At 52.9% G+C, this 62,566-nt stretch overlaps 3 protein-coding genes and 1 non-coding gene across 10 annotated transcripts; 3 read left to right on the forward strand and 1 right to left on the reverse strand.

Moving 5' to 3' along the window:
* Nucleotides 1–11,924: 11,924 nt before the first annotated feature.
* ATMIN (ATM interactor) lies at nucleotides 11,925–19,423 on the reverse strand. 2 transcript variants are annotated; one of them, XM_078606817.1, is made up of 4 exons: nucleotides 18,352–19,423; nucleotides 17,310–17,438; nucleotides 15,857–16,056; nucleotides 11,925–14,880 (listed from the first exon to the last, which is right to left on the reverse strand). In XM_078606817.1, the coding sequence occupies exons 1-4, from the start codon at nucleotides 18,532–18,534 to the stop codon at nucleotides 12,549–12,551; spliced, it is 2,844 nt and encodes a 947-aa protein (XP_078462943.1). In that variant the 5' UTR covers nucleotides 18,535–19,423; the 3' UTR covers nucleotides 11,925–12,548. The 2 variants fall into 2 exon arrangements, with proteins under 2 accessions (XP_078462943.1, XP_078462942.1); XM_078606816.1 differs by having other exon boundaries at nucleotides 18,346–19,423.
* An 871-nt stretch (nucleotides 19,424–20,294) lies between these two features.
* TRNAA-AGC (transfer RNA alanine (anticodon AGC)) lies at nucleotides 20,295–20,367 on the forward strand. Its single transcript has one exon. It is a non-coding gene; the product is annotated as a tRNA-Ala (tRNA).
* Nucleotides 20,368–29,063: 8,696 nt separating this feature from the next.
* Nucleotides 29,064–47,987, forward strand: ADCK5 (aarF domain containing kinase 5). 5 transcript variants are annotated; one of them, XM_078606818.1, is made up of 16 exons: nucleotides 29,065–29,298; nucleotides 30,338–30,453; nucleotides 30,999–31,148; nucleotides 32,712–32,787; nucleotides 33,156–33,356; nucleotides 34,518–34,658; nucleotides 35,092–35,205; nucleotides 35,974–36,105; nucleotides 36,856–36,939; nucleotides 37,980–38,061; nucleotides 38,737–38,815; nucleotides 40,439–40,530; nucleotides 41,297–41,439; nucleotides 42,866–42,981; nucleotides 43,691–43,807; nucleotides 45,848–47,987. In XM_078606818.1, the coding sequence occupies exons 1-16, from the start codon at nucleotides 29,278–29,280 to the stop codon at nucleotides 45,951–45,953; spliced, it is 1,770 nt and encodes a 589-aa protein (XP_078462944.1). In that variant the 5' UTR covers nucleotides 29,065–29,277; the 3' UTR covers nucleotides 45,954–47,987. The 5 variants fall into 5 exon arrangements, with proteins under 5 accessions (XP_078462948.1, XP_078462944.1, XP_078462945.1 ...); XM_078606819.1 differs by having other exon boundaries at nucleotides 29,065–29,292; XM_078606820.1 differs by lacking the exon at nucleotides 29,065–29,298 and adding an exon at nucleotides 29,533–29,768.
* A 2,393-nt stretch (nucleotides 47,988–50,380) lies between these two features.
* On the forward strand, nucleotides 50,381–60,315 carry TPPP3 (tubulin polymerization promoting protein family member 3). Of its 2 annotated transcripts, none has more exons than XM_078606824.1 (4): nucleotides 50,381–50,488; nucleotides 55,228–55,430; nucleotides 58,091–58,244; nucleotides 58,480–60,315. In XM_078606824.1, exons 2-4 carry the CDS (start codon nucleotides 55,243–55,245, stop codon nucleotides 58,666–58,668), a joined length of 531 nt encoding a protein of 176 aa, XP_078462950.1. In that variant the 5' UTR covers nucleotides 50,381–50,488; nucleotides 55,228–55,242; the 3' UTR covers nucleotides 58,669–60,315. The 2 variants fall into 2 exon arrangements, with proteins under 2 accessions (XP_078462950.1, XP_078462949.1); XM_078606823.1 differs by lacking the exon at nucleotides 50,381–50,488 and adding an exon at nucleotides 53,242–53,374.
* Nucleotides 60,316–62,566: the final 2,251 nt, after the last annotated feature.

Below are 62,566 nucleotides of genomic sequence, written 5' to 3' on the forward strand. Positions count from 1 at the left end.
AATAATGGATGGGATGGATGTTGCTTGCTTGTCAGTTTCGTGGCCACGGCCACTCGGGCGAGCGTCTTGGCGCACTTCACCGTGGGACGATGCCGCCACCTGGCGGGGAGATTTCATATGAGGCCGATGATCGTGATCGGAATATTTACTTATTCTGCGAATTAAAATGGATGGAAAAAAAATAACCCGTAAACACTGAGTCTTAAAATCATACAAAATCCGTTCAAAACTAACTTTTTTAAATACGAAAACAAAAAAAATTCGGATCTTTAAAAAATAAAAAAATTCGTAAAAAATGTGGGATCTTAAAACATACAACCGTTAAGTGTTAGACTAAAGATAATAGGTTAAATAACAAACATATTTACACAAACCCACGCATACATTAACACTTTAACTTAAGAAGGGAGTATATGTTGTACAATTATAGCAAATGTATAACAAATACGAACTAAATAACTTAGCTTGGAGGCCGATCTTGACACTGCTGGTACCGGTCTTCAGCAAGTCCACTCAGCTGTGTTTGTTGTTGTTGTTGATGATGAGTCGCACTATTAAACGAAAGGATCATAGAAAGGAGACTGATTAAGCTAATGGATATTGGCGAGACTCAGTTTGGCTTCAGACGGGGAAGGGAAACAATGGATGCGATCTTTGCACTGAGAGTATTGATAGTGAAGCTCAGAGAGAAGACACGGGGCCTGCGTGTGGTGTTTATTGATCTCGAGAAAGCGTAACCACAGGGTGTCTAGCGAGCCCACCTGGTGGTGCATGAGAAGAAGAGGAATCTCTGAGGTGTACATCCGGCTGATCCAGGATCAGCGTGAACGAGGGAGAGTGCACGTGCGAAGCGGCTGTGGGGTGTCGGGGGCTTTCAAGTGAAAGCGGGAGCGTAGCGAGGTTCCGTCCTGAGCCCCTTCCTGTTCATCCTGGTGCTGGACACACTCACGAGAGACATTCAGAGGGAGCCCCCCTGGTGGATGCTGTTTGCAGACGACATTGTGGCGATGCGGTGGAAGCAGAGGGGTAGTGCAAGAGGATTTGAAGATCTGGGTGCAAAAGATTGAAGGGAATGGGTTGAGGAGCAGTCGAGCGAAGACGGAGTACATGGTGGCAAGTTTCAGTGGAAATAATGCAGGAGATTGCTAATTGGAATTGACCAGTTCATGAAGACAAGCGAGTTTAAGTTTACCGGGGTGCCACGATGTGTTGCTGTTGGATCACTATGATGGATGAGAACAATAACAAGGGCTGGATGGCTGAAATGGCGAGAGATGACTGGTGTGGTGTGCGATAAGAGGGTACCAGTTTGGTTGAAGGGTAAAGTGTGTAGTGTATAGTGTAGTGTATAGTGTAGTGTATAGTGTAGTGTATAGTGTAGTGTATTGTACAAGACGGTGGTGAGGCCGGTGCTGGTGTATTGGGGCCGAGTGATGGGGTACAAGAAAGAGGAAGGGCCAAGCTACGACAGTCACAGAGATGAGGGTGTTGGGTTTAACAAGGAAGGACACGGTGAGAAATGAAGACATGACAGGAAGACTCAAGGTGGTAAAATTCACGGAGAAAATGAGCGAGAAAAGGCTGGTGTCGTGCGGTCATGTGGAGAGACAACAGGATAATTACGTGGGTCAGAAGGTGCAAGTGGAGGGAAAGAGATGAAGAGGAAGGCAGAAGAAGAGGTGGAGGGGGGGGGGGGCGATCGGACACGGTGGCCCGAGGAGCGTAAAGAGAGATGGCGCAGGACGTGGCAGCGTGGAGAAGGTTGGCAAGGGCAGCGAACACCCCCACGTGAGTGGGACAAACGCGTGGAAGAAGAAGTTGTTGCTGGTGGTCATATTGTTGTTGGTATTGGTGTGGTGTTGTTTTGAAGGCGCTGCCACCGTCTTTGTAGAGTAATCAGCAGTCATACTTGCTTCAACCAATACTATTGCCCTGCCAGGTGTTCAAAGGCAAGGCCCCCTCTCGACTGCTGAAATTGTGCACTCCCAGAAAGCAGGCCGGTGTGGCTGATGAGATGTGTAAAATCATTGTATTTTCAAAGTGGCGGGACAGATTGCCTCGTTGTTTCCTCGACTATTGTTGTATTCTCTCCATCAGTCTCCATGTTTTATACCCGAATGTCAAAGAAGAAGCTGTTACAGCACCACCGCGAAAGCCGTCCGCTCAGTGCGGTCGATGCATCTCGTTGTTTTCACGGATTTCTTTCCGAATCCCAGTGTTGGCCAGAAACACCGCGAAAACAATTGTGGCAAATTTACGGACCCAGTGTTTTTTGTCCCGAATCACCGAGTGATACCGGTGATACTTCTGCTGCTGCTGTTGCGTTGGCAAGTAGCGCACATGCAACAACACCAACACTCTCAACACAATGGGCTTAAAGTGAAAATATATATATTAAATAGGCGACGTTTCGGGGAATGGCCTTTCTTCATAGCACACGTGCTATTACGGCCACACACAGTGGTATTGGCTCATGAGTTAGACCTCTAAACAGAATGGATAACCGTGTTGTCCTAAAACTAAACTAATAACAAGGATCCGTGTTGTCCTTGATTGGGTTTCCAAATCTCTCGGTTTTTTTGTATTGTTTGTTGCGGTAACGATCAGACGCGGCCCTACTGGACATCTGTGAAAATAGCTTAATAGCTCATCGGATTCATCCAGTGTAAGTAAACAGTCTGATTCTGATAATTGCTCGAATACGCGCTGTGTTAATTCGAGTGAAAAGCTTGGAGATTCGTATGATGGATGGAGGAATAAAGAACATGCTTTAAGATTGTGAACGTCCGTAATATTTTGTTCACATTGAATGGATTTCGGACGCAGTGATTGGGAACACGTTATAGTATTGTATTACACTTTGTGGCCAGCAGACGGCAGTCCCGCACATATACTGGACTATAATTGTTGTACGGCACTGCTGTGCTTCCCACCTTCACGAACCCCAGTGTGGTGTCAAATAACCCCCACGACTCAGCACGGCGTGGCGGGGTGAGGGCGTGCATCCAGCAGTGGATTTACAGTTCACTGTTTTGTCTCACCCATCACAACTGTGTTCAACAACCACACGTGTGCAGATCACAACAACGCACTCACAGACTCACTCACTCATTCACCCACTCACCACACTATAAATCACAACAACACAATCATAGACTCACCCACTGACTCACCCACCCACTCACCACTGCATGTCACAACACCACACTCACAGACTCACTCACCACTGCAGGTCACAACAACACTCACAAACTCACCCACCCACTTACCCCACTACAGATCACAACAACACACTCACTCACCCACTCACTCACCACTGCAGGTCACAGCAACAAACACACTCACGGACTGACCCACTTACTAACCCACCCACTCACCACACTGCAGGTCACAACAAGCACACTAACAAACTCACTCACCCATCCACTCACCACACTGCAGGTCACCTGTCTTCTTCTTGTTGCCTCCTCCCTTCGTCTCTCTTCTACACAAGCTCTTGTGATAAATAACCTTGCTGAATCCAGGAAGTGCGTGTCACCCTTATCTATTGCAACTTAGTTAGTGCGCATGTTGCTGGCTGCTAGATGTTTTTGGTATTTTGCTCAGCAACTGTGTTCAAATAAAAACGTTCCACCCCAGGTACTACTGCTTTCTGCAGTGACCCATGGCTCCTACCATCTGGGAATTGCCCAGTAAGATTGGAACGTTGGGACAAGGTTGGGCCAACATCGGTCCAACCAAAATGCCAACGTTGACCCAACATTGCATGTTCACCGAGAGAAGACTTGTGTTTAGTATTTGCCCCAGGGCTCTGTTGTATATATAAGAGCCTTCTGATCTCAATGTCTCTCACCTCAGGAGGATTCAGGTTAATGTTGCGGAGCTCTCGGGCATACAGGCGGTGCAACTCTGCGAGGACTTCAACAGCCAGATGAGGCCCGGGCTCGGGGCGACTAAAGAATCGGGTACATTGGAGATAGGAATCCCAATTAAAATGCCTTGCACCAGGGCCCGTGCCAAAACTTTCTCGCTGCAGAATAGATCATATAAAACACCGAAAGTATTTCTTACACATTCCATCAGCTCCACAGCCTTCTGGGAGCGCATACTCTCAGCAGCATGGGCTCAGTCGAAGCAAACCTCTCGACCAGTTTCGGTATTCAGTGTCTCACCAGCAGGGTCAGCCTCGCTTGAATCGATGCTGACCCACGTCTCCTGAAGACATGGGTCCCAGTTCGATGCAACATTATAAAATAAGCAACTCAACATATCACGCTACCGAGGTCTCCATCGACACACAAACCAGCCCTCGGAGACAGGGTTGATGGGGGGACAGGTGGGGAATGGAGGAGTGAGGATGGAGTGGATTATCGGGAAATTGTGGGTAAGACGTGATTTGGAGGATGGGAGAGAGATGGTGGAGGAGGAGGGTGATGACAGAGAGCCGTGGTGAATGGGAATGACGGAGTGGGTGACGATTGAAGATAAAACATAAATACAACGTAAGGCCCACTGAGCAAGGTAGCACTTTTTTAGAAGCGACCTGGCCACAAATGATATCTCAGCGAAGTGAGTTATCATGTGGCAATTTATAGCAGCCAGACACTCTAAACGCGTGATGTTGATTCTAAACGCGGTGGGAAAACCCGGAGGACCCGGAAAAAATCCCATGCGACCACGGGGAGAGATACAAGCAAATTCCAAACATACAGCAGGCGTCAGGGTCGGGATGGAGCCCACGACCTCCTGCGCACCAGGCGAGGTAGTTAACGTCTCGCCACCGCGGCACCGCAGGCAAGCGATGGAGGCGGTGTGATTATGCTGCTGATGAGGGCATCTGACAGAGGGAGACTGTGGAGGGGAACTTGAGGTGGGGGGGATGAAGGACAACAGCGAGAGAGCTGGCAAGTGTTTAATACCTCCCCTGATATACAGGAGGTCGTAGGTTTGACCCTGACGCCTGTGTGGTTTGGAGTTTGCGTGTCTCTCTCCCCTTGGTCGCGTGGATTTGTCTCCGAGTCCACATTGAGAATCAACATCACGAGTTCACAGTGTTTGGCCGCTATAAATGTCCACGTGATAAGTCCCCAACTTCGTTGAGTTCTCATTTGTGATGGCCAAGTCACTTCACCAAATAACGATCTCTAGAGCTCAGTGGGGCCTCACGTGGTCAAATTAAAACAAAGTTGACGTCGTGAGTTTGTCCTCTGTCATGCCGTGTGGGTCGTGAGCGTTGTTTGACCACTCGTCGAGCTGATACACCAGTGGGGCTTTGCCTGGTAGGATGGGGATGGTTCAGTTGTATTTGTTTGCGTGATTTGTTTACCTTTCTTGTTCTTTGCACTACTCTCGTGTTTGTGTACTGTGTGTTGTTGTGACGTTCTTACCCCCGTATAAATATTGTGATTCTGACCAGTGCGGGTTGTTGAACGTGTGGAGCGCAGACGCGGCAGCGTAGAAGTGCATTACAACAACGGGGTTTTGTGGGCCCGTTGTTCAGGAGTATGTGGCTGCTGTACACGTCCACACGATAAGCAGTTGTTGAGCTTTCATTCGCGATGCCCAGGTCGCTTCTGAAAAAGAGCTGCGTAGCTCAGTTGCGGCCTTACCTGGTAAGCTTTAAAACTATATCTATAGTTCATAGTTTATTATTTATAGTTCACAGGATGTTGCAGGATGATGTTGGAGGAGGAGGATGATGGAGGATGGGGACGTCGCGAGGTCGTTGGGGCGGAGGAGTCTCCCCAGGCCCCCGCGTCGCCCCCCCCCCGCGCCCGTCGCCATGGAGATTCGCGTGACGCGCCCCGCAGATCCGGGCTCGGGGCTCCCAGCCCCGGGAGCGAGGAGGTTGGGGGAGAGGTGGAGACACGGAGACACCGCAGGGAGACACCGCAGGGAGACACGGGGAGACACCGCAGGGAGACACGGGGAGACACGGGGAGACACAGGGACACCGCAGGGAGACACCGCAGGGAGACACGGGGAGACACAGGGACACCGCAGGGAGACACCGCAGGGAGACACGGGGAGAGACCGCAGGGAGACACAGGGAGACACGGGGACATCACAGGGAGACACGGGGAGACACAGGGAGACACGGGGACACCGCAGGGAGACACCACGGGGATACACGGGGAGACAGGGAGACACGGGGAGACACAGGGACACCGCAGGGAGACACCACGGAGTCTGTGGGCAGGGCGTGCGAGACGGGGAGACAGGTAATCGTCCACGCCGGAGACGCGGGTTCACTCGCGGGGAGACACCACGGGGTGGAGCAGGAGGTGACTTTGCGCTCCTGGCATCACCCTAAACTCCTCATCCTCCTCCATCATCACCACCTGCACCTGCAGGGATCTCCCACTCGCGAGGAACTGGCGGGTGGGAGAAGGCAGCCCGCTGGGACGAGGCTGAGGAGGGCTGAGGTTGAGCAAGCTCCAGGAGCCGTGCGACAGGGAGGTCGAGGAGGTTGATGAGGAGTTGGAGTGAGTTGAGGAGGAGGAGGTAGGGAGGAGGGGGTGCTTGAGGAGGTTGCGAACGCGAAACGTTGAGCAAGCTCAGGAGGAGGTCGCGGGAGAAGGAGGGAGATTGACGAGGGGAGTGGGGGGATTGAGGAGCAGCCCCGGGGGGGTTGGTGAGGAGGGTTGAGACGACGGCAAGAGGCTGATGTAGCCGAGCAGCTGGAGTCAACGTCTTGAGACGTTGGAGGTTGAGGAAGCTGAGGGAGGAGGAGGTTGAGGAGGAGGAGGAGGCCGCTGGGCATGGAGGGCCGTGCGGGCTGGTGTGGCCGTGCCCGTGGCTGCTGCTCAGCGAGCCCCGAGGCGGCCGAGAGGCGCAGCGTGGAGGCCCTCCTCGCCTGCAGCGGGGGGGCCGCGGGCGACGAGGACGAGGAGGACGACGAGGAGGCGGCGGCAAGGGGAGCCTGGGCTGAAGAGGTGGGAGAGCTGCTTGTGCCGTCAACGCACCGCGCACCGACTGAGCGTGAGCCAAGATGACGACGTGGAGCAGTGCCGGATTATCCTCGTAGCAAAAGTAGCTACACGTGTAGCAGTAGTAGCTACTACACGTGTAGTATCTACTACACAAGTAGCTACTACACATGGAGCTACTACACGTGTATCTACTATACATGTATCTACTACACGTGTAGTAGCTAATACACCACGTGTAGTAGCTACTACACGTGGTGTATTAGTTACTACACATGTATCTACTACACGTTGAGTAGCTACACCACGTGTAGTAGCTATTACACGTGGTGTAGTAGCTACTACAAATGTGGCTACTACATCACGTGTAGCTACTACACGTGTAGCTACTACACGTGTATCTACTATACATGTATCTACTACACGTGTAGTAGCTACTACACATGTATCTACAAGTAGCTACTACACACGTGTAGCGGTGTCTCCGTGTCTCCCTAGTAGCTACTACACATGTATCTACTACACATGTATCTGCTACACAAGTATCTACTACATGTGTAGTTGCTACGGGCCCCGCGCTAAATGCTTTCAAGCTATCAATTCCGGTTCAGTGATTCTGCACTTGCTCTATTACTATAGTACTGTAGCGCCTTCGACTTTTACGAACGACCGGGTGTTTAAGGTTAGCGATTTGTCGTATTATCTGGCTGTGTAGCAAATGAAAAAATACAATTACTTTACTGTGCAAGTAAAAAATTGTGTTTTAATATTAGTTTTGTAGGGCCCCTTTATAACACATGCGACCAGCACCGCGTAGGGGTTGGGCACTGGCTGCCAGTATGGAATGCGCGACCGTGTGTACGAGTTTATTGAGCGGTAACTGTGGAGAGATTCGGGGGTTGTTGGATGTGGGTGCCCGTAGAGATTTGTAACCGGAGATCTGGGTCATCGTGCATGGGCACCCAGAAGGGATGGAATTTGAATGATGGTGCCATCACTGTCATTGCTGTTCCGTGTGTTGATCGAGGCGGGGGAGCATAGACGTGGGGGCATAGTGTAGTACAATGGAGTTCGCTGCACTGCCCACAAGTTATGCCGCACAAGGCAATTAGCCAGCCAGCTTTTCGTGCCTTAGAAGCAGCGCACTCAGAGCAATTGTTTGAGTCCATCATCCATGCGTCCGGTGATATTTGCGGCCGTTCGTCAGCATTGATTCAACCAAGCCTGACTCCTCCGTCGAAACCGGTCCAGTGTCGCTTGTCTTGAGATCAGTGCTGCTGAAATGACGCACTTCCAGCAGAACGCGTGCGGTGCCTGATGGGTTGTATAAGAAATTATTTTACAGCAAGTCGTCATGCGGAGAGGTGGACCGGTGAAGGAAACGTTTGTGGTGCTTATTTAAATCATCATCAAACGTGGATCGACAGAATAGGTATCACTTTGTGGGAGGCCAAACAGCGATTAAAACTAATCAAATGTTTGTTATTTTACTAATAATTTTTTTAAAAGAGCTATAGAACTCAATGGACCTTACTTGGTATAATAAAAAGAAATAGTTTCAATAGTTTAGTTTTCCCTCTTCCATGCCGTGTGGGTCGTGAGTGTTGTTTGACCAATGGTCGAGTTGATCATTGCGAGTTGTTGATCGTGTGGGAGCACAGACGCAGTCTGCGTCACACGACGTAGCCCTGCAACCTATAACACCTGTTGTGCATGGAGTATACTGTATTTGGGAGAAAATACAACGTAAATATTTCTACCAATCGCAGAACAATTGCGTAGGATGTCCCCGGTTGCGCTGCGTGACTCTCCGATGCGTTATCGGGTCGTGCCGCGCGCGTTGTTCGCCGTCCTTGGCTACGTACGGTGCGAAAGAAGGTCAACATACGCACATTATGTCCGACGTTTTGCTCCACACGCTGAGGGTTTCTTCAGGAAGTGAAAACAATGCACGCAGTCCAACCCGAAAACAAAACACATCCGAGAAGCAGACTCGGACTTTATTATTTTAGCCGCCGCGGCCCCATTGAGCCACGCAGCTCCATTTACTCCACCGACAGCCACAGCCCAAGACCCATCGGCTGTGGCCGCAGCTACAGCACCTTGCGGGGTGGACGCAATGTGTAACCAAGAGCAAAAACAACAAGTTATTATTGACACAAAACCCATGCCACAACTTACTGCAAACCAGATAAACAACACAAAGTGCTTACATTAAAGCAAGCCTAGGACTCGTGCGTCATTGTTTTTGTTGTGATTCTCGTGGTTGTTCCTGTGATTGTTGTGGTTATGATTGTTGTGGTGGTTGTTGTTGCTGTGATTGTTGTGGTTGTCGTTTCTGTGATTGTTATTATTGTCATCATACTGCAGGTTCACGGCTGGCGCCGCTCCGCTCCCTACTCCCTGCCGACTCCGAACTCCGCGCGTCGTCGCGGCGCCACCGGCCCGTCCACTGCGCCCGCCCGTGGGTCCGCCGCGACCTTCCGCCACGGCACTCCGGGCCGGTCCGCGGCCGCCCGACGAGCGGCCCGGGAGAGCGGCGGCCCGGGAGCGGCGCGGGAGACCTGGGACTTGGCCGCAGAGCCGGGGGCCCGGCTCGCGACGCTTCAGCAGACCGCGTGGGGCCGATGGACGGGGGACAAGTGGACAACACGGATGGTCCACAGCGAGGGTTCGTCTCCACGGGGCTGCTACCCTGATCCCAATGAGCAGGATGAGAAGGATGGTGAGCAGGATGAGGAGGAGGAGCATGAGGAGGTGGAGGCACGAGGGGAGGTGGAGGAGCTCTGCTCGGCCGCGTCTCGGCTGCACGTGGCCCCGCGCGCTCTCGTCAGGGACGAGGAGGAGGACTGCGCCACGTCGACCGATGAGCAGAATGAGGATGGGCGAGGCGCGCACCACGGCCCCGTGCCGGAATCCGGCTCCAAAGCCGGCGCGGCCCATGACAGCGACCAGGGGCCCGACTTGCCACCGTCGTTCAGCCTCTACTCCGTCCTGCCGCCGGTGAGGAGCGAGGCTCGCGGCTCTCTGGCCAATCCGGCGTCGGGGCTCTCCGACCCATGGCGGCACCTGGACGCGGACGCGCTCAGGATTGACAATTGCCGGCGTGTCGAGTCGGCACCTGCCGGGAGGGGGAGCGGCGGCTTGAACTACGAGCCGCGCGGCCGCCGACGCTGGAGGAGCTCCCGGCAGCCCGCGGCAGGGAGGGCGGCCAGGAGGGCGACGGGATCGCGCGCTCACGAGCGAGCGGCCGGGGTGCGATGTGGGGTCGGGACTGCCGGCAGGAGGGGCGGACGAACGGGAAAGGATGTGGCGCAAAGGCCGGGTTCCGGCGGCAGGAGCGGTGGCGACGGTGGCGACGCGGAGAGCGTGGGGAACGTGCGGCGAGAGGGTTTTGAAACTCGGGATGAGCACAGGGCCGGGGGGCGCCTGCCGCTAGTGCAGGGATGCAAGGTCCGTATCCCCATGGTACCACACACACTGCTCTTGTGACTAAGACCAACAGAGTGAAAAAACAGCCTCTGTATCACCATCGTCATCTCATCATCAAATACTCCCTGGGACCTGGATGCGTCTGAGCCATGGTATGGATCCCCACGTGGGACTTTCAACTAAAACCACGGTTGAGAGATGTTTATCGGACGGTGTTAAAGTGCACCGAGTGCAATCGAGGGACACGTGTTAAGCCTGTTTACAGCGAGCCACTGCTCGACGCTTACCGAAAAAAATACCTGCGGGCACACTCAGCTTACACGCGGGCGGGTGCGACGACCTCACTGCCACGCCGTCTCGCCTTTCATCGCTCCGGACTCATTAGCGCGTGCGGCTCCATTGACTGGGGTCATTAATCACGGCGGCGAGAGATCACGGGTCGCGGGATGCGGGTGTTGGCTTACGGTGGGCGTCGAGGTAAAGGGAGGGGGGGCATTACGATGTTCGCAGGTTGTAAGACGCAAAGCACACCGCTGAGATGCGTAACGCTACGTGAGGTTCACCCAACTGACCACCGCGGGCCCCCTCCCACTCTCACGCAAAGTTTGTGGTATTCGTACCACAGCACCATTGTGTAAACCCCCCCCCCCTACCAAGGAATATTGGAATATTCGCTCCCGCCAGCGGACGTTTGTTGCCTTCAAAGAGGGCCGAGTGTTAAGGTCAGGTTAAGCGATATAAGCTGAGAAAAAAAACCCAGCTACATTGGCGAGGGCACAGTTAGGGCCAGATGGTATGAAAATGTTAAATGCTACTGAAAAAGTGCTAACTTTATAGAAATGCTGTAAAAAGTGGCCTTAAAAAACAAGGTTTTTACTTTGAAGGACAGGAAACTAGTGTTCTTATTCGTAAGGTTTTCCTCTTAGTGCAAAGCGATTTACGTGCATTTTTTCGTAGGATTGTTAAGCGTTAATTGGAGGTAAATATGCGCTTGTGTCAAGATAGGCTATTCGGGTCTCGCCATCACAAACCACCAGTCCCGTTAAACGGATGTTGAAATCGTGTGCGAGATGTATTCATCCACAATAGGCCGGATAAACTAGTTAATCCCCATCTGCAGATTCGGGCCAAATTAATTGGCCAGGATCACCTTGGCCACTTTTATTCGAAAGGGCGCCGCGGTGGCGAGATGTTAACTACCTCACCTGGTATACAGGAGTTCAATCCCGACCCCGACGCCTGTATATTTGGAGTTTGCGTGTTCTCCCCGTGGTCGCATGGATTCTTCTCCAGGTTATCTGGTTTTCCCTCCACATTTCGATTCAACATGTGTTTAGAGTATTTGGCTGCGATAAATTTCCACATAAGCCACTTCATTGAGCTGTCATTTGTGGACCGGTCGCTTCTGAAAAAGAGCTAAATAGCTGAGTTGGCCTTACCTGGTAAAAGAAAAAGTTTAGTTTTAGTTTAGAAAATACGGCTTTCAAGCCATGTTCCTGTTGCTGCCCCTCCACTGTCAGGCCATTTGACGCGTCGTGAATAATTAAAATGGAGAGGTTATTATTCGTTAGAGCGGACTTGTTTTATTCACACTCAACTCTCGCGAACAGCAGTTTTTGCTGACGAAAAAAGAATAGGCTTCACCCTTCCCGGCAAGGCATCAAGGCTGCACTAACCACATGCATGCTTGTGGTAACACAGTGCAGTTTCGCTGCAAAATTGTAGTTATTTGCGAACGACGGTCAAAAACTAAATTTTAAATAAAGGATTCGGCAACACGTTGCTGGCACAATCGCTTGCGTCAACAGTTTTATTGTGCATTCCGTAGAAAACTTTCCCAAAGTGCAAATAAATTAACTTCACATGGAACACCGATTCGACTTTATCGGGGATCCGCAACATCCCTGCAGCAGCAGCATCGTCGTCGTCTGGGAATCCGAGGATCAGGCGAAGGCGTCGTAGCGTGGCGCCACTGTAACACGAACCAGGTCCCCACTGCCCTGAGGGTGGCATTCACTATTAATGATTTCACCACGGCATCTCGGATACGGATCGTTTACATTGCTCGACAGCTGCCATGGTGGGAGGAGGGGGGAGGGGGGCTGGAGTGGGCACCATTGACCAGACACGAGGTACGCACGAGTGACGTCGCGCGCGGGGTGGCTGAACCAGCGCCATCGGCCGGCATTAAAAGTGGAAGTGCTGGAAAATGGAGGGCACATCGGCCTTGGCGCCTGCCCTGGACCCCGCGTGCGACTCCTCGCTCTCGGCCGAGGAGCCGTATCCTGGCGAGGTCTGTGCGTCGATGGACCCGAAGGGCGTCTCCATTCCTCCGAAGTCCAGATCCGAGAGCAGGAAGTCGTCCTCCATGGTCTGCGTCTCGATGCTGGTGAAAAAGAAATCGTCGAGGTCGTTGCGGGGCGTCTGGGTCTCGGCCGAGCTCAGAGGAGCGCGGGAGCTGCCTCCCGCCCGTGTCTCTCCGGGAAGCGAGCCGGACTCGGCCGCGAAGTTCATCACGGGAGTGTCGAGCTCGGGAATTGACGCGACTTGTTCCTGCGGCGCACCGGGCTCCGTCTGGGTTTGAATGTGCAGAGGCACGCAGCTCGACGTGAAGTCCAGCCTCAGTGCGTTGTCTCCTGCCGAGTCGTCGGTGGAGAAGGAGGAATCTCTGCGCACATCCGCCCGCATCATGGAGGGGTGTGCGAGCATCTCGCCCTTGAGATCGATAGAATCAGGGCACGCCATGGAGGACCCTCGCTGCAAAAACAAGTCGGTCTGTGTCTCCGTGTTGAGGGCACTGTTGCACGCAAAAGTCATTTGGCTCTCGGGCAGCCTAGAGGCGTACTCTAGAAAGTTTCCAAGGTCAGTTTGGGTCTGAGTATCCAGCAGTTCAGCGCAGTTTCCAGAAAACCCAGCTCGGACTGCAGGGAATTCCAGGGAGGAGTCCTGTAAGAGAACCTCCAGGTCGGTCTGGGTGTAACTGTCAAACATTTCCATGTTGAAGTCGTCTACGAGCATCATCGACGTCTGCGTAGCCCCGTCCACCCTCGTGCTATCGGGGGCTACGGAGTTCGGCGCCACCAGCGACGTGTCTGTCTGGGCGGACGTGTCCAGCGTGCCGGGCGCGATGCAGTGGTCAACCCGGTCTCGCGAGTGGGATGGGAGCGCCGCCCCCGACAGCAGCTGCTCCAGGTACAACTCAAAGTCGTGGGTGTGCGTCTCCATGTCCACGCCGCTGGCACAGCCAGCGCGCATCTGGCTCGGATCTCTGTTCGTATTTTCAGGCGTAGTCGCCCTGTCGCAAACAACCGATTCGAGGGTGCTCAACTGATTCAGCTTGAGACCCTGGCCGAGCATAGCCATGGCGTGTAAAGTGTTGTACATGGAAGGATCCTTGAGTAGGCCGAGCACCGTTGAGTTATTGTCACCAACAAATATGCCAGCGTTACACGGTGTTGAAATGTCATACGTACCACCACTAAGCTTTGGACCCAAGGAAATATTTCTGCCATTCGGATCCCACGATGCAACGTTGGGAATTAATTGCTTCTCTGTCACCTTAGTGATTTGTATTTGGTCTTGCCCTGATTCCGTCTGTACCGCAAAGCTGGACGTCGTTCTTTGAGGATTGTGCTGAGTTTGCGTGCAAACGTTATTCGACGCGGAACCCACGGCGGTGAAGCTAACATCGGTTTGCGCATTTGCACTGACCAAGAAATTCAGCGGATGTGAGTACGTGTTCGTGGCTGAAGAATATGGGTTAGAGGCACCATAGATATCATTGATGCACACCTCGGTCTGAGCTTCGCACGTAATCGCTTTCGGTGACGCATTAGATACGGTGGAGACTGGCTGCAAACAATGCTTGCCATCGAGGTCCAAAACAGCGCCAACTCCCTTGGAGCCCTTGGCGTTGGCGCCGCCGAACGCGCCAGGGACGAGCGCCAGCGTGCTCACGATAGCGCCCGCCTCATCCACGGCGACCACCACGGGCTTGATGGAGCTGCCCTCTCTGTGGCCGAGCAGGGCCGCCGCCCCCCGCTGAGTCACCGAGAGCTTCAGCAGCACCGCACTCGGCTTGGGCAGCAGCAACCGTTTGGACGGTGCTCTCAACGGAGCGGACGGCGCTAGCGGCGGTGGCGGCGTGGGCAGCGGGTCGCTCTCGCACTTCGGTTTCGAGGAGGCGACCTTTGCACGCACAGCATGCTGCTCCACGCACCTCCCTCTCGCCCTCGGCGCGACCGCCGCCCGCACCTGCTCTGCGGCGATGGATGGGCCTTGCTGAGCGGCGCGCGCAGGAGAGGGGATCGGCGCCGGCGGACAGGCGTCCGGCGTCTTCGGGGAAGATTTGTCGATCGCCGGACCGGGCTTCTGCTGCGGTGGTGCCGCCACCATGTCTTGCGCCGTGGGGGTGGAGTCACCGGCGTGAACATCGGGCTGCTGCGTGACCGACACGACCCTCATGGGGGTTTGCACGCTGGACTGGCTCTCCAGCTTTCGTTTGCGCCCGGGCGGCACTCTTGAAACAAACAAAAAAAGAAATGTTGATGAATTGTTAAAAGTCAATAATGGTTTGTCATTACAGTAAGAGCTGTTATAGATACAAATCTCTGGACTGTGTTCCAGGCTATCTTTATATGCTTTTCAAGTAAAAACAAAACGACTTTGAAGTTATGGTCAGGCTGTAGTACTCTCGTGCCATAGTGATGGGCGCTGCACGTTTGTACCAAAAGGTATGGAAATGATGTTACAGTAATGGCTTTGCAGAGTTATTATGGAAATAAACGCAGAAGCCATCAAATATTCAAATAGTCCATGTCGGGCAGCCTGGGAGAGCTCCAGCATGTATCTACACGATTAAAAGATGTATGTTTCAATTACACCTTCCTTTAAAACAATAACTAAGGTGCTGGCACCAGTGATCTCAGCTCCCTCATGTTAGCACCAGCAAGCCCTGCTCCTCCAGACTGGTACCAGCAATCCCCTCTCCCTGTGCTGCCACTAGCATTCACATCTCCCCATGCTGGCACCACCATAGCTCAGCTCCCTTATGCTGGGACCAGCAATCCCAGCTCTATAAAAAATAACTTTATTTCACCAGGCAAGGCCTACTGAACTATATAGCACTTTTTCAGAAGCGACCTGGCCACAAATGATAGCTCAACGAAGTGGTTTATAATGTATACTTTAAGCGCATGTTTTTAAATGTGGAGGGAAAGCCGGAGGACCCAGGGAGAAATTCATGCGACCACGGGAAGAACATGCAAACTCCAAATATACAGGCATCAGGGTCGGAATCGGATCCACGACATCTTGTATACCAGGTGAGGTAGTTAACATCTTGCCACCGCGGCGCCCCTCTCTCCCATACTGGCACCAGCAATTCCAATTCTCCACGTGGCACCAGTATTCCCATGTCCCTGATGCTAGCACCAGCGATCCCAGCTGCGGCCCTGCGCTTGCACCACAATTCCCGTCTCCCCACGCTGGCGTGCCTGTGCTCCTCCGGCAACACGTGGCCGGTGCGGTAGGCGTGGGAGAGCAGTGCGGTGCGGCTGGCGTAGGGGCAGCCACAGGAGCAGCTGAACACTCGGCCACAGTCGCCCTGGTGCCGCCGCAGGTCGGCGCGCGTGCTGTACCGGCGCTCGCACACCCCGCACTCGTGCGTCCGCTCCGCGTGCATCTTCAGGTAGTGCTGCGGGGAGTGAGCGTTGGCAGTGTGGATCACTGACGTTATATACAAACTTTGAACCCGTGGCATCACACCACGAGAAGGCGAGTAGAGTCGGTTATGTAATAGGAGTAGACGGGGTAAGATGACATTGAAAGGGAAGGGATGCCGGGATGGAAGTCCCCAAAGATGGACAGAGTGCACAGATCAAGATAAGTAGCAGGAAGATATCAGCGCTGGGAGGTGGAGAAGGAATGAAAAGGTAATGACAGTGGAGGGAAGAGAGGCAGATAAAACGAAGGAGCGAGCAGAAGTGAGCTGCACGGAGCAGCGTCTGTTTTCGAAGGGGGCGGAGAGGGAGAGGGGGGTATTCGGAGTGAGATGGCCACGCACCAGTCACGTGATTTACGGGAGTCTTGAGCTGATTTATATATTTATACATATCGCGTCTGACTGGCATTGTGCATAACCTAATGTAGGGCTGTGAACCTTTTCATCACAAAGGGCCGAATGGGGACAACTCGGCCATATCTGTCACTGATCGGTTCTTGATTTCAGTGGATCAAGTGTGAGAATGTGAAAAGACACTGCTTATTTAGCTTTTGCGTAGGATTAGGGGTTAGGAAACCTAGGGTTCAGGTTTAGGGATTAAATGTATGGTTAGCAGTTAGGGTTTATGGTTATTGTTGAGAGTTTATGGTCAGTGTTTATGGTTGGCTTTAGGTGTTAGGGTTTATATTATGGTAAGTTACAATGGTACCAAGACCTCTATCTCCTTACTCAGCATCTGCAGAAACAATAGTCTCAGCTATAGCTTAAATTCTCACTGAATATATTCTTAGCCGATGGTAGACCGGAGTAGGTGGCACGTGACCAGAAACGACAGTCCACAGAGAGAGGAACACTGGATGTTGTGTGCTGGGTGCAGAATTATTGTCCGGTTCGCCAACCCAAACAGTCCCCGCAAACTCCGGTCATCATCGCAGGATCGGCTTTAGGCAAACCATCGAACAAAGACGGTCACCGCATCGCACGCTCTCAGATGCGCTTCTGCGGCAGTCTGGAACGCTCTTCCTTCCGATATAGGGAAGCCACCGGAGCTATGCACTTTTAAATCTATATTGAAAACTAATTTATTTAGAACTGCTTTTTGTGTTGATTTTGTTGTCGTCCCCCCGCACCTCCGATTAGCACGGTTGGCCACGTACGGTGCGAAACAAGTTCAACATACGTACAATGATTTCTTGGCCTCGCCCCTGCCTGAAACGGCGACTCACCTGCCGCACGAGGGAGAACTGGGCGAATGGCCTCCCTGGCCCTCTGGGACAGCCTTGCACAGGGCAGCAGTAGAGCTTGGGTCGGCCATCTGACGAGCGGGACGGTCTGTCGGACGGCTGTGGGCCCTCCTAAACGACGCGGAGTAGTCCCAGGTGAGTATCCGAGCTCGCGCGAAGCACACAAGAGGGGGTTTGGTGTCTTGTAGTGGATTGGTAACTACAGGACAGTACTCGATTGAGATTACGCTGGGCAATCATCGCCCGCCCCTCTTGCGACAACTTGGCAGGACACTCCTGCATGAGGGTCATGAGACTCGGTGAGACTTTCCTGGGTAAAACAAACCTTAGAAAGGACTCAAAATAATTACCTTCGTTGCGGAGAATGTGAACAACAACGCCGCACCTCAAATTAGCTACGTACGGGGCAAAAGAAGTTCTACATACATAAGCAGCCGTGTCATCCTCACACATCCGTCTCGGCACGTAAAAATAAAGTTATTTTACAATCCTTCAGTCGCACGGCCCTCCTCTGAGAGCGCACAACTTCAGCAGCATTACCTGTGGACCGGCGTTGACACACATTCATGCCATACATTGATATAGTTGTTGGTGTCAGGTCTCGAGTGTGGAGATAATGAGGAGCGTGCGTGCGTGTTGATAACGCATGCGCTGTCGGGATCTCTTGTACATCACTGCTGGCGGCAGGAATGGACCTGTCGTGTTCCCTGTGCAGGTAATGTGTCACTGCTCTAGTCGACACTGTTCTGAGGGCCGTGTAGTGTCATTCTGCGGCTAAGCTGTATCCCGTGTGGGTTTTCTATCCGTGACAACTGTGTACCCTGCGGTTATGCTGATGTCACGTGTGCAGTGGGTGGTATGTCCCATGTGATGTGGTCTTGTGTGGTGTGGTTTGACCCCGTGTGGGGTGGTGTGCTGTGCCCCGTGTGGGGTGGTGTGGTGTACCCCGTGTGGTGTACCCCTTGCGGTGTGCCCTGCCTTGGCGTGGCTCCACGTTGTGATGGAGCGCGACCCTCACCCTCACGCCGTGCGCCTTGTCCAGGTGCATGCGAAGCGCGGGTTCGTTGGGCAGAGCGCGGCCGCACCGCGGCACGGGGCACGCGATGTCGGTGCGGACCGCGCGGCCCAGCTCCTGCGCCGAGGGCACCACCAGCACCGAGACCTGCCCCGCGGCCTCACCAGGCACAGGGCCCCTTGCGGCCGTCATGCCAGCGGCCTCAAGCACACACACGATCCTATGGGCCCACACACACGATCCTATGGGCCCACACACACGATCCTATGGGCCCCCACACTCGATCCTATGGGCCCCCACACTCGATCCTATGGGCCCCCACACCCGATCCTATGTGGGCCCACACTCGATCCTATGGGCCCACACACCCGATCCTATGTGGGCCCCCACACCCGATCCTATGTGGCCCAACCCCGACCGGATTATCGTCGCCACCCTTTGCACCGCGGACCAAGCCCGCGCATGTTTCTCAGTCTGCCGAGGTCGATTACCAAAACCGTGCAATATACACCACCCTAATCAACCTGTGCACGAGATCGATACAATCAACACAAGACGCCAATTCCCGTAACGGTGGCAACCCCAGCCGAGACCAGCTCCCGTGGTGCCCCGACTCGGCCTAGTTGCCCCGCCAGGCTTAACCCGCCCGAGTCGACAAGGCCCGAGGGCTTGGTGCCGACTCGCGATGCTAACCTCGGGACGATTTTAAACCCGGGGCCGAACCGAACCGGCCGACCCCGAAGACCGATTCCGATGTTCTGACCCCGAAGACCGATTCCGATGTTCTGACCCCGAAGACTGATTCCGGGCCCACTGGAATCCGTGTCGCGGTGTGTCTCCCTCCCTGACGTGTCTGTGTGTCTCTCTCAGTGAAGTGTCTGCCAGTGTCTCTACGTGTCTGTAGGTTGTATCTCTCTCTGTATGCTGTATCTCTCCCACGCGTTGTCTCCGTATGCCTGTCTCTTGGTGTCTAACTCGTTGTGTCGATGGACAATGTCGGGGTTGTCCGCGCCGCCGTTGCTGTGCTACGCGCGCGTGAGAGCGCGAGGTGGCGTCACCCACACACACAGCAAAGACAAAGATCCCCCGTGTAGCCTACACACGCTTTTGGGGCAAGTGCTGTTATGTTCGCGAGTTGCTCGCCTCTTTAAGGACTGTACTGCGGCTCTTAAAATATTGAGGATTACCATGGGAGTCCAGTTTACCGTGGAAGTCTAGTTTACAACGGGAGCCCAGTTTACCGTGGAAGTTTAGTTTACCATGGAAGTCTAGTTTACCATGGGAGTCTAGTTTACCATGGAAGTCCAGTTTACCATGGAAGTCCAGTTTACAACAGGAGCCCAGTCCACCCCGTGGAAGTCCAGTTTACCATGGAAGTCTAGTTTACCATGGGAGTCCAGTTTACCGTGGAAGTCTAGTTTACCATGGAAGTCCAGTTTACAACAGGAGCCCAGTCCACCCCGTGGAAGTCCAGTTTACCATGGAAGTCTAGTTTACCATGGAAGTCTAGTTTACCATGGGAGTCTAGTTTACCATGGAAGTCCAGTTTACCATGGAAGTCCAGTTTACCATGGGCAGGAGTCGGCAACCTGCCGCTCTGGAGCAGCATGCGGCTTTTTAATCCTTTATTTAATCCTTTTCCTTTATATTAAGTTCACTTGCTTGCTTGCTTGCGTGCTTGCTTGCTTGCTTACGACCGTGCAAATCTTTCGGTCGTTTTTTAACCCATTTCCCGTGATCCAATCGAGCTGACATTTTGCACACAGACTCGTTGTGCGTGACAATTTATTTTCGTGAAAATTTTTTTTCCAAAATTTTACACTTGTTAGGAACATTTTTGTTTCTTATTTTTGCAATCGCAAACAAAATGATTTGCGTTTTGACCGGTCGGTAACACGATTACGTTATGTTGTGAGTTATATGAGGTATGGTTAGCTCTTGTTGTAGTGTGCGGGGGATTAGCTCAGATGGTAGAGCGCTCGCTTAGCATGCGAGAGGTAACGGGATCGATGCCCGTATCCTCCAATGACCAATATTTTTAAATCCTTTATATTAAGTTCACTTGCTTGCTTGCTTGCGCGCTTACGACCGTGCAAATATTTCGGTCGTTTGTTAACCCACTTCCCGTGATCCAATCTAGCTGACATTTTGCACACAGACTCGTTGTGCGTGACAATTAATGTTCGTGAAAATTTTTTTCCAAAATTTTACACTGTTTAGGGAAATCTTTTTAAATATTTAATTACCAATTGCTTAATGGTGGCAGACAATCATCTGACCCATAGGTGGCAGCCATCTCAAGCCAAAGGACGAGAGGACTCTAGCCGCCCGTTTCATGATGACGCAAATGTTGACTAACCACATGGCATGAAATCCCTGCCCCCACGCTGTACAATGGAGACTATTTATAGAGCAGTTATATTGAAGCCGCCAGGTTCTTGAAAGTGGTAGAACGGGTCAACGCTAGTGCCCTCGGGAATATACGTGGCATGTCAAGAGGTGATCTTGAATTTTTAAATCCTTTATATTAAGTTCACTTGCTTGCTTGCTTACTCAAGAAAAACAGAAATGAATAATAAAATGAAACCGATGCCACGCATATAAAGGATTTATAGTGAAAAACTTTGTTTTTACGGGTTAATTTTTATTAAGTTCGCATCCTTGCTTGCTTGCTTGCGTGCTTGCGTGCTTGCTTGCTTGCTTACGACCGTGCACATCTTTCGGTCGTTTTTTAACCCACTTCCCGTGATCCAATCGAGCTGACATTTTCCACACAGACTCGTTGTGCGTGACAATTAATTTTCGTGAAAAATTTTTTCCAAAATTTTACACTGTTTTGGGAATTTTTTAAAAATATTTAATTACCAATTGCTTAATGCTGGCAGACAATCATCTGACCCATAGGTGGCAGCCATCTCAAGCCAGAGGACGAGAGGACTCTAGCCGCCACGCATATAAAGGATTTATAGTGAAAAACTTAGTTTTTTACGGGTTAATTTTTTTAAGGACTGATTTGTGACGTTATACTGATAGGCACCGCCAGGTTACACCAGCCCACAGGGGATTATTGTGTCCCTCCGTCGTGAAGGGAGGGGCTGGGTGGGGAGGGAGGGGAGGGTGGGGAGGGTGGGGCTGGGTGGGGAGGGTGGGGCTGGGTGGGGAGGGTGGGGCTGGGTGGGGAGGGAGGGAGGGGCTGGGTGGGGAGGGTGGGGAGGGGCTGGGTGGGGAGGGTGGGGCTGGGTGGGGAGGGGCTGGGAGGGGAGGGAGGGGCTGGGAGGGGAGGGAGGGGCTGGGAGGGGAGGGAGGGGCTGGGTGGGGAGGGGCTGGGTGGGGGGGCTGGGTGGGTGGGGCTGGGTGAGGAGGGGCTGGTCACCCCGTGGTGCCCTTATAAAACTCAACGTTTAACCTACTCACGCCGGCTTGTGCCCGCCCTCACAGTCGGGCATATTTGCGGAATACACCACGCCGCCGTTGACCCTGGCCATTGACCGAGCAACCCAACGTTCCTACCAGCTCCCTCCGCAGGAATGTGGTTTATGAAGGTCCGTCTCGTATTGACCACAGTGCATTGCGGCACTTAAAATGTTGAGTTTTTTTTATACCGAATTCTAAAAAGATGGCACTTCTTGTTATTTTGGTTACTGAACCCCTAACCTAGACGAGCACCAGAACTGGTTCAGATATTCGCCACCGTTATTGTTCGTGAGCCGGAAATCGAACTCGGATCGCCGGGTTCAGAGAGAAGTTGTCACTCAAGAATCACTCCACAAAGGAGGCCGCGTTGGTGAATTCGTGTTGTGTGTGTTGACCTTCATTCCCACCATACGTAGCCAACCGCTTTTAGTTTTGCGTCTAACTGGAACCCACATCTAAGAGAGGGGTCCTTTTTGCCTATAGTTCCACCAGCATTGGTTCAAGCTGGCTTGGACTCTGGATGACACTGCCTGAACTGGTCCACAGTCTGTATTAAACCAGGGGTCGTCAACCAAAATAACAAGAAGAGCCGAAATTCAATTGGTGGATTCGACTCGGTCCTTAATAAATGTCACGGAAGCAGTCCTTAAAGGCTCTGGAGCCGCGGTTTGCCACCCCAGTATTACACCGATGGTGCTGCAGACGTGTGGCTGATGGGATACTTGTATTCGTTTTACGCGGAGACACACATACCGGACGTTTATAGTGTACTTATTATTCGTTTCCCCAGTGTTGCAGATTAGTTCACACGCACACGTCAGCTTTGTGTTTAACATCATGTCCTAGAATCTCACCGAGATGCTGAGGAACGAGGAGGTCCAAAATGAACACCTCGATCGAGACCCAAACAGCGCACCTCCTGGAAGACAATGATGTATCAGCATGAACTGCTGCATTGAGAACATCAATAGGGCGATGTGGACCATCTTCATGAATGGAAAGTTAAAGACACAAACCATAGTAGCGCGATTGTGGCCCTGCGACCCAAACGATGGAAGGTCCCGTGAACCACTGTTGTCGTCTGCGCTCCCACAACAGAGGAGCGAAAGCTTCGCGAAATTTATCAACTACTCTAGATGTGACCACAAGCAGATATCGACGTTACAATTTAGCTTCTGAACAAACTGTATTGATGCCAACATGCACAAGAATATATATATTTTTGTCTTGTCTGGCGCATGCTTGTTAATTTAAGCCAGGGGTGTCAAACTTACGGACCCGACTCCCTAAGCCCCTTCCTCCGACCCGCCACGTGTAATTTCTATTTTTAAATCCTTTATATTAAGTTCGCTTGCTTGCTTGCGTGCGTGCTTGCTTGCTTGCTTACGACCGTGCAAATCTTTCGGTCGTTTTTTAACCCACTTCCCGTGATCCAATCGAGCTGACATTTCCACACAGACTCGTTGTGCGAGACAATTAATGTTCGTGAAAAAAAAATTCCCAAAATTTTACACTTTTTAGGCAAAAAAAATCTATTTTACATATATTCAAATAGAACTCATTCATGGCTTTGGCTGAACGTCACAGTATAAGAGCCCAGAACGTAACCCCTCCACAGGCTGTGACGGAGTAGCGCAGTTGGTAATGCCCTTGCTTCCCATGCCAAAGGTCGCGGGATCGATCCCCGCGTCCTCCACAGGCGAATATATTTTTAAATCCTTTATATTAAGTTCGCTGCCACGCATATAAAGGATTTATAGTGAAAAACTTTGTTTTTACGGGTTATACTTATTTAAATGTATTATTGTTTAGTTGTTTTACCCCCCCCCCCCTCTAGATGCCCTCGTCTAGACATCCACCCCAACCCTCCCCTCCACTCCCTCTCCCCGCCGCCACCCGCGAGTGGGTAGATCTCCATCATCACGCGATGCTTGCACACAGATCCTCGGGACCCTCACCATGGCCACTTTATCAGGGCGATAGACATCCGCGGAAGCACACCGCCCCCTCCGCCCCTCACGTCTGCATCTCTAGAAATCCGAGGAAGTTCCTCGCGCTGTTTTCTATACGTTTTTTTTAAAAAATAAGTAATATTTAAAAATACTTCTTTAAAAACACGCTTTAATGAAATGCGCCGAGGCTTGCCATAACATACGGGACTGTGGTGATTTACTGCCAACGTGAGTTGAGCGTGGACAATTAGACCCAAGCCGAAACATAACATATACAAATTTATGTTTAAAAATATTTTATTCATTTTTTATGATAGAATATAGTATTGTCATCAGTATGACATAAGTATACCAAGTTTTCAGTCGATACCACATTGGGAAGTGGGTTAAAATTTAGTTACAAGATTTGAGGATACGACAACAACGACAACAACAGACAGAGTGAGTTAAATAAAAGTGTGTAAAAAAGAGTCCACCAGACGAAAATAAGGACGACGCCACGCTTCTTTATTGGCCCCACGAGCTCACGCTGCCTGCGACCACCCCGCTCCGAATCCCATCAGGAAGAGCCCCGATCGCCCCGCCTATTTTTGGGCGTTCCCTTCTCTCTCGCCCCGCCTCCTCTTTCCTCTCCATTATGACGTCATCTCCCCTGCAAACTGGGTCCCCGTGGGTCGAAGCGCTACACGTGCAACTGTTGAGGCCGCTGGCCCCCGAGGCCTCTCTCTGCTGGGCACCGGCCGTAGGGGGTCCGCCGTCTCCCGATCCCTCACTCGTGCGAGAGCAGCAGCTGCTGCTGCTGCTGTGCTCATCGCTCGCGGGAGAAGGGCTGCGCCCGCCGGCTCCCCTCCCTGGGTCACACCCCCGCGAGTCCGCGAGTCCTGCTTGTGGGGCATGGCTCGGCGCTGGCTCACGGCCGCCTGAAAGCACCCTGTTGCCTCTCCGCGAATCAAACGGGACGCCTCCACTCACGCAACCCCGCGCACCAATCACACGCGCTGAACGGGGGGTCAGGGGTCGGAGGGCAAATGACGTTGCTCGCGCCCGCGTCGCCGATTGGGGGTTTTTGTTACAGGTGGTTTAAAGGGCTGTGGGTCGGGTGTTCGCGAGGGGGGTTAGTCCGCACGCAGTGCGGGGTTCACAGCAGCAAGACGAAGCGTACACCCGTGGAGCACCGACCACACACGCTATGAGCGCACACACACACAGCACCACGCGCCTCCCACCCGCTCGCCGAATCCACACGAGGCTGTGATCAGTTACTAACGATTTATCGGCGTGACTGCGAGCCACTCTCACTGAATCAGTCGGAATCGGCAAGGCAGGATTGAACTATCTCCCGATGGTCTGAACCTTAGTCTGTTAGGACTTAAACCCCTTTGGCTATTAAGCTAAATACCAACTCTCTCTCTCCTACTCATGGTTCGATGCTCCGGTGTGCCCATCCTCACAGCACTTCGACTCACACGGACGTTCGGGTAGCTGGACTGAAGAGACGACCGCCCTGATGGCCGACTCGAGAAGCAAGAGACCTTCCTGCCCCTTTCTATCGTCCTTTTATCCTCTCCTACATCAAAGAGCCCAATCCACCCGCCAATCAGAGCGCTCACCTGTACCCTAGCCCCACTTGGACCGTTGATTTCAGCGACGTCCGCATCTGAGTTTGCCGCTAAGCGCCCGACCAATTAGAGGAACAACCCCGTTTTCCCTGCCGTTCGTGGCTCCGCCCCCCCTCACTACCTGCCCACCAATCCGTGTGTGCGGTGTGTTTTTCTATCCGCGGTGGCTGCGTAGCCTCGTCGCGATCGTGCATTTCCACGTTAATTCACGGCGCCGCAGGGTAATTCAGCCTGGGGAAAGCCTCAGTCAATTCCCTGGTCCCAGGGAAAACCATGGAGGATGTTCCCCCTACGAGGGGGCTCCTGGGTGAAAACCTGTGGACCAGGTGGCTTCCCCGCGAGGATCTACATGGGGGTCGGCGTGTGTGTGTTTGTGCGAGGGGTTGGTGAGGGGGAAGCCGTGTCGTCCCCGTCGCTTGGCGGTGGTGGAGTCGTAGGTGGGGCACCCGCAGAGCGGCTTCGTGGCTGCGGCATCACACAACCCCTGAAGCGATACGACCAGGGGCGGTTTCTTCATTAGGGCGATTGGGCGACGCACCACCAATGTGTGAAAGGGACTTTTTCAATCACATTAACAATCTCATTCAACCACAGAGCTATGCTAGCCGTTACTGTGCCTCTGGATATAGTCCAATCAGCGTCATGTCACGTTCTGTGGAGTACCGCCTCTTTTTGGGCGATTTCACTCCGGCTGAGAATCGCCCAGAGTGGTCCCATAGACTTACATTCAAAGATGATTTTTTTCGAAAGGCGAGCGCTGCAATGCATTCTCTATGGCTTCCGGGAGGGCTCGCACTAACGTGCTTACGTCATCATACGTAAGCACGTTTCAGTCAACAATTTTATTTGTCGCCACCTAGTGGAATTTCGATTTAAAGCTTTCGTGACTGCAGGAATTCATCTTCTTGGTTCTTTAGGTAAAGTCACGTAGAAGGGAAGTAATAAAATAATAAAAATAAAACATAATAAAATAATTCTCACGACGTTACGGCCACAACGCAAGTAGCCGTCCTCAGGTGAAAACCAGGTCTGTCGAGGCGACAGCGTCTGAATGAAACAGCACACGTGCTTGGAGCATGTATATAAGCTGGGTTGGAAGGGGGGAAGAAAGGGGGAGCCTTAACAAAAGAATATGAAATATCAAGAGGAATTTAGCATATTTATGGGAAATGCAGGTATGTGACTAGTACTGCATATGCCCGTGCATTATGCAGGATTATCAGCATCAAAGGGAGGGGATAAGGGTAGCATTAATGAAGGGAAGGAGTGTTAATAGTATGTAGCTGCAGTAACTAAAACCACCACGTAAACAACTAAAGTATAAACTACATATTATCATCAGTATACTAAATATACTCTACAATACGTTGAGTTACTAACAGTAAGTAATACATTACAATTCTACGTCGTAAAAAAAAATATATATAATATGCTTGCATCTAAACTTTATTCTCTTACATCACACGAGTCTACACCCTACTATATACTGCCATAGACAAACCCAACATTAAATTATATACTGTATTGCACACCAAAGAAAGGTTCTCCTTTTCCGACCACCTTGTAAGTGCCACGCTGCTACAAGGAGAGATGTTTCAACAGCATGGCCATACATTCCCTGTTGAGGCTCTGAACATCACTGTCAGGGCATACCCTATGTTAAATAAGGCGAAGCTGAAGACTGAACTGTCTGTCATTTATGAGAGTCCAGAATTCAAGGGCTGCTGTGGTGCACTAGCGCTGTACCAGGTTTTGCTGAAGTACAACCTCCAGGATACTTTTTCAGAGACTGTTGCTGTGTTGAACATCCTCATAACCACTCCCATGACAACTGCTGAAGCTGAGAGGTGTTTCTCAACCTTAAAGAGAATCAAGACATTCCTGAGAAATGTAATGGGACAGGAACGTCTGAATGCAATGGCTATGCTTTCCATGGAGAGGGAACTAGTCAGGAACATGCCTGCTTTCAATGAGAGAGTAATTGATCACTTTGCTACTTTGAAAGAGAGAAGAGCAAAATTTCAGTATAAGTAAGCAGTGTATTAAGCGAGTAATGTGATGTAAGTAGTGTAATAATAGTGAGTATAGAAACAAACAAGGAGATGTATTGTAAGAGTCACTTTATTTTTAATTAATAGTAAAGTAGTGAAGTTGCCTTTACATGCTTAAGCTGTTAATTTATCCATTGCATTGGTGGACCTTATCCTTATCAATCATCCAGACATTTGCCCCCCCTGAGAGATTTTGCAGGGGCCGCCACTGGATACGACCATCCTCATCACTTCAGCAGCATAGTTCCACGTTTTAATGTCCGGTTTAAATTCACAATCCGATTGCGCGGGAAAATAGATGTATATATGTTTTTGATATGTTGTATATCCTAATTATGTTATCAAATTATGTTATCAAAGAAAAGGAAGGTCGATAAGAAGTGCAGAGTCATACTCTTACGTAGGTAAAATAATAATAAAATAATAATAAATGAGAATAACTAAATTTAATAACGACTGTATCACTTGATACAGTAAATTTGGCAGACGGTCCCACCTGAAGACGGAGACTTATGTTGCCTCCGAAACGTCGTGATTTTATTTAGTTTTTTTCATTTGTTATTATATTATTTTATTATTCGTATTTTTTTACCTACGTGACTTTACCGAAAAAACCCTAAGAATATGAATCCTTGCAGTCACGAAAGCTTCAAATCTAGAATTAAGTGCAGAGTCGTCCAAGACAAGTGGAGGAATTTATCATTTCTTTGCGGTGGTCAATGGAAATCCAACAACGCAAATCAAGGTAGCAAACAGCCTCGTCCACTTGTCAACGAACGTCGATGCCAGTGGTCCAAACGGAGCCCTCAGGAAGCCATCAGCCGCAGCACTGAGCGAGACGCTGTACAGCACCAATCATCGTACTCATTCGTGTGCGTTTTGACATTACGTGGGTTGTTGACGTGAATGTACCTCCCGTTTTTTATATTGTGCTTTTCATAGGCCCGAATGTGTGGCCCGCGGGAGATGCATTTGAATCCAAACCGGTCCGCTGTCCAATAAAGTTTGACACCCCTGATTTAAACCACCTTCTAGTCAAATCGTCTGTGTCAATGTCCATGTTACAGATACATGCGCGTGCCGTGCAAGGAGGCCTTCATAGGTGCTCGCTAACACCCCCCCCCCCCCCATCAACAGTCTGGTAAAGGCAATAACGGGGTGATTTCTAGAAGACAATAATGCCTGTGCTGTCCATGCGAGCCTGCACGGTGTCTCTTCACCAACCACGAAGCGGCGAGGCCGAAGGGCGCGACGCCTGCCTCCGGCTCTGCGACAGCCGGAATCTTCAACAGCGTGCGGTACAAACGTGGACGTCTGGAAGGAAATCTCTTACAATTCCACAAAGTTCGCGTTGAAGCAACGCTCGAAAATCAACATGCCACTGTCGGGCTCACGCAAGCACGCGTATTGGTTGGTTGCTCCCAGACTTTGGGCGGCATATTAGGCTGCACGGACGTGGGAATATTGCGGCGAATTCCATCCAGCGGTAGATCGACCACGAGCGCCGCGATTGAATTGACCGAAATCTATGCGAGCCTCGCTCACGGCTTTTAAAGCCGGCGCGTGGCCGTGACGTTTGGGCCATACCACTGCGCGACGGGGGCTGGAGGGGGGGGGGGGGTTTGCAGGGTCATTGCAATGCGCGCGGGTATGCAGTCCATACCTCCCCCAACCCCCCTCCCCGGAATGAGTGAGTTGGTATGCGCCACAAGAGACACGCTGGGTCGTACAGTGCGCGAGGTGGCCTTGAGTTCACGTTGTGTTCGTGCAGCCATTGTTGCTGCTGCTGCTGTTGCTGCTGTTGTTGTTGCTGTTGCTGCTGCTGTTGTGAGAGGGGAGAAGCCTGGACCACCCTGCGAGGAGCCGTGACACGACGGGACGAGGCGGCGCGGCGCAACGATGCTACCCGCGGGGGTGCGGGTAAGCCGCTGTCACCGTCTGATAGCATCAATGCTGCTCATAGTGTCTTGTCGATACCGTGTCACCGTGGTCCCGAGACAGCGAGGCAAGGCACAGCCACTGTTCTAGGGGAAAAGTCAGGGGGTTGTTTCCCTGCCCTGTGGTTTTAAATGTCCGAGTTGGAAAGGACACCGATGATCTTGACGTCATCCTGGCCAACGCGCTCTTCCTTCCGCCATATCCCCGCCGCTGCTGCTGCTGCAGTCGACGACACAGCGACGGGCTCGTCAGTCCTCCTGACAGTCCCCGACACGTGTTCGTGTTGAGACGCCGAGAACATCGCTGGTACAGTCACTCCCCAATGAGACGGCGTTGAGGCAAGCAGCGAGGCACCGCCGCTTGCCATCTCCGCTTGGCCGCCCACTGCGCTCTTACACCACCACCTCGGGTAGAGCCGTCAATGGCCACGCTGCACGGAGACCCCTGAGTAGGTAATCCACGTGGGTGGCGATGTCACAGCTTGGAATCGGACGATTGTGTTGAAGGTGATTTTGTTCACTGCCGTATGTATGTACTGTATGTCGACCTTCTTTCGCACCGTACGTAGCCGATCGTTCTCATCGGATGTGCTGCCACCGCATTGATTTCAGGCCAGAAGGCAGGGTGTGATTTGACGGCGTTCCTTGGCTCTGGCGTTTTAAGACACGTGCCTTTGTGTGCATCCCTGTATATCCATAATCAACGTTTTTGGGTTAGATCGCGTTATTTATAAATGTGTCATAACCCTCCACCACCCGACACGGCCAATCAGCAAAAAAGTGTCACGTTGACAAAAAGACAAATAGTTCACTACTTTAGCCCACCGGTGTGATGAAGCGTGAAACCACAACATTTACAATTTTTGAGTATAAATAACGCGATATAACCCAAAAACGTTTATTATGAATAATATTGGTCGCGAAAGCCTATGTGTTAAAATGCCTGTATATCTTCCACTCTCTCAGACTGCGTGTGTGTTAATAAGCAACTGCGTTAAATGAGAGCATGATATCGTCCCCAGGTGTGCGTGTTGCGTGGCCACCGTGCCACCTGTCTCCGCCTCTACTCTGGCACTCACGCAACCACCACCACCGCCACGCGCGTCAACAGGCACCTGCTGACAGAGCGGGCCGGCAGGTGAGCAAAGGGACGAACCGCGTTGTTCATGTCCTCGTTGACAGACGGCGAGAGGTGGGGGAAATTGACACTTCTTAAAGCTCTCGCCGACTTGGATTATTCACGGTTTGACATCCACACGAACTACATTCTGACTTTTGAAACATCCTGAGTAATTGAGAGCAGTTCACGAACTTCACGAGAGGTGCACCGGGAGACTAGTTGTTAATGCACGTGAACGAAAACCCCCTTGTCACTGCTGTGTATGTGTTCAGTCCGAAAATCTGGATTTGAGAGGTAAAACTTCAATTTGTAGGATTGCCATATTACGTGGGGTGTTGCTTGCTTAAATTTGTAATATCGTATAAATACATACTATGTAAGTTAATATATTAAACATGTTTTTATCCGCACTATTAGCATAATTGTTATGCACGTGCCAATACACGCCCAGGACATCCTTGCAATGGAGAGACGTTCCATCCCCGAGGGTGAAATGTGTTAATTTTGTAAGAAAATACACGCAATCTAATGTCACAGTTGCATATGAATGTGTGCTTCTCAAGCGTTTTGAAGGAGCGTTCTCTGATGAGGAAGCTCGCGCTGGGCTCGCTGGTGGGGCTGCCCTTGCTTGGAGGCACGTGCTACGCCCTGTTAGACGCACAGACCAAACGCAAGACAAGAATACTCGTCCAAGGAATCCAGCGCTTCTGCAGGTTAGCCACGTGCCGTCACTTGCTCAATGAATGCGATCTAAAATCATGGTCGAGGGTTGCCAAGAAGTATCTGACATTTTTTTAAACGTCGCACACGTTAGTTTTTTTCCCAACGTTGTCGAAGCCTTTCATGAGAAAAGGTGCCTTGCTCAGCCGTAGAGAGTGGGCGGCTCGCCATCGGAAAGTGGCGCATTCACAATCCCTCGTTGGGGGTTGACTTGGCCCATCATCCATCCGCAGTCAATAAAATTGGTACCACTTTGTATGTATGTGTAGTGGTGTTTATTCACGCGAACAACTTCTTATTTTTCTTCTGTGTCACTTTATTCGAAGCATCCCACACGGGATGCTCCTCACGTTCCACACAACGTACTCCTCTAGATTTGAAGCGTACTCCTCTCTCGAACTCTTCCTCTCTGGTTCCACTAGCCTGCTACTCCGAGCTCACTCTCTCTTGCTCCGCTTGCCTGCTACTCCACACTCTGCTCGCCTGTCACGGACGCTCTCTCTCTCTCTGGTTCCGCTAGCCTGTTCTCCGCTAGCCTCTTACTGTATACTCCGCTAGCTTCTCACCCCGCTAACCTCTCACTGAATCTGCTGCTAGCCTATTCTCCGCTAGACTAACACACTCACACTTAAGGATTCCGCTAGCCTCTCCCCCGCTAGCCTGTTACTACTATACCCACACCTCAACGTCGCCCGTGGCCCCAGCAAGGGTTCAGCCAACACCGCTGGGGAGGACGAGGCGTGGAGGGCGAGGTCCCGGACTTCTCTTGCATTGACTTCTTCACTTCTTCATCTCCAACCAACTCAACTCCGTTGCTTCACACGTTCCCCTTCTACCCCCCTCCTCATTAAGTGCCCTCAGGTGGCCCTCGGGCGTCCTTCCGGCATCTCTTGCACGTTCCCCCCCCCCCCTCATCGCCTCTAACTCTAGTCTTCTTGGTGCCTACTCCGTGTTTGCAATTGCAGTCAGTTGATCACTGCCTCTTTCCCTAATTGCTGGCGTCTCTCTGTTTGCTGTCTCCCAGGCCACACGCTTGCACCAGCTCGACCTGACCTCACTTTTTGCAACTCCGTAAATGAATGCAACTGTTGTTTGCAAACCCTGCGCGCGTTACGCCACTACACATGTATATTGAATATCCATCCCACCGTACATAGCCAACAGTGCGAATCGGAGGAGCGGGGAAAGGACAACAACATAAACACAAAAAGCATTTCTAAAAAAATGAGTTTTCAATCTAGATTCCACACTGGCTCTGCTATAGGAATGTGAGATTTCCACCACTGGCTCAGAGCTGTAAACAGGAGAGAGAGCACTGCCCCCATGCTCGTTTGAGCAACAAATCACCGTCTATTATTTTGACCTTGCCAACAAACTTCTATTTTTAACTTGGTACATCCTCAAACATGAGCGCGTGTAATAATAAAAAATAAAAACATCAATTGCCTGAATTATTTTTTTGTTAAATGTATCGGATTAAATTCCCATTGTTTCATGGAACTTCGTTGATGCAACTTCGTGAAACAGTGCAAAGTTATTGATGTGTCTCTTTCTAGGTCTGTGCATGTGGGAATGCGCATATCCGGCGATTACTGGTGGACCATGAACATTGGTCTCAAAGGACTAGAGGAGGTAAGTTTATGGACAAGCAATGTGCATGATGTGACAAGGTGGTAGGATGTGATCTCATATTGTGCACTAACCTCGACATTTAAACTCAGATTTTCACACTCACTCCTGCCGTACGCCAAAATAAACACTTGCAGCTCATGGCCACGTGGCGTTGGAGATTTTGCGATTTGCAATCTTATATAATGTGGTTTACATAGTGACTACATGTGACCACATTTCAAGATGCTGGATATAAACAGTGGGCATATTTATAATTACAGTATCGATATGTTTAGTTTTAACATTTATCAATGAAGGGCTTGTTTTTAAAAGTATACGTTGAATAGTTAGAACCAACACGTGAAAAAACACATGTCTCTTGTGTTAAGAGCAGTACAGAATACAAGCAGGTGTTGTCGGATTGCCACCAGCGGGCAGCCGACAGCATCGTTAACGCGGCCATACTCAACGGAGGTGTTTACATTAAGCTGGGCCAGGGCCTGTGTGCCTTCAACCACCTGCTACCTCGCGAGTTCACCAAGACGCTGCGTGTGTTGGAGGACCAAGCGCTCGACCGCAGATACCAGGAGGTGACCAGCGGAAGAGAACACTGCGCTGCACGCAGCTTGCAACTGACTGCAATCAACGTCCTGCGTATTGCCTACATACACACCACTGCACGTTATATGGGAACATAAGCTAAACAATTTTTTTTTATATTACTGATCAAGGTTCACTGAGCGATGTAGCTCTTTTTCAGAAGCGACCTGGCTCAACGAAGGGACTTATCGCGTGGAAATTTATTGCAGCCAAATACTTTAAACGCACGTTGTTTCTAAATGTGGAGGGAAAAACTGGAGGACTCGGAGAAAAATCCACGCGACCACAGGGAGAACATTCCAACTCCAAATATGCAGGCATCAGGGCCAGGATCGAACCCATGACCTTCTGCATACCAGGCGAGGGAGTAAACATCTCACCACCATGGCAGTGGTGGCTATGCTGGACGTGGCTTGCAATCCAGCACTGTGGAGGCAGCGAGTGTTGGTGGATGACTGTTGTGAAACTCCCTTCCCGTGGGCGTCGATGAGGTGTCATAACCCTGGCTCGCCAGGAGAAGGCAGTACAGTAAGAGGAATAATCACCATCTGTTTCCATCTGTACGGGAATAGTGTTGCCTTCTTGCGTGCATGGGTTTTCTCTGAGTGCCCTGGTTTCCTCCCACATGTATAAACACTCATCACTAATTGGCTGCAAACATCTGAAAATAAAAACCCTGTTTAACAGGACTCTTCTGAAAAAGAGTCCGACCACTCACTAGTGTGGCTCACCTGAATAAATTGGTATACATTTTTATAGCTTAATTTTGCTACTCAAGCCAACTTTTGTTTCAGGATTTTTGTTGTTGAATTTAGATTTTTTTCACTGTTTTTTACATCTAGAATGTGGTTGTTTTTGCTCCGATTTATATTTGCTTCTTAGATATGCTTGTTTTTTTACGTTTTATTCAATTAAATTGTGGTAATCCGGGTCACTTGCAAAAAATCTCCACCCCTATTCCTTTTGACTTCTCGCCCTCGCTCAACAAAACAAGTGCAACGCTTCGTGCCGAGAAGGACCCCGCTTGAGTTGGCACGCGCGGAGGAACGACGCCGTACCGAATGCGACGCGGGGGTCGGACATGCCAGCCTCGTTCGGTGACGTTGCCAAACCAAAGTTTTTGTTGTTGTTGCCGCGTACGCTGTATGCAGGTGGACGCGCTGTTCCAGGAGGATTTTGGCACAACGCCCTTGCAGCTGTTCTCCGAGTTCGACTACGAGCCGGTGGCAGCTGCCAGCCTGGCTCAGGTGCACAAAGCACGGCTGCATGACGGAACGCCCGTTGCCATCAAGGTTCGTGGCGTGACGCTCGCTGACAACCACACTGCGTTCAACCGCAACACTGCTCCCTCTCTCCGATTCTTCTCTCGCACAGCTTCGCTTAGGAATTCCCTCCCCCCATCGCCTCTTTTTTTTTTCGACGACCTCTGGTAACCTCGTTCACTTCGACAAATGCGCTAACTCTCACCGATAGCATCTGTGATGGTGCTGTTCATTGCTGCTCGCCTAATATTTTTGGGCCTGTGCCAGGCAACTGTGATAAAAGTACAAAAGCTGTGGGATGCACTCGTGACGGATGGTTTCTTATATTGCGTCGCGAGTGTTACATTTGCAGAGACGAGGGATGTCAAACGATACTCTTGATGATGGAACCGGAATATACGTGTGTGTCTTGTGTGCTGTGGGCTCCCGTTGAGTCCTGGTTTGACTCTCTTGTCTGGGCTAGGTGCAGTACATAGACCTGCGTGACCGCTTTGACGGAGACGTGCGCACGCTGGAGATACTTCTCGACCTCGTGGCGCTCATGCACCCCACCTTTGGCTTTCGCTGGGTACTCAAGGTAACGTTTACGTACCCAACGGGTACACTTGGAAACGGGCAGCAATGTATCGCATCGCTCGGCATGGCCAAAGCCGTTGTTGCCACCGCCCCTCACTGCCAATGCGTGCCACCCTCTGGCAGATCCTACAGCTACTGCACAGCAGAGACATACGGTGACCTCCAACATCTGGCCTGACAGTCTCCTCCTACCATCTGTTCTTAGATAGACTCACACAGAGAATCACAGACTCACATAGAGAGCCACATACTCACAAAGAGAGCCACAGACTCACACAGAGAACCACAGACTCGCACAGAGAACCACAGACTCGCACAGAGAACCACAGACTCGCAAAGAGAACCAGACTCACAAAGAGATCCACAGACTCACAAAGAGATCCACAGACTCACAAAGAGAACCACAGACTCACAAACAGAGCCACAGACTCACACAGAGATACCCATGCATCTGCCCTGACAGTATCCCGCCTCTTGCTGCGCCTTGGTCGTCCCCGTGGTAGCTGGACCCGTGAAGACCACTCCAATGCCCGTCTCTGCAATGAAGGGGGGGGGTATCCTGAGTCTCCTCCTATCCTGCGCCAGCTTCTTGTACTTACACCTTGTGACCTGTTAGCGGCGGACTTTCCTCGCGCGCTCGTTTGTGTTTGCCCACTGAATGAGAACGATGGCTGCGAGATAAAATAATTGCTGACAATACTCGTTGCGTTGTCACGGAGCCCGAGGGCGTACGTGCGATGAGTACGGATGCACGTTCGTTTCCGTTCAGGACCTCAAGAGCACGCTCGCTCAGGAGCTGGATTTTGAGAACGAGGGACGCAACTCGGAGCGCTGTGCCCGCGAGCTGGCGCACCTGGAGTACGTCACAGTGCCCAAGGTCTACTGGGCCTTCACCAGCAAGGTGAAGGCGCGCTCTCGCGCTCAGCTTGGAGGTGTGTGTGTGCGTGCGCGCGCGTGCGTGCGCGTGCGGTCGTGTAGTGGCCTTCATCGGTGCTTGCCGCAAGTCTGTTGAGGCTAAAACGGGAATCTTTGTCTTGGTAGCGATTAGCGCGCTGCACTACAAACCTGGCGGGCCGAGTTCGATTCCAGCTTGCGGCCAACACCCGTGATGATTGTCTCAACGGGTCTTGGGCCTCCCCAAGGTCGACTGAGCCTGAAATGATTACCTGGTGCGGTGTGGAAACATCGCAGCGGCGGAAACAGGCAGCCGGGCGTGGTGTTAGCCACCCACCCCCACGTATGCCGTGCCGGCCTTCATAGGTGGTCGCTAACAGCACTTGCCCCAACAGTCCCGTAAGACTATATGGGGGATCTTTATCTTTGTACCTTTGTATCTTTGTACCTTTGGTAGTGTAGCGGTTAGCACACTGCGCTATAAATCCGGCGACTTGAGTTTGATGCACGCTCACGGCCAACACCTGTGACAATTATCTGAACCGGTCCTGGACCTTCCCTAGGTCGACTCAGCCTTAAATGAGTACCTGGTGCGGTGTGTAAACATTGCCGCTGGGGAGACAAAGGCGGTCGGGCGTGGTGCTGACCACCCACCCCCTCGTGTGCCGTGCCAGCCTTCACAGGTGCTACTTACTAACAGCACTTGCCCCAACAGTCTGTTAAGGCTACACTGTGTATCTTTGTCTTTGTGAAACAGCGTGTCCTGACAGCCGACTTCTGCTTGGGCTGCAAAGTAAATGACGTGGATTCCATCCAGCGGCAAGGCCTCAGCTTACAAGATGTAAGTGGTGGCGATCTGCCGGGGGGACTTGAGGGCCAGAGTTTACTGCGGTCTCACCGTCCTGTCCCGTCCCCACCCCCCCCTCCTATCTGTCGCGCTGAGCTGGTTGCGTTGTTACTCCACTCCATGCCGTTATCCGCAGGTGGTGGCGCACGTGTCACGTCGTGTTTTCACCATTCCGTTTGGGTCAAGGTGTAGGACCGAAGCATCGTCGAGGACCGGTTTGTGAGAGAGTTTACATCTTGCGGTGGCTAGGAGATGTTAACTTCCTTGCCTGGTTTACAGGAGGTCGTGGGTTCGATCCCGACCCTGATGCCTGCTGCTGTATATTAGGAGTTTGCATGTCTCTTTCCCCTGTGGTGTCTGGATTTTTCCCTAGTTTAGTTTTATCTTTGAATGTTGATCTTGATAAGTATTGCATCCCAAATATGGAGCATGTCTACCCGGGCATTTGTCGATGTTGCTTAAAAATAAACATTGCAGATGTTAATATTTAATCAGGAGATCAGATAAACCCATGGAGACAAGTGCTACAACGTTGAGTCCTTCGGGAGGATAACCTGGGGTTCATCATGACAATTAAAGTAGCTATGTATGGATGTATGTTGAACTTCTTTTCCACCGTGCGTAGCCATCCGTGCTTATCGGAGGTGCTGGTGAAAGGACAGCAAACCGCACACAAAAAGCACTTTTACAGAAATTAGTTCTAAATCTCGATTTACGTAGCCAACACGTGAATAAGCCTAAGTAAGAAGTTGAATTTCACTTCAATGAAATAAATGTGCGAGAAGGATGTTGACGAGACTAGGCAAGTAGAGGCATTTGAGAAACATTGACATTAGTATGGTTGGCTACGTACGGTGTGAAAAAGGTCCTCATCATGCGTGCATACATACCATACATTGCAAAACGAGGAAAATGTGCAAATCAACGCGATTAACCCAAATATACGCTCACGGATGTCTCCCTGCGTTCCACGAAGTCTCTCATTGGTGTCGGTGTGAATGTTCGTCCCGTCGTGTGGCTCGCTTTTTCCCCAGGTGGCAGGAAAGCTGATCGCAGTGTTCGCAGAACAGATCTTTTCCACTGGCTTCATCCATGCCGACCCACACCCGGGCAACGGTGAGAATGGCAGCGCAGGGGCGCGGCGCCCACCACAGTTTGGGGTTAATTCACGACAACCAAGTCAACTTAAGGGTCTCGGGGGACTTGCGCAAGCCAGTCGAATCGCCGTGTGCCCTCTTGTAATGGAAAACTGGCTCCCTTGTTTTTCCTGATGGACGGCACGTGAATCCTGGCGCGATTCTTCGGCCGGTCGATCCACGATTTGTAACGGGGGCGGCCAGGTGCGCGGAGAGACACGGAGAAAAATTTAATGTCACACACGCAATGTCGGTGGTCATTTTGGAATTGCATTCACGCAAAGAGTGTGCCGTCAACACCTTAACGTCCTACCTCGATGCCGTTGTGTAAACGGGACTGTGCCGACACAAACAAAAAATGCGCAAGGCATATATCGCGCTTGTCGTGGGCCCCACAACTCCATCTGTCGCTCAGCTGGGCCAAAGTGGATTTGCTGGCCCCGTCCGTCAGAATACTTTGAAAATCACAAAGCCATCAGAGCCCCGTCCGCACATCCAAGGTTGAGAACCACTGCTTCGGCAAAGCAGTGTTGACTACCCATGTTTACCGCCTTGAGTGCGGTGGTGGTGGTTGCCCGCAGTGCGGTGACGGTGTTGGCTGGCGTGGCGTGCGTTGCCTCGCTGACTGCGGTGGTTGTGGCCGTGTTGCCCGCAGTGCTGGTGAGAAAAGAGAAGAACGGCAAGGCAGGCCTGGTTCTTCTTGATCACGGCCTCTACGAGCATCTCAGTGAGCGGTAAAAAAAGCACTTTGGTGGTGTCTGAATAACATCAGATAAATGAAAAATATTTTTTTTATACAGCGTCATTTATTCATATTGCATCACAACACTCTTTAGACTTTGTAACGTCTACAGTTTTGTAAGATGCGGGAAAACCACAGAGACGGGAGCCAAAATTGTTGCCCCCATCACTGCGGCCCTTGTCACCACGACTCCCCGTCACCACGGCCCCATCATCACAGCCCTTGTCACCACGGCCCTCATCACCACGGCCCCCGTGACCAGGGCCCCCATCACCACGGCCCCATCATCACAGCCCTTGTCACCACGGCCCCCGTCACCAGGGCCCTTGTCACCAGGGCCCCCATCACCACGACTCCCCATCACCACGGCCCCCCGTTACCACGACTCCCGTCACCATGACTCCCCATCACCACGGCCCCATCATCACAGCCCTTGTCACCACGGACCCCCGTCACCATGGACCCCGTCACCACGGCCCCCGTCACCACGGCTCCCGTTACCACGACTCCCGTCACCACGGACCCCGTCACCACGGCCCCCCGTCACCACGGCTCCCGTCACCACGACTCCCGTCACCACGGCTCCCCGTTACCACGGCCCCTTCGTCACCAAGGCCGCTGCGATGAAGGGGGGGGGGGTATCCCGCCCACTGTTGTGCGATCCACGGATAGTGAGAACTACATTCCGGATCCCTTCTCCCTGCAGACCACAGGAGTTTTGAGAGAAGCCTCGGACTCTGGAGCAGAGCTCATGTGCAGGGGGGGTAGAGCGAGATGAGAGGGGAGAAGGCATGTGGGTGGAGAGACCAAGGAGGGGAAGGGACTGTGAAGATGGTGTCATACCTGAGACGCTAATTAAATGAAATCTACATATTCATCCAAGAGAGCCATGCTGAGTCATAGGACTCTTTTTCAAGCAGGTCCTGATTTGATGTCATCTCGGAACTCAATATTTAATTACATATTGTTTAAAAATGTGTTATGGTTCAACAATAAAAGGAAGCCACCACTGTCGTCATGCATCACACGGGATTCTGGGACTCGGTAGATCTCGCGGAGGATCGCTCCGCCGAATAGAATAGTTCCGCGGTTCGGAAGTCGGATGGTTAAAAAAGAATAACGTCTTTTATTGCTTCCTTCGTATGTGCGGATGTTTGCAAGTCGGGCGTTTGTGTCTCGGGTACTGCCTGTAATATATTAGGGTACCGGAATGGCGAGATGTTAACTCACATGCCTGGTATGCAAGAGGTCGTGGGTTAGAATCTGACCCCGACGCCGATATATTTGGAGTTTGCGTGTCTCTCTCCCTGTGGTCGCTTAGAATTTTTTCCGGGTCCTCCGGTTTTTCCCTCCACATTTATAATCAACATGCGTTTCAGAGTATTTGGCTGCTATACATTTCCAGATGATAAGTCACTACGTTGAGCTGTCATTTGTGGCCAGGCCACTTCTGAAAAAGAGCTACACATCTCAGTGGGTCTTACCTGGTTAAGGAAACATTGTTTGGCTTAATTGCTATTTTACTTAAACTGACGTGTATACGTGGCTTCGCGATAGATTAAACAAACAAACAAAAGTGTCGCCCCTCCCGTGTGCGTGTTTGTGTTGAGCTCAGGGACCGGCTGGCACTGTGCCAGCTGTGGCGAGCGATCGTGCTGCGGAGGGACACCGACATGAGGCGCTTCTCGGCAGACCTCGGCGTGGGAGGTACGAGGCACCGCCGCAAGGCCACGCTCGGGCACACGGCGCGGCCCTGAGCGCCACGCTGATCTACGGCGGGAGCGCTTGATTTATCGCCCCAGTTATGAATCTTCCCAGCGTCACAAGGGCGTGCCGCGCACGCCACGGTAGCCGGGTTGAGACCTCGCAGTCGCCACCCACGTGGGGAGGCTGCAGTTCCATCCCCGCCTCCTAGCAGGCCCGTATATTTTGGGGTTTGCATGTTCTCCCCGCGGTCACGTGGGGTTTTTCTCCGGGCACTCCGGTTCACCCCCCCACCACGCCGTGCCCCTCCCCACCGCGAGATGAGCGGTGACCCGCTGCGTTCACTCCTGGTCAGTGGGGAGTGTGGCCACGTCGCCTCTGAATTAGAACTAAACAGTTCCGTAGACATCACCTGGTAAAACAAGTTTAGTTTAGATCAGTGTTCTTCACTGCAAGGCCCGCGGGCCACTGGCGTCCCGTGGTGGCCCTTTAGTGTGGCCCCTGACGTGCGGCCCACCAACAATACACAAACCGTGAAAACACCCCATTGTCATTGTGCTGTCAAACCCAACAATCGCTGCAAATGTGTGGCGGCCCTCACACTGATTGTATTAACGGCAAAAGTGAAAAAGAACACTGGTTTAGCATATCGAGAATTACTTTAGACCAGATTTCCTCAACGAGAAATAATTTATGCATTACACATGCGTGTGTGCGTGTGTGTGCGCGTGTGTGCACGTGTGCGCGTGTGTGTGTGCGTGCGGTACAGACCACTTCCTGTTCTGTGAGATCCTGATGCAGCGACCGATCGACATGAGCTCGCGGAGTTTCCGGCTGGCGCACGCCCTGACGGCACCGGAGCAGCGCTACATGCAGGAGATGGCGAGGGAGCGCTTCGACCGCATCATGGAGGTGAGCAGCGGCCTCCGTTTAGTTGCCGGTCCTCCCAGCATTCGAGACCCTAAAACATCGTCGCACGCCCTCCTGGCTTTGACGTTCCTCCTCTCTGAAGACGACGGTGGTGGAACCATCACCAGCATCAGAACATCAGTTAGCACAGTTGCCTACGAACGGTGTGAAAGAAGTTCCAGATTAGTGCATGCAGCAGTAAACAAAATCTACGTACAACAGCAGGCCGATGCGCACTACATCTCCTTGCACGGACAGAACATTAGAGACACGGGCCACGGTAGTGCAGTTGTGGCCATGTAACCCAAACTATGGACCACGGAGTAATCCCAGCCTCGTACAGTTACTTAGAGATACACAGGAGACCGGGAGAGAAAGGTAAACATATATAATTAAAAACCTGAGAAAAATTAGTGTGATATTGTTGACATGCAACTCAAACTATGGACTGTGTAATGAACCAATCAAGACCCATAGAGATACACACAGACACATAGAAATACATAAAAAACAAGCCATGCACAGAAGTGTGACTCTAGTCACGTAAACCGAACTGTGAGCTACATCGTACACCACTGCGGTCTGTGCGCCTTCAACGGAGGAGGAGGAACAGCGACACGACACAAACTCTCTCTGCTAAGGCCCTCTCAGCGTGGCCAGAAGCAGCAGCAGCAGACCTCGACATTGGCATCGAGCTCATGAACGTATTGCTGCTGCCATCAACATGATGCGCAAGAATGGCATTTATTAACTTTTTGAACTGAATGGAATGTTTGTTTCGGAAGAAAAACTGAAGGTGCCTCGAGTATCGGAGTGCTGGAAGTCCTGGCATCGGGAACAGTGCCATGGAGTCTTTACTGCTGCTCAGGGTTGCAGTACGAAAGAAGTTCACATGCATGCACAGCAAAAACTCTCTTATCCGGCACTTTAGCACCCGAAATGCTTGTTACGTGAGTATTATACCTGGGACGGTGGAGACACTCGCCAGGTGGCTCTGCGGGAGGGTGAGCGGCTCGCAGTCGGAAGGTCGCGGGGTTCAAATCCTGGTTGGGGGTTGACTCGGCCCACCATCCCTTCCGGGGTCGACAAAATAAAGCACCACTTTGTGTGGAAGTTAAACAAGTGGTTGACCAATGGATAGACCCATCGCTTGCCATAGACACGAGGAGATTGCACCGCTGGCTCTTGCAGGGCTATAACAGAGGTCGCAATCGGGTACCCGATACCCGTAGCCTACCCGATACCCGGCCGGGTACGGGTAGCGGGGTATCGGGTAGGGTACGGGTACGGGTACCCGATTGCGACCCTGGTGCGGCCGGCTCCGGGTAAGGAATCAAAACCCGTTTGCGACCTCTGGACTATAATCACGACATGAGCACCAATGGCGCGGTTGAACGAGCGTCGCTCGGGACGTGTTGGCTCTGCGCAGGTGCTGAAGCAGTTGCCGCGGCCGATGCTGCTCGTGTTCCGAAACATTAACACGATCCGCTCCATCAACATCACGCTCGGCTCTCCCGTCGACCGCTACACCCTCATGGCTCGCAGGTGAGGCCGCGGGCGACCGTGGATCCCCCGTGATGAGCGCGGTTTGGCTACGTACGGTGCGAATGAAATTGGGCGCACACGCACACATACAGTGGACGCCGCGTCTCCCGTCGCCGTTCTCCGCTTCGCTCGTCGGCCCCGTCGCTCGGCCCGCGCGTCGTCTCCCGTCGTCTCCCGCTGTCTCCCCGCGGGAGGAGTACAGAGTGAGCCAGACGGGAGATGCCGTAGCAGGGAGATGCATGGAGCGAGGGAAACGGACTCAGCAGCAGCAGCACGATAGAGGCGTCAAGTTAAGAGACACGGTATCGGAGAGGGGGAGGGAGAGAGGAGGAGGATGGAAGATATGGATGACAGGAAGCACGTGTTTTTTTATTGGCATGAAATGTGTTCCTTGATGCAACATTTTCCGAGCTCAGATTTTCCAACGATCTATTAGCTCTCTCTCTTTTGCCACGCAAGGTGCCACCGTACCCTACAGCAGTCAATCATTACTCGTCCCATCGTGCACACTACTCGCATGGCATATCCGCAGTGGGCTTCAATACCGGCGTGGCCTAGCAAGTTGAGGCAAATGAAAAACTGAGAATGGTGACTGCCACTTTTACCGGACATCTGTGAAAAAGAGCTATGTAGCCCATCGGATTCCTCCAGTCTAAATGAGAGATTCTGATTTCGACGCTGAAAGCACGTGCGTGCGTTTGTGTCGCAGTGCGGTGCGCGGAGAGGTGGCGCTACAGAACCGGCACAAGGGGGGCCACAGAAGGGTGCCGATGGTGGCCTGCGCCCTGAGCCTCTGGGAGAAGATCAAGTTTGAATTCGCCCTCAGGTAAGGGCTCGGTCAACGTTAGACGTTGCACTCTTTTGCAGCGCATACTCAGCCCCCACTGGGTTGTGGGGAAGCAATGTAATTCCGTGCAGACCTTCGTGAGGGTTTGTACTATGAGACACGCCCCCCAGAGAGAGACACGCCCCCAGAGAGAGACACGCCCCCAGTGAGAGACGCCCCCAGTGAGAGACACGCCCCCAGTGAGAGACACGCCCCCAGAGAGAGACACGCCCCCAGAGAGAGACACGCCCCCAGTGAGAGACGCCCCCAGTGAGAGACACGCCCCCAGTGAGAGACACGCCCCCAGAGAGAGACACGCCCCCAGTGAGAGACACGCCCCCAGTGAGAGACGCCCCCAGAGAGAGACACGCCCCCAGTGAGAGACACGCCCCCAGAGAGAGACACGCCCCCAGAGAGAGACACTCCCTCAGTGAGAAACACGCCCCCAGAGAGAGACACGCTCCCAGTGAGAGACACGCCCCCAGTGAGAGACACGCCCCCAGTGAGAGACACGCCCCCAGAGAGAGACACGCCCCCAGTGAGAGACACGCCCCCAGAGAGAGACACGCCCCCAGTGAGAGACACGCCCCCAGAGAGAGACACGCCCCCAGTGAGAGACACGCCCCCAGTGAGAGACGTCCCCAGAGAGAGACACGCCCCCAGTGAGAGACGCCCCCAGAGAGAGACACGCCCCCAGAAAGAGACACTCCCTCAGTGAGAAACACGCCCCCAGAGAGAGACACGCCCCCAATGAGAGACACGCCCCCAGTGAGAGACACGCCCCCAGTGAGAGACACGCCCCCAGAGAGAGACACGGCCCCAGTGAGAGACACGCCCCCAGTGAGAGACACGCCCTCAGTGAGAGACACACCCCCAGAGAGAGACACGCCCCCAGTGAGAGACACGCCCCCAGTGAGAGACACGCCCCCAGTGAGAGACACGCCCCCAGAGAGAGACACGCCCCCAGTGAGAGACACGCCCCCAAAGAGAGACACGCCCCCAGTGAGAGACACGCCCCCAGAGAGAGACACGCCCCCAGAGAGAGACACGCCCCCAGTGAGAGACACGCCCCCAGTGAGAGACGCCCCCAGTGAGAGACACGCCCCCAGAGAGACACGCCCCCAGTGAGAGACACGCCCCCAGAGAGAGACACGCCCCCAGAGAGAGACACGCCCCCAGAGAGAGACACGCCCCCAGTGAGAGACACGCCCCCAGTGAGAGACACGCCCCCAGAGAGAGACACGCCCCCAAAGAGAGACACGCCCCCAGAGAGAGACACGCCCCCAGAGAGAGACACGCCCCCAGAGAGAGACGCCCCCAGAGAGAGACACGCCCCCAGAGAGAGACACGCCCCCAGTGAGAGACACGCCCCCAGTGAGAGACACGCCCCCAGAGAGAGACACGCCCCCAGTGAGAGACACGCCCCCAGTGAGAGACACGCCCCCAGAGAGAGACACGCCCCCAGAGAGAGACACGCCCCCAGTGAGAGACACGCCCCCAGTGAGAGACACGCCCCCAGTGAGAGACACGCCCCCAGAGAGAGACACGCCCCCAGAGAGAGACACGCCCCCAGAAGGCAGTTCGTGGCAGTGTGTACCATTGTGGCAGGCTTGCGTTTTAAGACTGATGCGATTCTCCCAACACTGGCGGTGGACACAACAAATATTGGAGCTCTTAAATTTCGATTTAAAACTTTCGTGACTGCAGGGATTCATCTTCTTGGTTCTTTCGGTAAAGTCACCTGAGGACGGCTGCTTGCGTTATGGCCGAAACGTCGTGAGAATTGTATTTTATTATGTTTTATTATTTCCCTTCTACGTGACTTTACTGAAAGAACCAAGAAGATTTGAGCCCTTGTTTTCTCAGTGGTGCCAGCAAATTGAGCTCGATGCCAAGTTTCCTCCCGCTTTCAAATGCAGCGACACCCCCTGCGACACCCCCTGTCGACGCCAATGTGCAGCGACGTTTCCCCTGAGCACGTGGCTGCAGTTTTTTTTTCTGCAGCGGAATTGCGACCGTCGCCGTGTGCGTTGTGCGCAGGTCACAGACGTGGCGGATGAAGGCCGCCGCACGGATGCTCCGGCTGTTCGCCTGGCTGGGCCTCATGAGCTACGAGGGAGAAATCGTGGAGTACCTCGAAGCCTGATGCTGCAGCTGCGGAGAAAAGAAAATCTTGGGCAGAGGCCAGGGCCTGTTCCAAGAGATGACGTGCTATAAAGGTGTGCCATGAAGGAGGACCCTTACCTGAAACGTTGCTGAATTTATATATCTTTATTTTCACTTTGAGGCCATACGATGTTGTTGACGAATGTGTTTAGTTTTTCACTTGTGGTTGTACACCGCAGCCAACGCAGCCACTATCGCAGCTGTAGCAGATGATTCGTTTAATTCTCCCGGAAGTGAAGGCCAAGGAGAAGCAACTTGGGTCACTCACGAGAACAAAGAAGCCTACTGTTTTGTGAGGAGCACGGGCAACTTGGGCAACTTTTGTGCGTGCGTGCGTACGTGTGTGTGCGTGGGTGCGTGCGTGTGCGTGCGTGCGTGTGTGGGTGCGTGCGTGTGTGTGCGTGTGTGCGAGCGATGTGGCTACTGCGGGAGGACTGCTTCGTGCTCACAGCGTCTCTCCGTGACCGCTCTGCGAGTGGCGCGCAACTCGCTCCCCGGTGCGGAGAGCCGAGCACGACTCGTCGCAGCGACGTGCCGTCTGCGGACGCTCGCGAGCGCGCCGCTGCGCCATCGCAACCTTTCCGCGCGGCGTCGGCGAGACAAATAAAACGTCGCTGAAACTAAAATGCAGTCGTCGGGGAAAACTCGACGAGCGTAGCCGGAAAACAAACCTTGACGGCGGCAGCCGGCAGTGCGAGGAGTGAGGATTGTTTTGAACGCACGGGGGAAAAAATCGAGCAAGTGTCCGCACCGGCCTTGAACATGGCCAAGTGTCGCGAGGCACGGAATTCTAGAGCTTCGTAGGCGCAGTGGAAAAAGAGAGGCCTCCCCTCCCTCGGAGTTGACGTACGTACCATAGGTTGAACTTCTTTCGCACTGCACATAGCCAACCATGCTTATTGGAGGTGCGGGATGATAAACCACGGCTACGTGAGGAGGTCGGCACTGGAACGGAGAGGTGGAGGAGGGGTGGTGGACGGGGTCCTTGAGCAGCACTACATTGATGACTAACTTGCAAACATGAGCACGCCGATCTTGCAGTAGGTCTCCTTCCGCGGAGCTCGGGGTACAAGTCGCGCGGCGCCGGGTTCTCGTCACAAGTCTGGCGGGAATTCTGAACCAATCCCAAATTTTAGCGGAGCAGTCGGAAGCCCGGAAAAATAGCGGTTTCGCAATCGTCCGACGGGGATGTGTTACGACGCGTAAACTGGGGATCTCGGGCGGCAAGAGGGGCGGCAAGAGGGGCGGCGTCTCGCGGCCGTGCGGAAGACACGCGGCTGGCGCCGGACACGCGGAGCGTGGGAGAATGTCCGGTGGTTGTCGAGTGACGGTAGCGAGATTTTGACGACCTTGCCTGGTATGCAGGAGCTCGTGGATTTTTCTCCGGGTCCTCCGGTTTTTCGCCTCCACGTGTAGAATCAACGTGCGCTTTAGAGTATTTGGCTGCTATAAATGTCCACGTGCTGATGATAGGTCATTATCGGCACGTCGCTAAAAAAGGAGCTCTATCGCACAGTGGGCCTTCTTGCCTGGGTGCCGTGGCTGTAGCGTCGCGGCCGAGTGGACGGGCCTCGCGCTGCCCCCAGTACGCATCACCACGCGCCGAGTGAACTCCGCTGATATTCAAAACGATACCTTCGCTCGTCACCGCCGCTTTCGTGTCTAGGTGCAGTTTACGAGATTCCGCTTGTGACCAAGGGTGAACGATTGTCGGTTGTATTGCACAAACGTAACGGTGTTTTCCTCTTATGCTTTGAGAGTAATTATTTTGCTAAGCGAAAATCGTAAATGAAATCCAATGCGAAATTAAATTGGTGGCTTGTGAGCACCGCACACTACACGGGTTGACGCGTCGCATTGCAAAAACGTGTGAACTGATGGAACGCCTTCTAGCAGCGTCCCCCGCTCAAGTGGTTCTCGTTAAACTTTCTCACACACGGGTCGATTCCACCAACGCGGAACACACGGCTCTTGAGATGTCCTCTTACGTTACAATAAACTGGTGAGAATGAAACGCGGGGCTCGGTACGGACGATGGAAAGCCACGCGGTGGCGCAGAGCGGAGAGGCATTTCCACAAGCAGATCCGCCTCTGTGAACAAGGCCGACATTGGTGTCTTATTCAGAGGCCGAATTGAATGTTGTGCTACGCTGGGCCACTCCTATCTGATGTCAAGATGTAAAACTATTTTTTTTTGACAGCGTAAAATAGACATAAAGCAACCTGGACCACAAATGATAGCTCAACAAAGTGGCATATCGCGTGGAAATGTAAAGCAGGCAAATACTCTGAACGCGTGACGTTCATTCTAAATGTGGAGGGGAAAACCGGAGTGTCCCGGAGACATCCACGTGACTACGGGGAGAGAGAGAAACATGCCAACTCCAAATATACAGCAGGGTCCGGCTCGAAGCCTTGACCTCCTGCATACCAGGCGAGGTCTTTAACATCTCACCTTTGACGACTAATCTAAAAGCGTGCATCTACAGAGGCGCACGGGGCTGGTGGCTCCGCTGCACGTGGCTGCACGTGGCTGCACGTGGCTGCACGTGGCTGCACGTGGCTGCACGTGGCTGCACGTGGCTGCACGTGGCTGCACGTGGCTGCACGTGGCTGCACGTGGCTGCACGTGGCTGCACGTGGCGCAGCAGCGGGGGTTGGTGGGCGTCGTGGTGGCGCCATGCCGCGTCTCGCCAGCAGACGGCGGTACCGCATTAATGTGGACTCCACGTGTTGGCTGGATGCTGATAGATCATCGGTGTTCTTCATTGCCAACCCCGCAGGCCACTGGCGGCTCCTGATGGACTTTAGTGCAGCTCCCTGGCGTGGGGCCCCCGACAATACACAACGTGTGAAAACAACACCCCCCCCCAATCATCATTGTGCTGCTGTCAAAACCCCAACAATGGTTTCAAATGTGTGCCACCCCCCCTCTCGCTGATGACGTCTTATCGGCCACTGGGATCGAGTGTTGCCCCCTACTTGCACGCGTGGGTTTCGTTCCCTCTGGGTGCTCCGGTTTCCGCCAGCATATGAACTCTTATTGTCTGGTAACACCTTAATATACAGAGGACCGCAGAACACGGAGGTGCCGGGGGGGGGGTAATTTTGATCCGGCTCACCGCCTGAATCTGCCTTTCCTGTGGTTCCTCTCACTCTGCACGAGAACGAGTGAACTGTGTGGCAGCGCGTGACACATTGAACATTGCATCATCGTTGTAGAGGTGGGGGTTGGGGAGGGAGGGAGGGACTCCCACTCACTGCGAGTGCCAATCGAATTTGGCCTGGCCGAAAGCGGATTTCGTGTCACAACGAGTGCCAAACTCGGCACTTATTCCAGAGTCGTATTCGCAGCCCGTAAATAGTTGGAACAGGCAGCGGGCAAGATGGCCCTGGGCCACCAATCGCAAACAGAAGGGGGTCCCCTCCTTCCCTCCCTTGGTCCGGTGTCTCGCTCCCGACACGGGCTCCTGTTCATCGACAAAGCCGCTGCACTGCCACGCTCCGCACGTGACCTCTCTGGCCCCGTTCTGATTGGCTGCGAGGGAGTGGGGGGGGGTGATCCCTTGCCCTGGCAATGACCGTGAACACCGCATTCTGACGGACCCGTGCATCATTCACACGCCTCCTTCCACATCGGCATCATCAGCATCCTCGCCATCACCCTTGCTACTGATCGTCTCGATCATCATCTTCCTTTCGACCCCTTTTGCACGCCCTTCGGTTACAACACAGGGGACGTATTGTTTGCCAGAGTGTGCAGGGTGACCCATGGAGAGAAGTTGGTTCGGTGTCAATCCGCTCCTCTTGTACGACGGGAGACGCTTTTGTGTGACAGGGACGTCCGGTTTGGGGGGAGCCGCTCGATAGCGTCGAGTGGAGAAATGACATCCCTGATCCTAGCAGTTGACAACGAAGGGTGACATCTTATGGATGAAGACGTAGACATCTAAGCTTGGCACGAATCAAGTGAAGACGTCCATACGGCGTCGAGATGTGTGCGAGGGAGTTTGTGGAGAGCGGGCGAGCGAGGAGGCTTCCCGTAAAGGCAACGAAGATTGTATCGGCGCAGAGAAGCTCCTCGGTGCGCAGAGAGCGCAGCTCGCCTGGTGGAGTGAGGCTGTCGGAGAAACTGGTTGCGGCTTGACTGCTGCTCGGGGCTGGTAGCTGTTGGTCAGTCGCAGCTGGGCAAACAGAGAGAGAGGGGGGGGGCAGGCGACAGGACGACGGATGGTGGAAGGCTCCTGCGGCTGCTGATGCCATCCCAGCTGGGGGGGGGGGGGCGTGTCAGTCGCCTGGTGGGTGACCTGGTGACGCGTGACGGCACGAGGTTGCCACTTGTTTGCCGCGTGCGAATGTTGTGACCATAAACCTGCTCTCGGCGCCTGTGTTGGTCGCCCCGTTGCTAGGGAAGCGAGAGTTTTAGTGCGGACGGGCACCGCGGGAGACGGCGGCGGTCTCATCAGAGGGGAAGAAGCTTCGCGTTCAAGGGTTCGGGCTGTGCACGGTGCCAGGGTAGGTGCGTCTAGCCGAGGGCAGTGCACGTGTGTGAACACGGTCGTTGCATGGGGGGGCGGTGGCGTTGTGGTTAGCGCACTGCGCCACGAAGCAAACCCGTCGACCACAGTTCGATTTCCCACTCGCAGCCAGCTTTTGTGACTAATATCTAAACCCCATCCTGGGCCTCCCCTAGGTCGACTCAGTCTGAAATGAATACCTGGTGCGGTGTAAGAAAGCTGTCTCTGGTGTGAACCAATCCGTTTCAAAGACAATGCATATATTATCAGAGTATTATTTTTGTTTGCATTCTAACCGCAAGTATTGTGGTTAATGTAGACATGATTCCTTGTAAAAGGTTTCAGTTTGGTGTTTTAACATCTTAACACCTGTTTTGTTGCCAGAAAAAGGGGAAAACCTATTATCATCGGTGTATAAACATCAACACTGGGGAGACAAAGGCGGCCGGGCGTGGTGTTGGCCACCCATCCCCTCGTGTGCCCGTGTCGGCCTTGACAGGCGCTAATCGCTAAAAACACTTGCCCCGACAATCTGTTAGTGCTACCCGGGAGATCTTGGTGTTTACAAAAACGGGCAGAATCAGGGTCTTTATTTATCCTGGACGAATCCGATGAGCTATGAAGCTCTTCATCACAACGAGCGAGTGCAGATGATAGGAAATGCGTGCAAGTGACTAACAATAAATAAAGTACACGAGTACAAGTTGATGAAGTACACCAAATCCTGCCGATTTTTTCCCCCGATTCGCACGGTTGGCTTACGGATGTGCGAAACAAGTTCAGCATACAGTGCACACACAAGCTTGGGCAAGGCAGTAATGTCGTCTGAAGGGCAGACTCGGCAGACCTGTGCGATCTCGTCAGCTGGCACCAGAACCGTCCTTAGCGGGGGGTGCGGGGCCCGGGGCAAACCCCCACAGCGTGGGCCCCCCGACGCCTTCATACCCACACCGTGACGTCGAGGCGCACCCCCCCCACCCCAAAAATCGCGGGGCCCGGGGCTGCCGCCCAGATTCACCGTTACTATAAGGACGGTTCTGCCTGTTACCGATATGAACATAAACATGGGCGCGTGGCGTGCATTGAACATGGGGCCTTGTAGGAATACCTGGACTGCAACTCAACTGAAATATCGTCTGCATTGCCGCGGAAGTCCGCTGCTGCTGCTGCTGCGGTGGTGATGGCGGTGGTGATGGTGATGGCGGTGGTGATGGTGGTGGTGATGGCGGTGGTGAGGATGTCGCCGTAAATCTCATTGACTATTTGCACTGCCGAGCGCCTTGAGGCCCCTGTGAGCTCTGCGTGGACACGGCCTGGCAGGGCCACGCGTGCGGTGGCCTGGCCTCAGCAAGCTGCAGAGAGACTCGCGGTCGTGGGGGGGGGGGCACTTGGCACTGCGGTTGGAGAGCGAGCAAGTCAAAGTTAGTTTTGTTTACCAAGGTGAGACCGAGACGAGTCTCCATGGAGCCATTTATTGCCGGAATCAAAATGATGCTAAAATAATAAGAGACTTTAACCCTATACCCTTTCTGGCAATATTGCACAGGAGGTGTTAAGATGTTTACAGCAAGGCCGTAGCCATGGAGTCAACATTGGGGGGGGACCAAATCTTCCAGGGTGTCTGGGGGTCCCAACCCAGAAAAAGATCTACATTTGAAAACTTATTTCCTGCCTTAAATATAAAAAATTCACTTACACATAGGATGGACTTTTCATTTATGTTTTACAATAATGTTTAATAGTGTATTGTATTACATTGCTCTGTTTTTACTTTTTACCATTGTATGCAATGGCAGAGATTAGGTATTAATAAAGTACAACCATAACCACAATCACATGAACATAAATCTATGCGTTGATTTATATGAAGACAAGTCCAGATATTGTGGCCAAGGTTTAGCAACATTTTTTTTTTACATAGCATAGCAATTATTTTTTTATAGCAATATATTGGGGGGGACATTTTGAGCATATTTTTATATTGGGGGGGATGCGTCCCCCCCAATATATATTATACTATTATAATTACGACCTTGGTTTACACCAAGTAGACACCCCCATCGCAAGGCATCGTCAAGTCTGCATGAACCACACATCATGCTTGTGGGTAGAAACATGCAAACACGCAAACATGCTTTATGATAATAATGCATGCGTTGCCTTTGTGACTGACCGGCCTGCACCGGAGCCAGCCTCCTCCACAGCCTTGTCCCCTGCACCGCACTCGGAGCACAGAACAAACGCCAACAGGCGAGCAGCAAAGGCTTCGCAAATATCCGAGCGTCGATCGCTCGGGTCGAGGGGCCCGTAGAGATTCGTCTCATTCGCGAGAGTGACCCGGTCACCAACAAGACACACGCGCAGCGGCAGCAGCGGCAGCAGCGGCGACAAACAACAACGAATAGAGATGGGAGCAAATTTGTTCGTACTTTTAAATACTTTGGGAAAATCAAGGAACATATTAATAAATGTCGGTGTGTGGGGGGTGGAGGGGGGGGCTAGGTTCGGGTGATTATAATTGAACGAGCGGCGACCCGCGGGGCGCGCCTCCGCCCTTGACTTAACGCAGAGCGGCGTCGCTCGGAGCGGGCGGTGGTAGGGGGTAGGAATACAACTACATAGGGGTGGCTGAGAGGCACAGCGGTGGGGATGAGTGAATGGGGGGGGTGCGAGCCTGTGGTTCGTGGGGGGGGGGGTTGGTTACCTTGGAGGCGCCCAGCAACAGCGGGAGGGGCCGCGCGCTGCACCTGGGCGCGAGGCGCTGCGCATTTAAAGGCCCGCTCAGGTGTGGGCGCCTGGAGACTGCTGCTGCTACGACTGCTGCTGCTACTGCGACTGCTGCTGCTGCGAACCCGCGGGTACCTCTCCACTGCTGCTGCTGCACGTGAGTTCGTGGATGTATGCGTGTCCGCTCCCCCAGCGAGACGTGAGCATGGAGACGTCCCGTGGTGGATGAGGACGACATTCCCAGTCACGCGCTGCAGGCGACGGGAAAAAGACGGAGACGTGTAGATGAAGCCGTGGGCGTGTGTGGTGTGTGTGTGGCGTGTGTGGTGTGTGTGTGTTGTGTGTGTGTGGTGTGTGTGTGTTGTGTGTGTGTGGTGTGTGTGTGTTGTGTGTGTGTGGTGTGTGTTGTGTGTGTTGGGGAGCGGTGGTGTAGCGAGTAGCGCGCTGCGCTATAAACCTGGCTGTTCCGGGTTCAATTCTCGCGCACGGAACCGGTCCTGGGCCTCCTCCCCTAGGTCGACTCAGCCTCAAATGAGTACCTGGTGCGGTGTGTAAACATCGCCACTAGGGAGACAAAGGCGGTCGGGCGAGTTGCTGGTCACCCACCCCTCGTGTACCGTTCCGGCCTTCAAAGGTACTCGATTACAGCACTTGCCTCAACAGTCTGGTTAAGGATATATTGGGGGATCTTTGTCTTTTGAGTGTTTTATGGTGGGGTACTGTAAAAGTTCCTTTACAGGACTGTATTTACAAGTGGTGGTGGTGCTGCTGCTGTTGCGTTGACAGTGGTGCGCAATTAATAACAATAACGCAAACAACCTCAACATATTCCTCAATGATAGCTTTGTGTGTGGCCTTAAGAGAAAATTGTAGATCTGTAAAGAAAAAAGGGTTTGATTTTTCAAAGGATGGCGATTCAATCATGAAGGCGATGTCGCTAAGGGGGCGGCGCCCGCACACAAAGACAAAGGGGTCCCCTATAGCATTCCGCGGACTGTTGGGGCAAGTGCTGTTGCCCCAACACTCGAGGGGGTGGGGGGTAAGTCCGGCCGCCTTTGTCTCCCGAAAATGATGATGTCTTACCGCACCGGGTGCTCGTTTAAGGCCGAGTCGATCTTGGGGAGGCCCACGACCGGTCTGGAGTTGGTCACCGATGTTGGCTGTGAGCGGGAAGTCGAACTCGGGTCGCTGAGGCTCGTGGCGCAGTGCCCTAACCACTACGCCACCGCTCCCCACCACGGCACACACACAAAGATTCCCCGTATAGCCGTGACCGACTTTTAGGGCAAGTGCTGCTCGCAAGTACCTATGAAGGCCGGCATGGCACGCGAGTGGGTGGGTGGCCAGAACCATGCCCGGCCGCCTTTGTCTCCCTAGTGGCGATGTTTACACACCGCACTTGGGAGACAATATCGGTCGACGCTTACACATCGCCACTCCTCATTTGAGGCTGAGTCAACCTAGGGGAGGCCGGTTTAGATAATCGTCACTGGCGTTGTCCGTGAGCGCGAATTGATCTCGTGTCGCCGGGTTCGTATCGCAACGCGCTAACCGCTCCCCCACCGCTCCCCCACACACACACACCCGCGCGTACACACAGACACAGACAAAGATTCCCCGTATAGCCTTACCAGACTGTTGGGGCAAGTGCTGTTAGCGAGCACCTATGAAGGCCGGCATGGCACGCGAGGTACTCATTTGAGGCTGAGTCGACCTAGGGGAAGCCCAGGACCGGTTCAGATAATCGCCACTGATGTTGGCCGTGATCGGGAATCGAACCCGGATTGCCGGGTTCGTAGCGCAGCGCGCTAACCGCTACACTACCGCTCCCCCACGCACACAGACACGCACACAGACACGCACACAGACACACTCACAGACACGCACACAGACACACTCACACGGACGTTATTTACGACGGGAGGGGGGTGGGATGAGGGCGAAAGTCCAGCGAGAAGTCCGCTCGTCGCGAGGGAGACGCGGAGACTCAATGGCGCTCTTCCCTCGCAGATCGCTCACGCGGAGATGGCCGACGGGGTGGACATGGCGTCCGTCGAGGAGACGTTCAGGAGGTTCGCCGTGCACGGCGACACGAAGGCGAGTGGCAAGGAGATGAACAACAAGAATTGGGCGAAGCTGTGCAAGGACTGCAAGGTGATCGACGGCAAGGGCGTGACGGGCACGGACGTGGACATCGTCTTCTCCAAAGTCAAGTTGCGTGACTCGCGCTCGCATCGTTTCCATCCCACTCGTCCCGGTAGCCGGCAAGTGCCGTCGGCGAGACCGCTACGACACTCGCTCGAGAGGGCCGGTGTAGGTGGCCAGCAGCATCAGGTCCGGCCGCCTTTGTCTCCCCAAAATGATTGTGTTTTACACACCGGCCGCTTCTGTTCAGTTCATGTATTAGGTATAGCCCTGTGAGCCATGCGGCTCTTGACTCGGGTGCAACCGCAACAAACTAAAACATGAACAAGGAACATCTTGAGAAAAATCCAGGAAAAAACAGCAAAGTCGTCCAGAAAGAACACCGCATATCAACGCTGTGTGCAACAATCCCAGTGGGATGCGAGTCAAACAATAACAACCATAAGACAATTTATATTAAAGTTGTCAGGCTAACTCTGTACTTCAACAAACAAACTTGTCTGAACCAAACGTTTTCGAAATCACCAAAATAAAGCTCTAAAAACAATGTAACAGTGATCATAGGAACTGTGATTCAAATTTTACAATAAACGATATACATAACATGTTCGACCCATCTTTGCAGCCATAGCTGGCAGCATGAGTCACTCCATAACAGCAGGAGGATCAGCAGCAGTATCAATATTTTTCAATGCACCTTTAAAGATCAGCGCACTATAATCAAAACTCAAGATCATACTTTGCAGCGGTCATCCGGAGCGATGCATTTGATTTCAGGCCACTCTGCATAGCAGTGTCAGCTAGGGATGTACAGCTCCTGAAGAGAAGTTTTGAGTGAAGATCTCACAGGTAGTGATCCAATTTGCAGTTTATTGGCGAAGGCATTCCCAGACCCTGGGGGCATCAACAGCACAGGCCCTTCCTCCAGTGTTTGTGCGGCAATCAGGAATGCGAAGCTGCTAAATGAGCGAAGACCCGAGGAGATCCAGCAAGTAGTCTGCTGATTTTTTTTGTAAGTACATCGTGAATAAATCAGATCTGTTGCACAAGCCGTCGATCATTAAGAGATGTTAAGTTTGACCCAATGTAAAGATCGCAGTGGTGGGTCCTATATGGGCAGTTCAATGCAAATCTTAAGGCCGAGTGATTAATTGAGTCAAGCTTCTTCAGTACAGTACTGGGGGCTGATTTATACACGATGTCACAGTAATCAAGTAGAGGCAGTACGGTTGCTTTTATCAATTCCAAACGGAACATAGGGGGCGAGCAATGCTTTTGTCGAAACATGTTTTTTTTGTCTTTTTACCAATATAATCAATGTGATCTTGAAAATTCAGTTTTGAATCAAAAATTACCCCAAGATACTTATAGATCTTGACTTGCTCTATTTGATAATTATTTAAGGAATGTAATTGGGGAAAATAACTTCCTGCTTTAGTCCTGGTGAGAAGCATAGCATATTGGTTTTGGAGATATTCAGGACTAGTTTAAGAGCAACTAGCTGATGTTGTAGTTTGTTGAAATCACCCTGGAGCTTAGCAATCACGTCATCCGGAGAGCGGCCAGCAGTCACCAGTATCGTGTCATCTGAAAACAGATTAACCCTGGAATGATCCAGGTCAATGCCCAAGTCATTGACATGAAGAGAGACCAAGAGTTGGCCAAAGATTGAACCCTGTGGAACCCCTTTTGTGATCTTAACACTGTTTCACCTCCAACCATCTATGAAGACAGTTTGGGTGCGAGAAGAGAGGTACATTTGTTAACCATTCTACTGCGTGTTTGGAGAAACGGAGGCAACTTAGTTTACTAAGCAGGTTGTTGTGTAAATGTGATCGAGAGAGTCTAATGCAGCAGATGTGGTGCTATATTTTTTTCGGAACCCAGATTGGTTTCGATGTAAAAGATTATTGTCGGACAGGAAACTGCTAATTTGGTCGTTCAATAATTAAAAAAACATTTTAATCAACGGGGACAAAATTGAGATAGGTCGGTTGTTATTTGGATCATCTTTAGTGCTCCCTTTGTGAAGTGGACGACTCGATCTCGGGGAGGCCACGACCGGGTTCAGAAATTGGTCACCGATGTTGGCTGTGAGCGGGAAGTCGAACGGCCTCCCAAGGCAGCGGAGTTGACGCTGCCAGTCTAGGGATCGTGTCTTTTGCTTGTCCAACTGCTCGGGTTGAGGTCTCATTTGAGGTTTAAACTTTTATATTCTTAGGTTTTTTCGGTAAAGTCACGTAGGTAAAACATCAAAATTAATGAAAATAAAATAAAACAAAAATCACGACGTTTCGGAGGCAACACAAGTCTCCGTCATCAGGTGGTGCCCAAACGCCACGTCGACCAACTCCAGCGGTCCTTCGCCTCTCGTGAGTTGAATCACCCCGTGATGCACCGCGTGCTGTACCCCCCCCCCCCCCCGTGCTGCACGAGAGATTCGCACCGCGTTCCCAGTTCCCAGTTCCGTCCCGGCATCGTTTGCGGTGACCAAGCGGTCGCTGTGGCCGCTGGCGAGATAACCGCGAGGTCGTTCGGGACACGAGGAGGTCACGAGGAGGTCACGAGGAGGTCACGAGGGCGAGGAACTCGTCCACCAGTGGCTGGTGGAGGGGGACGCGGCCGCCTCCGCGTCGTGCCCATCCACTGCTCCCCGGCACGTGCCGGGCGACGTGACGACTCAACAACATGTGACCCCCCCCCCCCCCCCCCGGGTGCGCGCTCGCAGGGCCAAGTCGGCTCGCACCATCACCATCACCGAGTTCCACGCCGCGATCGCCGAGCTCGCGCCCAAGCGCTTCAAGGGGCGGAGCGCCGAGGAGGCGCTGTCCGCGCTGCACGCGCTCCTGGCGGGGGCTGCTCCGGCCAACACCGGCGTCACGGTAAACCGCACTGCCCCCCCCCCCCCGCCACCAGCCCCCCCCCCCCCCCCCCCCGATCACGGCCGGAGCCCACACACCCGCGTGCACGGCGAGCGGCGTGCGAGCATCCCACGCGCTCGCCGACGAGAGGGACAGAGGCTCGTGGCCGCGGGTCGATGATTCCCCGTGACCCCCCCCCCCCGCCCTCCCTCCCCCCCCCTAAGCGTCACCTTTGGTCCCCGCGTTGTCCCGGCAGAAAGCGGCGGCGGTGGGCGGCGTGGATCGGCTCACGGACGCCTCCAAGTACACGGGCTCGCACAAGGAGCGCTTCGACGCGGACGGCAAGGGGAAAGGCAAGTCGGGTCGCGCCGACGCCGCGGCGAACTCGGGCTACGTGGGCAACTACAAGGGTGTGGGGACCTACGGCGACAAGGTGGCCAAGTGAGCGGGGGCGCCCCCAGCCCCCGCTCTTCTCCCCCCCCCCCCGCCTCTCAATGCCCCTACGCTCCTTCACAGACACCCACCGCTGTGAAGAAAGAGCTTCATAGCTCATCGGATTCCTCCAGTCTAAATAAAGATTCTGATACCGATCCACAGGCGCCAACTGTGCACCTCACCGCGCCCCACCTCGCCCTCCCAAGGGCCCCCACAGCCACGCGCGCGCGCGGGTGACACGCACGCGCGCCATTGTTGAGGAGCGGCGGTGTTGCTGGCCACCGTTGCACGAGCGAGCACTTTGAGACGGTGGGGGCCGTGAGCGGCACGGCATCTGCCCCGAACGCAGCCTCCGCGTCTCGCTCGGAATGACCCGGATTGGTTCGTTGAGCTTCGAGCAAGTTCGCTGAAGTCAAACAATTCAAAGAATCTCACGATGCCCGGCAGAGATAAGGCGTCGTCGAGTTTCCAAATGAGATAGAGACAGAGCAAAGATTAGACGAGCAGTGAGTCCGTGTGCGCGCGCGTGTGTGTGTGTGTAAGTGTGCGCGTGTCGGTATGTGTGTGTGTGTGCACCGGCGCGTGTGGAAGTAAGAAAGAAGGAGGAGGAGCGATAATCACAGGGTGCGTGTAAGAGTTGACAAGTGTGTGCAGGCGCGTGTGTAAAAGAGAGCACATGCGAGTTTGCATGCGTGCAAGAGAATGTCTGTGTGTGTGTGTGATTGATTCTGTGCCATAACGCCGGCGGCATCATTGTCCTTGTGACCCTCTGGCCGCAAGCGAGCCCTTCGATGATGTTGGAAGTGGCGGTGGCGGTGGTGAAGGTGGAGGAGGCTCGTGAAGGATGCTCCTGGGCAGTTGGAGGCAGTCACCCTCCAGCAACAACGGAGGGCAGAGGAGCGATGCTCACAACAACGAGCGGAGCGCCGGGCGATTAAAATTCTGCAAGTTGGCACAGTGGTAGGCACAGCTGGTAAATCTACCAGTCATCTCAGTCAGCCAGTTCATGGCACCTGGGTCTGTCCCGGGACCTGTCAGCGAGCCTTTGACATTTCGCGTGGCCTCAAAGCGCACCTAGCCTGGCACAAAGCGCTGTGGTGACGTCACCGCCACATAAGTGTGCCCTGTGGTCAGTGCATCTGTAGAATGGGACGAGATGAGCTATAAACTATTATTTTTATTTTACCAGGTAAGGGCCCCATTGAGCTAGATCGTAAAAAAAATGCAGAAGCAACCTGGTAGCTCAACGAAGTGGCTCATCGTCATCATCATCACGTGTACATTTATAGCAAGCAAATACTGTTAGACACGTGACGTTGATTCGAACAGTGCACTGGAGGCGGGATTGATTTCATGACACTGTATTTGTTCGTGACCCCGACACTTGAGTGAGCTCTCACCGCGGTCACGTGACAAAAAAGAAACCCCTTCCACCCCGTGACCGGGATCCTTGGCCGATTCAGACCCCCCCCCATCTCCCCTATCCCAACCTTGTCATCTCAAAGTCGTGATCCGCGTGGCGGTGCGCGGCGTGAACAATGCTCAGACAATGCGCCGCGTTCCTTGGATCTCACGTTTACGCGACACCGTTTCAATTACCCGCGGTCGTATCTGGTGACATTGCATTGATATTAAATACACCACTGGAATATTATAATGCGAGGTGTGGTTCTGTGTGTGTGCTTCTTGCCAAGTCTACATGGGTGGTGTGATTCAGTGTGTGTGTGTTTCTTGCCAAGTCTGTGTGGGTGGTGTGATTCAGTGTGTGTGTGTGTGTCTTGCCAAGTCTACATGGGTGGTGTGATTCAGTGTGTGTGTGTGTCTTGCCAAGTCTGTGTGGGTGGTGTGATTCAGTGTGTGTGTGTGTGTCTTGCCAAGTCTACATGGGTGGTGTGATTCAGTGTGTGTGTGTGTGTCTTGCCAAGTCTACATGGGTGGTGTGATTCAGTGTGTGTGTGTGTGTCTTGCCAAGTCTGTGTGGGTGGTGTGATTCAGTGTGTGTGTGTGTCTTGCCAAGTCTACATGGGTGGTGTGATTCAGTGTGTGTGTGTGTGTCTTGCCAAGTCTACATGGGAGGTGTGATTCAGTGTGTGTGTGTGTCTTGCCGAGTCTGCATGGGTCGTGTGATTCAGTGTGTGTGTGTGTGTCTTGCCAAGTCCACGTGGCTGGTGTGATTCAGTGTGTGTGTGTTTCTTGCCAAGTCTACATGGGTGGTGTGATTCAGTGTGTGTGTGTGTCTTGCCAAGTCCACGTGGTTGGTGTGATTCAGTGTGTGTGTGTGTCTTGCCGAGTCTGTGTGGCTGGTGTGATTCAGTGTGTGTGTGTTTCTTCCCAAGTCTACATGGGTGGTGTGATTCAGTGTGTGTGTGTTTCTTGCCGAGTCTGTGTGGGTGGTGTGATTCAGTGTGTGTGTTTCTTTGCCAAGTCTGTGTGGGTGGTGTGATTCAGTGTGTGTGTGTGTTTCTTTGCCAAGTCTACGTGGGTGGTGTGATTCAGTGTGTGTGTGTTTCTTGCCGAGTCTGCATGGGTGGTGTGATTCAGTGTGTGTGTTTCTTTGCCAAGTCTACATGGGTGGTGTGATTCAGTGTGTGTGTGTGTGTCTTGCCAAGTCTACATGGGTGGTGTGATTCAGTGTGTGTGTGTGTTTCTTTGCCAAGTCTACGTGGGTGGTGTGATTCAGTGTGTGTGTGTTTCTTGCCGAGTCTGCATGGGTGGTGTGATTCAGTGTGTGTGTGTGTTTCTTTGCCAAGTCTACATGGGTGGTGTGATTCAGTGTGTGTGTGTGTTTCTTGCCGAGCCCGCCTGCGTCGGTCAGGTTTGTGTGGGGGGTGGGGGGGGCTCTGGGACAGCCGCAGCTGCACGGAACGCCGCGATGTCGTGGCAACTTGGGCAAACAACTCCGGGCGCGTTCCTCGTTGCGCGCGGCAATTTGCGGGGGGGGGGGGGTCGAGGCGCGAACCCCACACCGTGACCTGGCAGATCGTCTCGCCCACGACGTTTATGAACGCTAAAACAAACAAAAACACACTTCAATTTTGGTTTTTATTTGAACAGGTAAGGGCTCCCGCTGAGCAGCTGGAGAGCTCTTTTTCGGAAGCGAACTGGCTGCCACAAATGAGAGCTCAGCGACGTGACATCGTCACGTGGTCATGTACAGCAGCCAATGTTTCTCTGAACGCGTGGTGATGGTGATTCTCAACGTTGGAGGGAAAAAAACTAAAACCGGAGGAACCTTTTTTCTCGGCACGAGAGCTCTTTTTTTCAGACGCGACCTGACCACAAACGATAGCCCAACGAAGTGGCTCATCATCGCGGTAACATTGATGGCAGCTAAAGTCTCTAAACGCACGTTTCTAAATGTGGAGGGGAAAAACCCGGAGGACCCCCGGAGAGAAACCCAGAGAGACACGCGAACTCCAAATATACAGCAGCAGGCGTCAGGCTCGGAATGGAACCGACGATCTTCTGCGTACCAAGCGAGGTGGTCAGCGTCTCGCCACCGTGGCGCGGGTGCTGGGCCCGCGACTCGTCGTCTCCCAGAGTCGTGGGCGCGACACGTGACGGCGGAGGAGACGTCTCGGCGTCACCGTCACCTCTCGCCACTCCCGCAGTCGGCAGACACGCAAGCTACTCGGCCCTCCTCGCGGCGGCTTTGGGGTTAACCGTCGAACAAAGACGGCCACCGCATCCTCCCCATATTCGGAAGCTACCGGGAGCTATGCACCTTTTAAATCGAGATTGAAAACTCATCTGTTTAGAGCTGCCCGTTCTGTTTTGCTGCGTTTAGTTTGCTGTCCACCAGCCGCACCTGCGATGAGCGCGGTTGGCTACGTACGCTGCGAAAGAAGTTCAACACGCGTACACTACAATACACACTACACTACACACTACACTACAATACACACTAC

The sequence above is a fragment of the Lampetra planeri genome, chromosome 26, assembly GCF_965212315.1.
Source record: "Lampetra planeri chromosome 26, kcLamPlan1.2.h2, whole genome shotgun sequence".
Lineage (NCBI taxonomy): Eukaryota > Metazoa > Chordata > Hyperoartia > Petromyzontiformes > Petromyzontidae > Lampetra > Lampetra planeri.

Bases quoted from the DNA above. Each gene is read 5' to 3' on its own strand.
- ATMIN (XM_078606816.1), bottom strand. From the start codon at position 18,534: ATGACGGCCGCAAGGGGCCCTGTGCCTGGTGAGGCCGCGGGGCAGGTC. The intron at 16,057-17,309 runs GTGAGTCGCCGT...CACTCCCCGCAG, and splicing joins AGTTCTCCCTCGTGCGGCAG to CACTACCTGAAGATGCACGC. The intron at 14,881-15,856 runs GCACGCCAGCGT...GTTTGTTTCAAG, and splicing joins GTGTTGCCGGAGGAGCACAG to AGTGCCGCCCGGGCGCAAAC.
- ADCK5 (XM_078606818.1), top strand. From the start codon at position 29,278: ATGCTACCCGCGGGGGTGCGG. The intron at 30,454-30,998 runs GTGAGCAAAGGG...GTGCTTCTCAAG, and splicing joins CTGACAGAGCGGGCCGGCAG to CGTTTTGAAGGAGCGTTCTC. The intron at 41,440-42,865 runs GTGAGCAGCGGC...GGCTCTGCGCAG, and splicing joins GCTTCGACCGCATCATGGAG to GTGCTGAAGCAGTTGCCGCG.
- TPPP3 (XM_078606824.1), top strand. From the start codon at position 55,243: ATGGCCGACGGGGTGGACATGGCGTCCGTCGAGGAGACGTTCAGGAGG. The intron at 55,431-58,090 runs GTTGCGTGACTC...GCGCGCTCGCAG, and splicing joins ATCGTCTTCTCCAAAGTCAA to GGCCAAGTCGGCTCGCACCA. The intron at 58,245-58,479 runs GTAAACCGCACT...TTGTCCCGGCAG, and splicing joins CGGCCAACACCGGCGTCACG to AAAGCGGCGGCGGTGGGCGG.